This window comes from Watersipora subatra, chromosome 4, assembly GCF_963576615.1.
Source record: "Watersipora subatra chromosome 4, tzWatSuba1.1, whole genome shotgun sequence".
Lineage (NCBI taxonomy): Eukaryota > Metazoa > Bryozoa > Gymnolaemata > Cheilostomatida > Watersiporidae > Watersipora > Watersipora subatra.
The window spans coordinates 55,080,342-55,141,289 of NC_088711.1; the positions used below are offsets into that span (position 1 = coordinate 55,080,342).

Sequence of the window (60,948 nt, forward strand, 5' to 3'; positions counted from 1 at the left end):
AGATATAACATTCATTCACAACTAACTTGTTTGCTATTAATGTATGTAAGGATATAACATTCATACACAACTAACCTGTTTACTATTGATGTCTGTGAAGGTATAACACTCATAAACAACTAACTTGCTTGCTATTAATGTCTGTAAAGATATAACAATCATACACAACTAACTTGTTTGCTATTAATGTCTGTAAATATATAACATTCATACACAACTAACTTGTTTACTATTAATGTATGTAAATATATAACATTCACACACAACTTACTTGTTTGCTATTAACGTCTATAAAGATATAACACTCATACACAACTAACTTGTTTGCTATTAATGTATGTAAATATATAACATTCATATACAACTTACTTGTTTGCTATTAATGTCTGTAAAGATATAACATTCATATAAAACTTACTTGTTTGCTATTAATGTTTGTAAATATATAACATTCATACACAACTTACTTGTTTGCTAATAATGTCTGTAAATATATCACATTCATACACAACTAACTTGTTTGCTATTAATGTATGTGAATATATAACATTCATACACAACTAACTTGTTTGCTATTAATGTATGTAAGGATATAAAATTCATATAAAACTTACTTGTTTGCTATTAATGTATGTAAAGATATAACATTCATACACAACTTACTTGTTTGCTATCAATGTCTGTGAAGGTATAACACTCATAAACAACTAACTTGCTTGCTATTAATGTATGTGAATATATAACATTCATACACAACTAACTTGTTTGCTATTAATGTATGTAAGGATATAAAATTCATACACAACTTACTTGTTTGCTATCAATGTCTGTGAAGGTATAACACTCATAAACAACTAACTTGCTTGCTATTAATGTATGTGAATATATAACATTCATACACTACTAACTTGTTTGTTATTAATGTATGTAAATATATAACATTCATACACAACTAACTTGTTTACTATTAATGTCTGTAAAGATATAACATTCATACACAACTAACTTGTTTACTATTGATGTCTGTAAATATATAACATTCATACACGACTAACTTGTTTGCTATTAATGTATGTAAAGATATAACATTCATACACAACTAACTTGTTTGCTATTAATGTCTGTAAATATATAACATTCATATAAAACTTACTTGTTTGCTATTAATGTCTGTAAATATATAACATTCAAACACAACTAACTTGTTTGCTATTATTGTCTGTAAAGATATAACATTCATACACAACTAACTTGTTTGCTATTAATGTATGTAAAGATATAACATTCATACACAACTTACTTGTTTGCTATCAATGTCTGTGAAGGTATAACACTCATAAACAACTAACTTGCTTGCTATTAATGTATGTGAATATATAACATTCATACACAACTAACTTGTTTGCTATTAATGTATGTAAGGATATAACATTCATACACAACTTACTTGTTTGCTATCAATGTCTGTGAAGGTATAACACTCATAAACAACTAACTTGCTTGCTATTAATGTCTGTAAATATATAACATTCATACACAACTAACTTGTTTACTATTAATGTATGTAAATATATAACATTCATACACAACTAACTTGTTTACTATTAATGTCTGTAAATATATAACATTCATACACAACTAATTTGCTTGCTATTAATGTATGCAAATATATAACATTCATACACAACTAACTTGTTTGCTATTATTTTCTGTAAATATATAACATTCATACACTACTAACTTGTTTGTTATTAATGTCTGTAAAGATATAATATTCATACACAACTAACTTGTTTGCCATTAATGTCTGTAAAGATATAACAATCATACACAACTTACGTGTTTGCTATTAATGTATGTAAATATATAACATTCATACACAACTAACTTGTTTGCTATTAGTGTATGTAAAGATATAACATTCATTCACAACTAACTTGTTTGCTATTAATGTATGTAAGGATATAACATTCATACACAACTAACCTGTTTACTATTGATGTCTGTGAAGGTATAACACTCATAAACAACTAACTTGCTTGCTATTAATGTCTGTAAAGATATAACAATCGTACACAACTAACTTGTTTGCTATTAATGTCTGTAAATATATAACATTCATACACAACTAACTTGTTTACTATTAATGTATGTAAATATATAACATTCACACACAACTTACTTGTTTGCTATTAACGTCTATAAAGATATAACACTCATACACAACTAACTTGTTTGCTATTAATGTATGTAAATATATAACATTCATATACAACTTACTTGTTTGCTATTAATGTCTGTAAAGATATAACATTCATATAAAACTTACTTGTTTGCTATTAATGTTTGTAAATATATAACATTCATACACAACTTACTTGTTTGCTAATAATGTCTGTAAATATATCACATTCATACACAACTAACTTGTTTACTATTAATGTATGTAAAGATATAACATTCATACACAACTAACTTGTTTGCTATTAATGTCTGTAAATATATAACATTCATACACAACTAACTTGCTTGCTATTAATGTATGTAAATATATAACATTCATACACAACTAACTTGTTTGCTATTAATGTATGTAAAGATATAACATTCATACACAACTTACTTGTTTGCTATCAATGTCTGTGAAGGTATAACACTCATAAACAACTAACTTGCTTGCTATTAATGTATGTGAATATATAACATTCATACACAACTAACTTGTTTGCTATTAATGTCTGTAAATATATAACATTCATACACAACTAACTTGCTTGCTATTAATGTCTGTAAATATATAACATTCATACACAACTAACTTGCTTGCTATTAATGTATGTAAATATATAACATTCATACACAACTAACTTGCTTGCTATTAATGTATGTAAATATATAACATTCATACACAACTAACTTGTTTGCTATTAATGTATGTAAATATATAACATTCATACACGACTAACTTGTTTGCTATTAATGTATGTAAAGATATAACATTCATACACAACTAACTTGTTTGCTATTAATGTCTGTAAATATATAACATTCATATAAAACTTACTTGTTTGCTATTAATGTCTGTAAATATATAACATTCAAACACAACTAACTTGTTTGCTATTATTGTCTGTAAAGATATAACATTCATACACAACTAACTTGTTTGCTATTAATGTATGTAAAGATATAACATTCATACACAACTTACTTGTTTGCTATCAATGTCTGTGAAGGTATAACACTCATAAACAACTAACTTGCTTGCTATTAATGTATGTGAATATATAACATTCATACACAACTAACTTGTTTGCTATTAATGTATGTAAGGATATAAAATTCATACACAACTTACTTGTTTGCTATCAATGTCTGTGAAGGTATAACACTCATAAACAACTAACTTGCTTGCTATTAATGTATGTGAATATATAACATTCATACACTACTAACTTGTTTGTTATTAATGTATGTAAATATATAACATTCATACACAACTAACTTGTTTACTATTAATGTCTGTAAAGATATAACATTCATACACAACTAACTTGTTTACTATTGATGTCTGTAAATATATAACATTCATACACGACTAACTTGTTTGCTATTAATGTATGTAAAGATATAACATTCATACACAACTAACTTGTTTGCTATTAATGTCTGTAAATATATAACATTCATATAAAACTTACTTGTTTGCTATTAATGTCTGTAAATATATAACATTCAAACACAACTAACTTGTTTGCTATTATTGTCTGTAAAGATATAACATTCATACACAACTAACTTGTTTGCTATTAATGTATGTAAAGATATAACATTCATACACAACTTACTTGTTTGCTATCAATGTCTGTGAAGGTATAACACTCATAAACAACTAACTTGCTTGCTATTAATGTATGTGAATATATAACATTCATACACAACTAACTTGTTTGCTATTAATGTATGTAAGGATATAACATTCATACACAACTTACTTGTTTGCTATCAATGTCTGTGAAGGTATAACACTCATAAACAACTAACTTGCTTGCTATTAATGTCTGTAAATATATAACATTCATACACAACTAACTTGTTTACTATTAATGTATGTAAATATATAACATTCATACACAACTAACTTGTTTGCTATTAATGTATGTAAAGATATAACATTCATACACAACTAACTTGTTTACTATTAATGTCTGTAAATATATAACATTCATACACAACTAACTTGTTTGCTATTAATGTCTGTAAATATATAACATTCATACACAACTAAATTGTTTGCTATTAATGTCTGTAAAGATATAACACTCATACACAACTAACTTGTTTGCTATTAATGTCTGTAAATATATAACATTCATACACAACTAACCTGTTTACTATTGATGTATGTAAAAATATAACATTCATACACAACTAACTGCCTGATGTGTCATAGTCTGTCATACTTCTCTTTAAAGCTTTGTTTTATTTTTATTTCTATATTTCTGATTTGATTTTTTGATTTTTACTTTTGATTTAATTTAATCAACAATAGTAATTAAACAAAAGGATAAAAGCTGGAAGAGTGATGAAGCCCATAATACGCACTAGCATTGCTAGTTGTGGCGTCGGGCTTGTCTTCATCGCGTACTCATGATCAATTTTTATGAGTAATTAGGTTTTATTCGATTGTTAGAAGATGTAATATAAGTTTTTTCTTGAAACTGGCCGCTTTCTTAATGTTTTTTTTATAGAATTAGGGAATTGGTTTAAAAACATAGCCTGTTGGCAACCCACTCTGTGAGGGCCTGCACGGGAAGAAGATTGTGGGAGATTTAGACATAAATTTGAAAGTCGAGTTTGATATATTGTGCGAGAGATGTAATCACAATAATATTCATATTGGGCTAAAATTATACTGCGGCATGAATATAGTGAACTGATAGTTATTACGGATGATGATGTGAAAAAAGGTTTGGTGCAGGTGAGGCAGGGTTTTTTTGTGAATGGTTCTTATCATGTGCTTTTGAAGTGTTATCAAATTTTTAAGATGGTGGGAGGCGTGTTGCCCCATGCCTCAATGCAGTATGAAAGTTTAGAATTAACCATAGAATTGTATAATGAAAGCAGAGGTTTGTGGGGTAAATATTCAGATGTGCAGTAGAGTAAGCCTGATATGGGTCTCTGTTGTTTTAGTAAATATTCTATGTGTTTGTTCAAGTAAGGTTATAACTAATGAAAATACCTAAGAATTCAGTATGATTTGTCTGACAAATTGGCTTGATGAAAATGAAAAAGGGATGGGTGTTAGCTAGATGAAGTTTATTTTGTTTCTTTTTAGTAACATGAAATTAATCTTATCAACATTTAAGGTGATTTTGATAAGAGTGCACCAGTTTTGAATAGCAAGAAGTTCGTTATTCAAAAAATCTATGTGTTCTTTGATGTTAGCGAATTGGAAAAAGAGATTATACTGTCATCTGCATAGACTGAAGGTGTGAAAAGGTTGGTGGCGTGTGATAAACCGTTTATGTACATTAAAAAAAGAGTTGGACTAAAAATGGAACCTTGCGGTATACCACATGTTACATTTAGTCTGGAAGATAAAGCGTTACCAATAATATTGTGTTGTTTACGTTCGGTTAGATATCTCTTTTGATCCAGTTAATTGCGGTGATGGCAAAATTAAGATTGTAGAGTTTTGTGTACAACATGATATAATCTATTGTGTTAAAGGCTTTACAGAAATCTAGAAAGATGCCAAAAAACACATTTACCACGGTTTAAGAAATTTAAAACATTGTTAGTCGATTTAATTAGTGCATCTTTGGTGCTGCCCTTTCTCCTAAAACCATATTGCCTATCGTTAAGCAGTAAATTACTTTCAAAGTACTCCATAATCTGTTTATTTACAGCTTTTTCAATCATCTTACTTACTTAATGGGCCTATAATTAGAGCAAATTTTATTTGAACTTTTTTTAAATGGGTTTTAATTTAGCTATTTTCATTTGACTTGGTACTTGAGAAGTTTTTAAGCTGGAGTTTCAAATCTCAGATATTACAGGAGCAATAGCTTCTGCCGCATGATTAATTGAATTTGATGGAATGTTGTCAAATCCGGTTGCTTTGGCTGAGTTAACTTTTTTCAGAAGCTTTAAAACGGTGGTTTGCTTGTTTCATAGTTTAAACCATACAAGGTTCACAACTGTAGCTCTGAAAAAGCTTGTCTTTATAAAAAATTGGAGTGACAAAAATGCCGAAATTAAAAACAAAGTTATTCAGGTTAAAAATCCTAACTTCATACAATTTTTTACATTCAAAAAAGCATATATTTTAGATGCATAGAGTTTATTACTGCTGACATACCTCTATGAATTAAAGAACTGGGAATTTCTGAAGAGACTTATAAATTGGTCTACTGAACTAAAGCTCAAACCAACTATTTATATTTATTACTATCAATCTCAAAAAGCCAAATTACAAACTGACAAAAGTTTAGGGTAAAAACAGTGCAAGATTCTTAATAAAAGCTATAAAGTGATTTTAGTTATCAAATAATTTGTACAAATTAAAAAAAATTGATATTATTCAAAAAGTATTATTGTATGAAGTACTTGCGAGAAAAGAGCCAGACATTAATTCCATAGTATATAATTCATTGTTTGCAACTTAAGTACAGTAAATACTATCATAGAATGTTTGCCTACAGTGCATAGACTACATTCTGCATATTATAATGAAAACACCATTTAATTAATAGATGCTAATGTACATTTTGAAGTTGATACAAGCAGTGATGCACCTAGCATGATGTTAGTTGTAAGGCTCATTATTTTTCTCGTTGCCATAGCAACAACTATCGCGAAGTGACGAGCGCAAAGCGTATAAAAGGAAAATACGTTGAGTGTCAGGTTTCATTGTGAAAACAAAGGCAAAATGAGAGGTTTCACACTACTTCTGTCACTTTCTGTTGTAATCAGTTGCGCTGCTGCAAGTAAGTGTAGACACGTTTCACATTTGATTTCCTTAAAGATTTGTCATGAATTTTCAGTTATACAAAAATTAATATTTACAAATTGTTTTTTCTATATTGCTTCTGATTTTTTATGATGCCTACTGGTGCAGGTTCGTAAAAGCCATTTAGTGAGTAGCTACAATATCTACCAACATTGTTAGAGCAATTGCTACTTAAACTAAGAAATGACTATATTATCCTTAAAAGTTTTATTAAACCTTAAATCAACCTAAAAATACCTGCAATATAATGCATTGAATTTAAAAGCTGATAAAGTTTGATTTTATTAGCAATTTACAAATAGAAAAAATATAATTTTGAATTGTCTTATTTTATAAAAAAAAGTTATTGCTATAGCTGATTAAACAACTTTTTAAATTTAGCCTGAAAAGTTTTTAATATTCCAAGTTTAAAAATAATGTTACATTTATCTCATTTTTCTTCTACCAGACCCTTTGGATTAAATTAAATAATAGCTGATGTTGTACATACAGTGTTTGTTTCTGTTACAAATCTTTCAGAAGTACTTGCAACATTTTCATACAAACTTTTGTATGTTCAGCATACACTGTCATGTAGCTACACAGTTAGTATGTACTTTTTAGCTACTATAATTCCAATTCTCTGTGAGTACGTCTTTGATTGCGATACCATGTTTTGTGGTGAATTGGGACCACAGAGAGATGGTAGAGGTTGTCCTTTGAAAGGCTGTCCCTGTGTAGATCCATTCGGTGAGTATTTTATGAAATTTTGGTCTAATTGGTTCATCTATATTTATAATATTGAAATGCTATGTTTCTGACAGTGTCAGTGAACATGTCGGCACTTTTGTCAAATTGTCACTCTTAGGTTAGTGCTAGGAGCTTCTTGTTTAGTTATACAAATAACGCTTTTAAGTTAGCCAGTGATTCTATATGTTTGGAGTTTTTGCTAAAATAATAGTTGTTTGTTCATCTGATGCCATGGATAAAATATTGCTTTCAACGAGATTTGAACTCGTGACAATGCTGTTAGGTACTATACACAACACCTGCACCTCTTTCCAAGCCTACAGAGTAGCTGTGCAAATAGGTAGTTATTTTCAGTGCTTTATAGCTACCCCTGAGAATCTCTTACATCACATTAGACTACCGGGGTGATAATTTGTAATGATAGCATTAGAATATTACAATAAAACTTATAAATACTATACCTAATTACAATACTGAGTTCTGCCTTCTACCAGAGGTTTATGGTTGCTCCCTCGTGTAGCATTAAACCATGAGTAACACAGACTATGCTCATGGTACCCACTAGACATCTGAACTCACATAGTTCAATCAACCTGCAGTATTGACTATCAACACAGACTAGTTGTTCATTACATCCTTACACAACATTCTTCTTCACTGTTCTAACTGCTCATAATTCAAGATTCTTGGAAAAATTTATCAAACACTAGTTGTTAGCTATGATTGGTTGCTTTTACTGAGTTCTTTGTTATGATTGGCTGTCTGTATCAAAATGCTTGTTACGATTGGCTGCTTTTATTTAGTTTTTTGTTACAACGGGCTGTTTGTATTGAGTTCATTGCTACTATTTTCTCTTTGACTTAGGTCTTATTAGCTAATTCCAAAATTAAACTTAATAATTATTAAAATCTGCTAATATAAATTTTGCAAACCTGAGCTGCAACTAATTTTCTCAAAGACTGGTATTAAATTAGTTTTGTGTGAACCAGACGTTACATATCAAGCTTTGCTATAAGCATAACTTCTTTGGAAATGTAATGAAAATTAAGTGTTGATTAAACCTCATTTAAAAAAAAATTGCTAGAAAACAATTTATATGTCTATTTTAATTAAATTAAATATTTTCAGTTCTATTTTAATCAAAAGTACCACAAAAATAATCAAAGTTTAATTAAAGATGATATTTGCTTTTGATTTATTGAAATGTTAAAAACTTTCTTGTCCAAAGAGCTTACTAAAACTTGAATTGTTTTTTCAGCAAGCATTATCAAGGACAATAATATTACACTGTGTTTTAACACTGTTCCCAAATTATGAGAATTCTGTCAAAGAAAAGATCTGAACTGACCAGAAATATTACTGAACTCTATTATCGGTAAACAAGACTGGAAGCTGTAGCAATGTGGACATTATAGTATATTGTTGTTCTAGACTCTGCAGTATTATATAATACTGGCTGGCAAATCTAATATAATTACCATGTATTCGCTTGTAATTACCAAAGATTATAGATAATCATAGCTTGTGTCTCTAAACTGTCTATATTTAGCTATTCAGTAAACATGTCTGTTGCATAACATGAGCCAAAAAATTGACAAGCCATTATTAATTCAAATAATTAATTATTTCTTATACTCAGTACAATAAAGAAACACATTCACACGCCATATCCTTTTAGCTATTATTCATGGCAATCTTTCACTCTCATAAACTCACAATGTACTTTGAAAAGTAAAATCATTGGCTTCAGGATTGTTGTTCGAATTGTGTCTATTATGTAAATGATATCGGATATCAAAGTCTCGATAAATAAAAATTATTTTGAAATTTTTTCTCATTAGCTGCTACAAAAACATCAAAAACTTAAATCAACACTTGGTCTCAACCTGGTTTGTTTGTTTGTATGCGTAAGCAAATTTAAATAATTGCTTTTAGTAACTCAAACGTGTGGGAGATTTTATATATCAGTAAGCAGTAACAGCTATCATACAGCCTTCATAAAGTCACAATCGTCATGCCTTTTATTAACGAATCGTTGTGTTCATTCGGCAGCCGGCAGTTGTGTCATATGTGTACTTTTATGCGGAATAAAGAAGATTATTAGAGGCGAAGCATATTGTAAGACAAGGATATAGAAAGACAAAAAACAAAACTTATTAAAAGCGTTGACTCAGCCTTGATAATACTGCAGCAACTTCATTAACCAACTGTCAATAATAAAAGTACATAACTCCGAATTGTTATTTTATTATAAACTGTTAAATTTATTTTATTATAAAAAGGAAAATAAATAACTTTATTATATTATTAATATCATTATAATTTAATTTTTCAAATAAATAATAAAATAAACCTGGATTATAATTTATGCCAAGTTTTTATTTTTTATTTATCTCATTGTTTTTAAAACAAATTATTGTTTCGAGAGTTTCTGGTTAAAATAATTATAAATAATAATCACAGGTGCTTCCTCAAGATTAATCTTTAGCATTTCTTAAACATTCATCTGTCTCTGATCAGCACATACATTATTTTTGAAAGTTCTACCAGACCTGCCATATACCTGGAAACTTTGACTGTTTGTTACGACACCTTTATATAATACTATACTGTACTACTATATACTATATAAACAAAGTGTTCATTTTCTTGTTATTTGTATGTGTTTCCCGTAAAAAGTGATTCATTAAAATATGTTAACTGTAAAAATACTATTGGTTGCTAGCACTCTTATGTGCCATGATAGGTCATTAAATGTTATGATTATAGGCACAATTATTGCCATGTGTAGCTGCATGGTTTAGTGATGGCACTCATGGTTTTACATCAGTGCTTTCCAATGTATAAATTGGAATAGTTTTTGTGATGTGGAGTCTTTTCTGAACAAAATGATGGACACGGCTTTTATTATAGTAAAGGTCGAATATTAGCTTTAGTTGCTAGTTTAAGTTATTAAAAATCATTAAATAAAGAAACTTAGCCTCCAACAACATTACTTGCTACTGGTTATAAACTGTTGTAAATCTTGAACAAGTGTGCAGCATAACAATTAAAACAATATTCTCATCAATCTGTTTAACTATGTCTCGAGCTTTCAGGTATTTGAATCATGCATTGGTCGAACACACACAAAAATAAACAAACATATTCATTTAAAGGTTAGAATGGTAAATGGTGTATATTTTGATAAAAAATAGCTTTTTTAGGCAAATACCTTTTTATTACCTGCTCATTGCTAGGAAATCATTATCTATCTTATATCTATTTACATATTTTGTAAAGTTTGTGTATATGTATGAATGTGTGTCCAGTTATAACTATTAAAATCTTGGAATTTATATTCCATGATCAGATGGATTTAAACTCACTGAGAGTGGAACCCCAAGTTTAAAATTCGGATGTTTTACCACCGAGCCATACACAGTCTAAAGTTTGTTGTCGTATATTATACAATGACAAACTTTGAGAAATATATAAATATATATATTTATATATATATATATATGTCAATATATATATCTAGCAGTACTACCCGGGTAATAAAAAAGTCTTTGCACAGAAAATTGATATATATATAACTTTGCAGAGAAAGTGATATATAAGTATATGTATGTATATATATGAGTTTTGAGAATATATAACTCATATATATAAATACTTATATATGAGTTATATAACTCATATATATATGTATATATATGAGTTATGATTTATATACACATATAAATCATAACTCATAATTTATACCCTGTCAGTCCGGTGCACTGTGATCGATCACCAGTTGTGCTGATAAGAAACAGTTAACCACTATAGTGAGGCACAGTACTTGTAACTCAGTGTACCTTCACAAGTATTCTGTAATAGTAGACAATGAAGTCACCTTGCTAATATTACACATAACAACCTGTCACAGTGCACAGGACTACTAGCATACTAAGAGGAGCAGTAACCAAACTATAATAATTTAATATTGTATGTAATTTAAGTTAATATTTGTTTCTTGTGCATGCATCTCAGTTTACTGGGGCATGTGTACTAACCAAGCAAAACTGTGTGTGGTAGGATGCAAACCGGGCTGTTATAGCTACTGTTTATATGGTAACATACTGTACCAAATGAACATGGCTACCCAATGTGTCAATGCAGTAAGTTATTTTATTTCTAATCGGACAGAATTTTCTTCCAGTTTTTTAATTGGTAATTTTACTAATATGTACATATTTCGGCAGCTCAGCTATAATTTTTTTATTCAAGTATGTATATTGTTATAGATGTAAAGTTACTACATAGCAGATTTTACAAAAATATATTTGACTTAAAACCAGGAGTTGACAAATGAACATAGAAAAGTTTTTAAGCCTTTCACCGTGAGAAATAGAAAAGAAAAATGAAACACAAAACCCAAAAGCAGTCATATCACCAACCACTTTTATACAAAATCCATTGTAAATGACAAATGAACAAAATTTTCGGCGCTACATACAAAATGATACAAGCAGACCTTTAAAAGGAAAGGTGATTAGTGATACTTACTACAATGCGCAGATTATTCCAATGCATATTCAATGCCTTGAGTTAAACTGCAAGTTGTTTGCCTGTTACAGGACCAAGATATTGCCCACATTATCCTTGTAACTTCCCATGCCCTAATGGTTTTGCTCAAGATGAATATGGCTGTCCGTCGTGTACATGCAGTAAGTATATTTACTAAATCTTTTCTGTAAGTAACTCTCTGCTTCCATTCTATCAATCCTCAATAAGAACATTAAAATGAGTGAAAGATTGGATTATTTTAGCTACTAAAGATGCAGATTTTTTTTTTAACTTCAGTTTTGGAAAATATTTTACTTGAAGAAATGAACCTTGGACTTAAAAAGGCTTGTACATGAGAGTCCGAAGCAATGTATTTAATATAAGAGTGTAACCTTTCATCAGTTGAGGCAGCAACTTGACCTACATTATGACCTCTTAATTATGCTTTTTTGCAATACACTGCATACACAATGAAACAAACAACATTACATAGTTCATATAGTAAGACCGTAGTATATATATGGACCCGATTAATAAAGATTTAACATACTGTGGCGAAACTCTCAAAAGTACCGTCTTATCACTTTTTCTGTTTAACTGAGGTTACAAGTTTATTGTTAGATTGTATTGAATCTATTTATGTGAAGTTCTATTGTACGATCAAAACCTCTTTTTGATACAGAACCTGGTTATGCTCAATGGAGCCAATGGAGCCCTTGGTCATCCTGCTCTTTGACTTGTGGTAAAGGTGTCAGACGTAGAACAAGAACCTGTTCAGATCTATCTGGCGGTGGTGTGAACTGTCCAGGCCGTGGATTGCAGACAATAAACTGCGATTACTGATATTGCGACTGTATGTGGTTTTATCTAAAACTATGCAGAGTATAAAGATATTTTGGTAAATATGTTAAATAAGACTTTTATGACTGTACTAGCTGAACACCCTGTTTTGCATGGGTAATAAAAAGGTTTCTGCGCGAAAAGTACGCAATAGTTTTTAAATTTAGTTGCCATCAGCTAAATTTTTACTCAATGATGTTGCGTAACTTAATCTATTAACTTCTTGAAGTCTCTTATTATAATAAGAGCTGTGTGCGAAGCTGTCTGAGAACAGTTTTGCACACGCTTTTGCACAGCTATATACATGTATATATACAATGTATATATATATACAATGTATATATATATATATATACAATATATATATATATATATATCTATAGTAATTGTTGTATATATATATATATACATATATATATATATATATATATATATATATATACATATATATATTTATATATTTATATATATATACAGTCAAACATGGATAACTCGGCCACGGATAGCTCGAAAACATGGTTAATTCGAACGGTTTCATTGGTCCGTTCCCACGTAATGATAAATTGCTATAGATAACTCGAACTCAACACTGTTAATTCCAACTGTTTTTTTGCCCAACGGCTACCGAAACGGTTGTTATCGCTTTAGAAAATCACTTTATTCAAAGCCATAGAGGTAAACCTCATCTTTTCGTAATTCATAAGTTTTGTTATTACCACCATCGACAAAATAATTTTGTCAACGACTTTTCTAAAGGTTTGGTCAACTTTGATTTATACTGCTATACGATTAATAGCACGGGCTTGCCGGGTCACGCGCGCAAGGATTTTCGCGACGCACATACAAAACAAAGACAGCATGTTGTTTTGTATGCGCGTGGCGAAAATCCTTGAGTGCGTGACCCGGCTAGCCCGTGAAGAATAGTTTTCCGACGTTGATTCCGTGTTGAATCAACGTCAGAATGTTGAATGTTTAAAACGTCTTAAAATTGTTTTTATTAAACATATACGTTGTCATAGTTAAAAAACTATTCATCGTTTGGCCTAAACACAGAATACGTGTGTACATTCAATAACTATCCATTCAAAAAGCGTGAGTGATATACAATGTACCGTTAAACCTCGTAAAACTTTTAATTGAACTGCCTCGGAGTGTTGCTCTTAACGAATCCCAGATAAAGCAAGGGATTTTTCTTTAGTAACTTTTTCTTGAAGTTGCATAAACTTCAAGAAAACTCGGCAAAATTGATCGTGGGTAAAACGCTCAAAAGAAAAAGATGTCTTTTCTTTTGAGCATTTCAACAACGATCAAGTTTTGCCAATGTCAATCTAAAAAAACGTCCTGGCAATAACATCACCTCAAACAACAAACCAATCTCAAGGGATAGAAAAATTTCTATACTTTTTGATAAAAACGTTTTAAACTTTACATTAGAAGCATTTAAATTGAAACAAGCCATTTGTGCTTTTGATTTATATTATAGTTTGCATATGTACATGTATCTACTAATAAATAAGTAAATACGTGGACTTGTGACAGTGCTCTGATAACTTGAATGTTGTCCCGTGAAGTTCGAGTTATCCATGTTTGACTGTATATATATATATATATTTGAAAAATTATTGCGAAAAAAGTAAACTTTTAGTAGTTGCGTTACAAATCTGTTTCGTGCGAAGCACTCCTCAGACTGAGGATGCTAACATTTTTTAAAATTTTAGCAATCCTCAGACGCAATTGTACTAAAAATTGTACTAAAAAGATTTTAGTACAATTGCGTCTGAGGAGTGCTTCGCACGAAACAAATTTGTAACGCAAATACTAAAAGTTTACTTTTTTCGCAATAATTTTTCAAATATTTCATACTCCACTAATAATCTTTTAGGTTTTTAGTGTAGAGTTCTCTTTTTATATGCTTTTGCACTTGCTTTTAGTTAACATATATATATATATATATATATATATATATATATATATATATATATATATATATATATATATATATCTATAGTAATTGTTGTATATATATATCTATAGTAAATGTTGTATATATATATATACAATGTAAGTATATATATGTATATATATACAATGTGAATATATATATACAATGTATATATTTATATATTTATATATAAATACATGAATATAACTTAATATATAGTGAATTAGAGGGCCTGAAAACATTACTTTTTTGTTGCAGATCATAACCCAACTAAAGTTAGAGAATGAGTTTTACTTGACTGAAAGGAGAAAATTCCCTCTATATGAAGCATCCCGATATTACTTGGAAGTTGTGGGAATTTAAACCTTCTTCTATTATACAAATTCATATCTTATGTGAAAGGCTACTTTGTCAAGTATTGTTAAAGCATTTCTATGAATTTTATGTTATCCTCATTAAAATAAAATTTGAGGAAGCAAGAAATTGCAAACAAGCTGTAACAAATTTAACACAATTCACTGTGAGTCAGCTTACTAAAAACTCTTATATCTGAAGGAAAGATAGTCAATCCTACCAAAGAAAACACAAAAATAAACTACAATTTACACGTAAAGCCAATTTAAATAGTTCTGCATAGATATTTGTATTAATCAAGAAAATACATATTTACATATTATTTTTAGTAGTGGCAGTCTTGTGGGTCATAAGAGATTTTCATGCGTGCTGCTTAAGTGGAGATGATTAATACCGTATAAAACCTCTAATAGGCCACCACCTTCTATTTGAAAGCTACCTCTATTTGACTGTCACTTTGAAAATTTTTGATTGTGATGAACTCATGCTATCTCTAAAGATCAGTAGAAAAGTGTCTGCAAAACCATATTTGTAGTGAATCGCTACATAAATAACAATCAATTCTCTCGTTGCCCAATTATAAAGCTTTTTCATGGTTTTTTTGTTAAAACTTTGAAAGCAACACCATAGAAAAAATTACAAACTTTCTCAAGCTAATATTACATTCTTGTTTAACGCAGTCTTGATACTTTGAAGTGCGTGTATGACAATAGTTTACACTTACGATGGTAAATAAATGACTAGTTTTAGGCCAAAGCAACAATCAGAATGCAGCCATCCGAGCAGACGGTGCAAATATTTTGGTTTTGAAAACAGATATTTTGTTTCTGCATGTAATATAAATATGGTTTATTTTTGTCACTTCATAAAATTCATGAATATATATGTGTATCATTTGATAGATTATCAATCTATAACTTATAAATATGCAGATTTATAGCATGTTACCGTACAGGATGAATTTATTCGCGGATTTATATTTCGCGAAAATTGTCTTTTCATGCATATTCGCAGATGAATTTATTTGCGGCTGAAAACTGCCACTCTCTAGGAAAAGTTAACTCTATTGCGACTAGTAATATAGTTATTCCTACGCATGCGCATACCGCGTGTTCCGGTTTATATTTGGCTTACAACTGTGAAGCGATCATGCCAAGCTACGGTTAACAATTTTTGCTGCGTCCAGAGGTTTTTACGAATATTCATCGCTTTGGAGGCCTTTGATAAGCCAAAAACTTGTGGTAAGTAATGAGTTTATCACATTTACTAAATTAGTTGAATTTTACTTTGGTTCTTTGGTAAAACGCAATACTTATTTTTTCCATGAATACCGCTTCATTATTTGTTTTAGTGTGAGAGAGAGATTTTTCATCATACACCGAAGAACAATGATTGCAAGGGTGGTAGATGTCATTCTTAGAAGATCACCAATCATTCAGGGAAGTCTGGAAATTGAGGTTGAATTGACCGCAGCTACTTACAAGGAGAATATATCTGTTTTTAAAAAAGGAACAAAAACACCTTTACGAGCGCAAATCTTTGGCCAACCGGCAGAACTTTGCGATAGTAAGCCACGAAGAGAGTTCTGATGATAACTTCCTTATCAGCCATGTAGTAGCGAGAGAATCGCCTTCAACATTTACCCAAGACAGTGACAGCGACAGAACTGCCAGTCAGAGAGCACCCTTACACGCTAGTATTCACATATCAAGAGTACCAGTTTAATCTTATTGCTAGACAACCGCCATACGAACTAAACTGTTAATATTTACTCCATCGTTTGTAAAATTTTATTTGTATTTGAAATATTTTATTTCTACACTCAAGTTTGTAATAAATTATAATATATCTATACATGAAATCAAATACACTGTATATAAATTAGTCATGTTTGCTGCAGCGATATCAAGGAGTTGTTGTCGGTTGACTGGTTGCTTCTCTGCCAATATTCCTGCCTTGATGAATATTATTACTTGTCTCTAGTTTTCGTAATCGGAGTAGGTTGTTTCAATCTCGATCTGCAGTAAACACAAAAAAGAAAAAATATTATCGAGTGTTAAGGAAGTATCAAAACAATAGCTGAAGTATTTAATGAAAGCGATCAGTTTTTAAACAAAATAATTAACTAATGCAGTTGATTACGGAAAAACGTATCTGCTCTGCAAATCAAATACATACCATAATGTCCAGATCAGAATCATGATCGTCCTCAACTTTGGTATTAGAGATTGATGGAGTTGATTTTAATGTAAAAAGACTAAGAGAGCTTTTTGCGATGCTGAAGCCATGCTGAATAACTTGTGAAAACCTAGAATAATTTTGTAAAGTTTGATGCAATGGCAATAAAGCTCGAAACTCGGCGATGATTTTAAAGAAGTTTTGGAACTTGGCTACGTTTAGTACTTCTGCCCAGCGGCTATTTTCGCGATGACGCTATTCTGCATATTTTGTGACAACTTTGAATAATTTTGTAAATAAATGTGATGCATTGGCAATGGTGTTAGCTCAAAGCTCAGGCAATGATTTTAAAAATGTTTTAGAACTCAATTACGTTTAGTATTTATATTAAAAACTAGCCTAGCGACCAGTTTTCAATTTGATGCAGTAGTTATTCTCTCTTGTGATTAAAAATAGAACTAATTATTCATGGAATTTAATAATTACCGGAATTGACTGTTCGCGAAATCGCGAAATTTTATGACCAACGAATATTTTCATCCTGTACGGTATTTAACAGCAACCATGCGGCTATCTTAACACGACTTGAAATGGATCGATGCTCATAACTGAACTTCTATCCACGTAAAAAGCTAGTTTTGGCTGCAAACTGTAGCAAAAATACCAGTGAGTGCAATGAGCTTTTATGCAAAATTGTTGAATATAGATATATGATGAAAATATGTGTTCAAATTTAGAAAAACAATTTAAAAATAGTAACAAATTGCAAAAAAGGACACAGGCTATAATATTATCGGAGGCCAATTGCGAGCAATAGATATTCACTAGTAGAGATATCTCTCGGTTTCTCGATGCATATTTATTAATAAATATTTGACAAGTTGGAGGTAAGTTAGCAGTTTATTGCATCCAAAAGGTTTAATATTGGTCCACCGGTAAACGAGAGCAAAATATAGGCAACATTCGCTTTGCCCGTAATAGGGCTAAATTTATCTTCCCAAAAATCTGACAAACTGCTTGAAGAAAAACTTTGAAGGCCGCCTCCAGTTGACCACCACTACAGAGGAAGTGTTAAAGAATAAAACGCCATAGGGTTCAATTTGAGGTTTTTCGTTCCGTGTGAAATTATTCTGCTTGTTCCCAAACTTGTTGGCTGGTACAGTTGTCAGGTTGCAGGCTTACCGGGCCATAAGTTGTAAGTTTGAATTCTATACTAGGAAATCTTATACGTTTTTCTAACCTCCAACTCGGATCCAAATAGACAGACAAACAGATGAACAGATGAACAGACAGACATAACTTTTACTATATGGTAAAGATTACATATATATAGCGTTAAAAGAATTTACTACTAGCCATATTTGAGCAAATGTGTGACTGTTTGCTTACTTAAAGCAGCAAAGTCTCTGCTGACTTGGGTAGGTAATTATGATTTCCTTAAGCTAACAGTCAGCCTTGATTCACTCATGATGGTGAGAGTTGAATAACTAGAATATCCTAAGGAGAAACTGATAATAGTTTTGTGTGTCTTACTCTGATCACAGTATAAGCTGGTTTAATGATAGAAATATTTATAATTGTTCCTTCAACTTCTACTCTCTCCAAAAAGCAAGAAGTAACCGGTTTGCATCAAGCGTTTTTGTATCAAAACTTTTCTTGGGTAATTGTTACATTTTACCAATCAAAATTTATAGCTTGTTTCATTATTGATTTATTTAAAAACCTACTTTAGAATGATAAATACTAGAAAATGTTTTACAATATAAAAAATTTGGAGTTATGGTCACTGACAAAGTTAAAAATACAAATGTTTACTATAAAATATTTATACAATTTTTTAAAGCGTTGCAAACATATAATATTGTTGAATTTTAGTAAATGTGTCAGACATGTAGCTGTTGGGCTCTCAATCTTCCTCTAAACACGTCAACGACAATTTGATCAACAAAATTTAAATTTGATTTAAAAAACATCAGGTTGACAAAATTGATATAAATTGATCAAAAAATGATAAGAACAAATCTGTTTGTTAAGCTTTTGCAGCTGCTTAAGACAAACATATCATAAATTGGGGGTTATACCTGTAGATGCAGTGAGTGAATTTCTTCTGTTAAGTTTCCATGCCTTCAAATATGATTAAAATGACCAAATAAAATTCAAAATGACCATATTTGGATCAAAGATCCAATATGGATAAAAGATCCAAATATGGTCATTTTTTCTGCATTAAATCTGCTTTATGTTATTTACTACATATTATATTAATACATTTGATTGCAAATATTATTAATTAGAGGATACAAAAGTAAACGAAATTTCTGCAGAAAATACCTAACAGTGGTTTTTTATCTGTTGCATCTATTATTCATGTTAACAACAACTCTTGAATTGTTGTAAAGCTATTAATCATTTTTTATTGGAAATATCAGTGTACTAATACTATTATATTATAAAATTATTATATTAATTTTATATTAATATAATATTATATTATATTGAAAAGATAAATAAAAAGTAACGGTACTATAACATGTGTTTAATATTATAGAAGAACCTGTCTGTCCACCTTTGCACTGCCCACTTTTGGACTGTGAGCGAGGAGTCATCACTGACAGAAATGGCTGCCCTAACTGTCGATGTGGTAAGTGTTCTGATTGGTTGAATTGCCGTCTGACTCTGAAGCCTAAAATGACGTAGTAACGTTTTATTTTTCATATTCAAATTACTAGTATTATTCTATTTACAGTTCCATGTGCTGTACCTGGATGTACCAACACTTGTGAATATGGGCGTGTCCAGGTTAGAGGATGTGACACATGCGAATGCAGTAAGTCACTTTAAAAATAGTACATGCTTGCTATAGACTCTACCGTACGACTATTAATTATTTATGTGTTATGCTAAGTTGCTAAGTATAATTAAACATTTATCAAACATTTTATTAAATTAAGTTTGCACCTATATTTGAATGCTGAAACACATATTTATTTATGCACATAATAATAACAATAAACAATGACAGTAATAGTAATAATGGTAGAATCAGTAGTAAAAGTATAATAGTAATAATAGTCGTAACAGTAATAAGCAATAATACAGTAATAATAGACAATAATAAAATTATAATAACGAGAATAATAATAGTAATAATAATTATAATAGTTGAAGTGAATAATTTTGGTATGGTACATCAAGTACTATTGTCTGGATCTACAAATATGTCCTAAAGAGTCACATGCATCCTGAACGAGTGAAACTGGATCAATGGTAGAGTACATTCCTGCTAATGCCATGATATGAAAGTATCAAAAATAATAATTATATTCTATGTAATTTGAATATAAGCAGATAAATTATAACAATTATTCTGGTTGTTTTTGTAAATAAACTTTATTTGCAAACAAAAGGTTATGCAGGTAAACCTCAGCCTAAGATCACCTTACAATAATAATCTAACATATAACATATGAATAAAACATTGCTATGGTTCCATATCTAAAGTAACTTTTAACCCAGTCTCTTGAAAGTTGTTGTTTTGTGAGTGAAAAGAATATACTTGTACAACTTTAAAAATTGTTTTGAAGTTGGAAGCTTATAATATGAGTGTTCATTTTGACAAGTGGTTAATTCTTTTTAATAATTCTAGTCTTAATTGTAGATCTTTGAAACTGCATATAAAAAACTAATTGTTTTTGTGCAGAGCCAAGACCCTGCCCTGCTATCGAGTGTAGTCAGCAATGCTCTAATGGCTATGAGACAGATAAAAATGGCTGCCAGACTTGCAGATGCAGTGAGTATTTTATAGTTTCACTAATTATAGTTATTATTTGTTCTGTTTTAAATTTAGATGACTTTGTATATAAAGTAGGACACCAACATATTGTACTCAAATGCTATCTGGCACTAATCACAATTAGTAGAGAATAAAGAAGCCTGGTGTATGAATGTATGTGAATGTTTTTTTTATGTCTGAGGTGATCTGACTGCTAGGATGTGTTATGGTTAAACATTGACAAAACTTGATCACAAACTCGAAAGCAGTCAGATAATATTTGAAATCAAAAGCTATCACAAATGATGGAGAAATATCAATACTTTCTGATAAAATATACTAAAATCTTGTGTAAGTTTATCTTCAAAGATAACAATCAGGGTACATTATAAAGTACATTGTAAATCACCAGCTAAATATTACTAATTATTTGCTTGTTGTATTATCAACAGATTAATTATGTGATACCATTGCAACATGGTCTGACCAACTGTAACAATTGGTAGCCCTAAAATGAGCATCAGGATGAGTAAAGTGGCCAAATTACCATAAACACAGATATGCTGTAATGAAATAATTCCATCACCTCTGCTATAAAATAAGGCTGAGAGGCTTTTGCTTTATTTTGCCAAAAACATAAATTTCTGCATTTTATGATGCACAGTTTGTGGTTATTTAATAGATTAACATGGCTCCAGTTAAAGTGCCAAGGGGAAAAAATGGCATGAACTATTAGGTAATCTCATAATATTTGATAGCATCCTAAATCAACAGCTAAAAATAAAAACAAATGTAAATGTTTTAAAACTTTGTCAAACAACTGTAACTTTTAAGCTATTAGCCTAGGACATTGCCAATGGAATATTCCACTAAGCTAGTTAATATATATATATATTTATATATATTTAACATATATATATATATATTTATATATATATATATATATATATATATGTATATATATATAAAATTTTTTCCTCACCCCGAATACCCGGATGGGTGGTAAATTCTGCTCTAACTCGGGTCTCCTTCCAGAGACCTGGGAGTTTGAGCACTCGCCTCAAGATCTTAGCTGTTCCCAATAGCGCACTTTTCTGCAACTCACCTGAGTTGATTGCTGTTGGTATTTGGGCAAGCCACATTTTATGCGTCGGTGTTATTGCGCCCAGTGCCCCAATGACTACTGGGATTACAGTCGTTCTTACATTCCAGCATTTTTCAATTTCTTTTCCAAGAGGGAGATATTTCTCTAACTTTTCTTTTTCTTTGCTGGCTATATTGTAGTCATTGGGTACTGCTATATCTATTATAGTAGCTCTCTTGTTCTCCTTGTCTACCACCACTATATCTGGTTGGTTTGCTAGGACATGCTTGTCAGTTTGGATGTAGAAGTCCCAAAGGATCTTAGCCTGGTCATTTTCATTGACCTTACCAGGAGCTTCCAACTAGTGTTGGGGTTTATTAAGGCCATACTCATCACATAGACTTCTATACACAATACCTGCGACATGATTATGCCGCTTAGTATATGCGTTCCTGCCTATATATATATATATATATATATATATATATATACTCAAAATATGTAGGATGGGAGGCCCCCTAATAAGAGGCCTTCGTATATATAAAAATTATCTAAAATGTGTATAGCAAAATGATAATAGGAGGCGGAACATTTTTGCCTCCTATCGAGGATATATTTTTAAATTCGTTAGAGGTAGTTTTGAACTTGGAGTTGTCTCCTCAAGGATATGTGTCCAAAATTAATGAATTCATAGGTAGAATTTGTACACACTTAAGAGTTAAGTCTCCTTACCCCAAATTTTGCAATAAAATGCACAACTGATGGCTGCCAGCTGAGCTTTTATAGGCAGGTTTTTATCAGGCATGAAATCAAAGTGTTATGTGATGTGAATAATAAACAAACCAATTATGAATTGAATTAACAAGAAGTTATTTTTTGAATATAAACCTTTAAAACTGATGGTTTGATTTCGATGATTGTGGTCTATCTTTTGAACTTATGTGTAAATTGGCTACTTTTCCTCAATATAAAAAACTCATAGCATTTTATTTATTGTACAACAAATATAGTTTGCAAATGTGGATGTTGGCTGACTGGTTATTGTCATGGCAAGAAGGGACTGAATGGTAGGTACTAAAACAGCTGGTTTACCTAACATTTTTATCCAAAAAGTTGTAAATGCATTAAAACCAATTAAAATAGTTTGTATTTTATTACTTCACAACAGTGCTAAAAATAAATAGCAAACAGCAACAAATTTATGCAAACATAGTATGATCATGCAGAACTACGCTAAAAAAATCATTTCTTGATATTAATGTTAAGAAATCAACAACATATTGATACTTAATTACAAAAACGATATAATACCAAATAAATTTAAAAGATATATTCTACAAAAGTAGAGACATCATTATTCAAACACATACAAAGTATTCAGAATGTGTTTTTATTATTTTCTATGATTCATCAGTGTCAGTTTATAAAACAAAATATTCTTATAATGTTTTATTTCGTATTGTAAAATGACGCTATTAAACTATACAGTTATATATCCATGTACATATACATATGTACATGTATATAGTTTTAGTGCGCATGTAACAATCGTAGGATATGGAATGTTCAACAATAGATAGAATGTTAATTTTGACTTCTCCCCTGGTATTCTAAATCACTGCAAGATAATTTAGATAAAATTAGCAAATTTGATGCTTCTATGGAAGAAATCGTATTTACAGGGGAGATAAATCCTAAAATGTCATTTTTGCCAGATCTCTTATAGAAGTGGAAATGACAGCTAGACACTTCTTCAGCTTTGAATTATCCATACAATAATTAGTCTAAATCACTGCAGAAATTTCCACTGAAAAACGGTGCCAATGGAAACGCAAGATAAACTGTCTTGGCCCACGGCCTATACGGCATCAAAGTGTTAATTGACTTCATAACAATGTGTTTGGAAAACCATGAACAGGCCATTAGGCAAGCCACTAACTAAAAAACTTACACTGTTCTGGCTACATTATTACAAACATACTGTAAGAATCGCTTGCAGCTAGTTTTCTGATGAAGGCAGCAAAAATTCAGTTATTTTATCTTAGTTCAATGGCTATCATTACAACAATGCATCAATAGTTACAAAGAACATTTTTTTGCTTCTACTAGCACTTTATATTTGTATATTTGTATTGAATAAAACGTTGCTGTTTGTCAATAAAATGCTACCTCACCAAGCGGAGAGTGGTTAAGCGAATTACTTCATCTAATGAAGAACAGGTTCAGGCTTTCCTTTTTTACCGGTTTTAATAGGCAAACATCAAACAGAGCAGACAGTAGTCAATAATTTCTATAGTACGCAACAATTTTGTCTGTGCCTCTGAAGCTAGGGGCAGAGATTAAGAAAACTATTTTTATTGGTTTGGCTACTGGTGGCATACAGCTTAAGAGTCGACTACCCTAACACATGCAATAATGAGCTGTCTTCTTTAAGGGTAGAATAATTGTGGATGTAATTATTCTCTGCACTTTATCAACACGCATGACCATCCCTCAAAGTAAAGCGGACTGCCATGGGTACTAGTAATAACAATACAATGATAATTGTAAAGTATGAAAGCCGCAGTCTGAAAAAATACATATTACATACATATACATATTTTAAATAAACTGATAATTAACAATGAATAAGACATGTAAGATAGATTTTAGAAAAAAAAAACTAGAAGGTGCTATGCTAGATAATGAACACCAAGACTGATGAATGAACTATAACAAATGAAAACAAGCAATCAGATAGTAGGGGACACAAAAGTGGATGACAAAAAGAGGCCTTAAGAAAGAGGCAGGGTGTCTAATAACAGCAGCGCAAGACTAAGCACTGCAAACCAATTCCAGGAATGGTAACTAAGTGCAGGTTGTGTAAGACAAAGGGTGAAACAGCCATATTGTAAACAAGTGCTCAAAGATTGCACAAACTGAATACAACCTCTGACTTGATCAAGTGGCCTCAGCAGATTACTGGAGTATCTGTAAGAAGCATAACATACCACACACAGCATAATGGTATAACCATAGGGTAGAGCCAGTGTCTGAGAATGACAAAGTGAAAGGTTTAGTACTGATCAAAAAAGAAACAACAGATTGTCAGATTAGTTGTATAATCATCCTCTGCGATGCCAGAGTAACATAAAAAGGAAATATATAAAGGAGATGTACAAAGTGCAAGATTTGAGCATCAAAGGCTGTAGAATTTTCCTCCAAAAGTAATTTACGTACTGATTGGAGTGATTGAGTCATTATTCAGCCAGCTTGTGTCATATCTCACTGAGGTCAGTGCTCAACAGTCTTTCAAACAACTCAGAAAACAGTGCTGCCAGGAGCTGGTAAGATTTTAAGGAAGACTCTTCAGTAGAATGACTCGTTAAAGCCAAAATCATCAGGCTAAGGCCTTGGCTCACCTCCTACCAGCCACCCGGTTGTGAAGACAGTTTTTTAGAATGACACTAATAATATAAATAACAGCAGTGTCTGTCCATATGTCTAAAGCTAGATATAAAGGTTAGGAAAAACATTGCATGGGAAATTGAACTCAAATCTTTGGCTGAGCAGCTGTGCACACTAACAACTAACACTAAAAATGGCTCAGCTTAACCACCTTGCAGCTATGTTGGGCAGTGGGCCAAGGCAGTTTATTCTTGCATCTCCGTTGGCACCCCCTTTCAGTGGCAATTTCTGCAGTGATTCAGACTAATTTTGTTATGTATAATTTAAAACTGAACAGTTGCCACAACTGCCATTCCCAATTCTGAAAGAAATTTGATAAAGTTTTATTTTAGGATTTATCACCCCTGTAAATAAGATTCTTTCCATAGAAGCATCAGATTTGCAACTTTTTATAATATTTATTTTGCTGCAATTTAGAATGTCATTGGTGAAGTCAAAATTCATCTTCTATCTACTTTCTAACTTTCTATATCTTACGATTGTTACAACCACAGGTAAACTATATACATGTATATACATATATGTAAATGTAAATGTGTGTATAGTTGTATGGTTTATTAGCTTTATTTTACACAAAAAATTCAAAACCTCTTTAATTATGTTTTATAACCTGAAACTGATGAATCATAGAATATAATAACTGGTGATTATTATTAGCATTATTATTAGTGGTATTATTAACAGCTAATATCAGCAGTCTTGCAAAACGAGCTGGGATATTTCAAAATATCGCATATCCTAACTATTTGTTCAATATGTTTAGTTCTTAATCATTTTTCTCATTTTCGGCATCTTCTGCTACTCCTGCTGCAGTTTTGTTTCAGTACATGCATGTGTAAAGCTCTGTGTAAGGCAGCTCTGCCATGATACTGGCACATCAGTTCCCTCGGAACCTGGATTTTTGACACTCCCATAGAACAGCTTGTAGAATTTCAGGTGGGGCGATAATTCTGGTATGACACTTTACTGCATACTCATCATTTTCCTTACCCAGTATCCACCGATGTAAAGAAGGAAATTGTGCTTTGGCAAGTTGTGTTGTTGACCCTTTCCATATACATGTATGTATAGCTGCTACATAATTGACACAATGCACATGGTTTTTCAGCGATTGAAGGGAGGGATTGACTGGTCAAGACCTAGACACAAACAGCCGGTCCGTTAGTCAGTTGAAGTCTGTACCATTTTCCTGGGTGCTATCTCCTTGACCATAGAGTCTGTGTGTGTAGGTCTCACAGAGAATAACGTCGCTTTGAAACTTAAATGATTCTCAGAGTCCTTTCATTACCTGCTGAAGGTCGACCTCTGAAATACTCACTCACCTCACAGTGTTTTCTCATAACAAGCTCCATTTTGCTGTTATTTGTCTCTGATGGCATATGTTCTGTGAATCTAGTAGCGATTGCAGACAACTTGAAGCATACAATATTTGAAACAGACCATTCAGGCTCTTTAAAAGTGTTTTCCAGCTTTCTAGACAGTGACTAGTCAATGTTTATTAAGTTAATTTTTTGAGAGTCATGTATGTGAGCTACACAAATCATGTCAAAGCTCAAACAATGAATGCCCTTATCTTGTATCTTATTATTTTCTATTATTCATCTGTGTCAGGTAATAAAACATAACTAATCTGTGTCAGGTTATAAAACATAATTATAGTGTTTTGAATAGTTTTTGTAAAATAAAGCTATTAAACCATACAATTATTTACATACATGTATGTACATATACATATATAGTACATGTATATAGTTTACATGTGCGTGTAACAATAGTACGATATGGAATGTTCGAAAATAGATAGAAGATAAATTTTGAGTTCTCCCCTGATATTCTAAATCACTGCAAAATAATTTTGATAAAAAGTTGCAAATCTGACGCTTCTATAGAAATAATTTAATTTACAGGGGAGATAAATCCTAATATATTCTTTTTATCAAATTTATCATAGAAGTGGGAATGGCAGCTGCGGCAACTCTTCAGTTTTGAGCTCTCCATACAAAAATTGGTCTAAATCACTGCAGAAAATGCCACCGAAATGGGGTGCCAAAGGAACATCATTTCTAGAACTCTTTTGCCTGCTCGGCCCATAGCCTATGTGTAATAATTTTACAAATTCAGCGTGCCAGACTGACAGGGTACCAGTTTTTCTGTAATAAGAATTCTGGGCCTCCTTCTGCTCTAAGCCATGGTTGGAAGTTTGGGAAAAACGTTGCGTAATAGGTAAGGTTTCATACTGGGTAAATATTGAAAAGTTGCAACGAAAAAATTATTTTTTACAAATAAATTGCTGCTTTGATAATTTCCCGAGGTAAAGTTTTTAGAATTCAGCCCGTTCATGAAACATCACTGCCAGAGACAGCTAGAGGAAAAGCACAAGGATAGCAACAGCTGAGAAAATTAGGTTTTCACACTGATCAATAACAGTCCCAGCAATCTTGTACTATGGGTAGAAAATCAGCAAGGAGATGCAAACAAACATTTGTAAAAAATATTTAAAAGAACTGATCAGTTTACACTCTCATACATTTACAAGTAGAACTGCTTAGAGTTTGTATTTGATGGAGAACAGGCTAATGAAAAGGCTGTACTAATGAACTACCAATACAATCATCCAGGCACCTTGCTTGTAGCTGTGCATATATGCAGGATAAGACAACTTGTGCTTAGAGGCCACTGATGATGGATAGTCAAAGCTGCCATGATTTTTCACAAGTTTTTAAAAACGTGTGGTTCTCCTTGCTGTCTGTTACACTTTAATATAACTCTTGCTGTGCTTCTGGAAATGTCAGCAATTATTATACAGTTTAAACAGTAATTAAGATGCTTGTGACATTTTAGTCTCAATTTTAATACATAGTTCATTTGCTTCGATGTCTTAACGGCCTCTTTTCCTGTCAAATTCAAAAATAGTTGGTCAAAAAGTATTGAAGTTTTTCCATCATTTGAAATTTTGTTGGTTGTTTTTGGTGTTCTGACAGACAGGATGTTTTAAGATTAAAATTAGCAAAACTCAATTCCAGTTACAATGCTCACACAAAAAAAAGTGCTCAGACCTCTCCAAAAATTACATCCATAGTCATGCTAGTTGTTTATAAAAATAGACATACTGTCACGTTATCAATGGATACTCACGTGTTCATACAGTATTTAAAGGAAACCAGGCGGACTAATTCTAATCAAACTATCTTTATAATATTTGAAACTGGCTATAGCGGTGTATCTAAGGATAGGCTTACATTCTAATTTGCATCTAAACACTCATAAGCAAACACAAATAATATGTACGTCAATAAATATGCATAACACCGCAACTTGGCTGCAATAGCCGATGACATCACTGGATGAAGAACAGGAAGTGCAACGATTGACATCTTTTTGGAGTAAACATTTTCTTCTGAACTTTATCAATGCAATCAAAAATTCTCAATTTTAATTTTGAAACATCCCTGCAGCCAAATCACATAAAACAACATGCAGAAAGTCAAAAGAAGGAAAATACAACGATTATATAACGATTTTTAAAACTTTATGCAATGGACAATTTCAAAATATTGGTTTTAAAAGGTTTATAGGAAGTATATGCCAAATAATGACATCAATATTAGTTGTACGTCCTACTCAATAAATAGTGAGTAAGAGTTGCAACATTTTCGATGATATCAACATTTTAATCTTTTTATGAAAACGCTTTGATAAATATAATTAGCTCGTGTAATACATTGAACTTTGAAACAGAGAGCTACATTGTAAATCTCACAAAAAGTGATGGTTTTAGACGTCTGTGAATTTTTTATTGTGTCACACATGCAAGAGTACATCACATTTCATCCAACATATATAACAAGAATTTTAATCTAATTTTTAATTTAAGAGCTTTTAATCAAAAGCTGTAAAGATTGACTTGCACAAAATAAATTCACATTACAGGTGTATAGTATCAAAAGATTGACCATGTCTTACTCTGCTGTGTTGTTGGTGCAAAAAATGTGTAAATGTAATTGCAAGCTTTTAAAAGCTCTAAATCAAACAGTTAATCGCCCCTGGTTGGAATCAATTTATTTTACTGGCGTAGGCTAGTCCAGCATTTTTTGTTATTGTTTTGACAACTGATGTTCTCACGTGAAATTGAAGGCCAATACAAGGCTCAATAGAAAAGTTCCCGTAGCATTAGTTTATGACAAACACTTCGGGTTTTATTGAGAAACCCATATCAAATATAGATGCTCGCTACTTTACAGTTTTGTTTCGGCTTGGTCTAATCATCTAGTCGTTATCTGATCATGAAACTTGGGGAACTTGAACCATTTTTCGCCCGAGTTTGAGGGCATAGCATATTTAGCTGACTTTAGACTCTTATAAATTCAAGAATATACCAGTGAGAGGTATAGATTCTTTTGTGTTTACACACAATTTGTATATTTACACAAGCAAACGAATGAAAATTGTCAGAAGAATAATGTGGGAGATAACTTCGACCGAAAATGACCAAAAATGCTTTTTTAGCGACTATTCAAAAACAATTATTGCTCCTAACATATAATTTGCCTTTGTTTCTGTTATTATTTCTGAATTTCCCCAAGCCTCAGCTATCCAACACTAGTCTCGTCTTCTCTGTAGATGCATCGGGTCTGCGTATAGAAGCCATAAGCCTGCAAGATTAACGTTTTAGTCGAAATACTGCAATAGTAGAGGTCCAGGTCAACTTGTGGTTTCAACAAAGTCACACATTTTTCTCATGTTTACACCAATTCACATATGCAGATTTTATTAAAACCATCTAAAGTTTGTGTTGCATACTGTAAACCGCTTAAAATTGAGTTTCAAATGGCCTCCAAACACCTTTTTAAATCGCCTTAATTAAATGAGATGATCCCGCTTGTCAAGCTTTAACTTGGCTGATTATTATCCTTTCATTATCAAATTTTCTGTTTTCTTTTGGTTTGTGATTGTGATAGTAATGAAGCTTGAATTATTTTATTAACATATATTCCTAAATGTTATCAATTGTTGTAGCTTCAAATGCATATGTTTTGCCTGAGTTGGTCGTAGGTGATGGCACCACTGCTAATAAATAACCGCTCTTGTGGTACCCAGCAGATGTCTTCTCGCTTTGATCATGTGAAATTGTTTGTTGAGCCTTTGCACATGAATCTCACATTAACATCATTGTTCTCTTGATCATAGCCAATTGCCATCCCCATATACTACCGACCATCATATATACAGGCCAGATATTGTCCAGGTTGAGGTGTTAAGGTATTGCTGGTAACATGTGAGTCATCAGTCTTCTCAACTTTATATCTTTGTAGCATACATTTTTTTCAACAAGTGGTGAAAGTTTTCAAACTTCAATGGCTTTCCTACTGAGTGGCTTGAACCAGTGCTGTTCCCGACAACCAATGACTCGTTGTGTTGATTTGAACCTTGGTTCCAAAATCGCTGCTTAATCTGCGGCTTCATCAGTGGCTACATAAAACACCTCCACCCCAGCAATGTTTTCCCTAGCATACTTTTACAGATGCTCAGTACTGAGCAGTCTTTCTTTTCCTGACTTAAAGGTTGACCTGCAACAAAATTCACATTACAGTTATTTGGTATCAAAAGATTCACCATGTCTTACTCTGTTGTGGTGTAGGTGCCAAATGTGTGAAAATGTAATTACAAGCTCTTAAAAGCTCAAAAACGAAAAGCTGCCGTAGATTCGAATCTATTTATTTCTTGGACGTAGACATGATATTTGGCTATTGTCTTGTCACGTGATGTTCTCATGTGAATTGAAAGGCCAATAAAAAGCTCAATATAAAACTTATCGTAGAACTGGTTTATGACAAACACTTCGGGTTTTACCGAAGACACCGTATCAAATATAGATGCTTGCTACTTTACCGTTTTCTTTTGGTTTGGTCTAATCGGCAAGTCGTAATCTAATTATGTGACCCAATACTTCGCAAACCATTTTTGCAGCACTTTTAGATTACAATCCAAAGCGTACAATCCGGATAACGCATTTTAGATTGTATACATACATTCCAGAGAACGCTCATCAGATTCATTACAAAAACCTACCTCAAGTGACTCATGTGAATTATTTCAGTGATGGATCTGGCGCCCAATACAAGAATTACAAGAACTTTGCCAACTTATGTTACCATGAGCTTGATTTCAATCTTACAGCATCTTGGAGCTTCTTTGCCATCTCACATGAAAAAGGTCCGTGAGATGGGATTCGCGGGGTGGTCAAGAGACTGGCCACCTGTCACTCCAAGCAGTTAGTTAAGTCAGGAAAAGAAAGACTGCTCAGTGCTAAACCACTGTGCAAGTATGCTAGAGAAAACATTGCTGGGGTGGAGGTGTTTTATGTACTCACTGAAGAAGTCGCAGAACAAGTAGCGAATTCAAAACCAAGGTTCAAGGCAGCACAACGAGTCATTGGTTTTCAGAACCAGCACTGTTTCAAGCCGCTCAGTAGAACAGCCATTGATGTTTGCAAACTTTCACCACTGGTTGATGAAAAATGTATGCTACAAGAATACAAAGTTGGGAAGACTGATGACTCACATGTTACCAGCAATACCTTAACACCTCAACCTGGACAATATCTGGCCTGTATATATGATGGTCGATGGTATATGAGAGGATGGCAATTGGCTATGATCGAGAGAACGTTTGTGTTAATGTGAGATTCATGTGCAAAGACTCAACAAACAATTTCACATGGCCACAGCAAGATGACATCTGCTGGGTACCACAAGAGCATGTTCTATTAGCTGTGGCGCCGCCATCTACCACCAACTCAGGCAAAGCATATGCATTTGAAGCTACAACAATTGATAACATTGAGGAATGTAAGTTAAGAAAATATTTTAGGCTCATTACAATCACAATCACAAATCAAAATTACACGGCATATTTGAACTTGATAGGATAATATTCTAATAATCAGCCAAGTTAAAGCTTGACAAGGGGGAATAACCTCATTTGATTGAGGCAAGTTTTAAAGGAGTTTGGAGGGCATTTGTAACTCAATTTTCAGCATTTTACAGGCTGAAACACAAACTTTTGATTGTTTTAATGAAATCTGCATATGCTAATTGGTGTAAAACATGAGAAAAATGTGCGACTGTTGAAACCGCAGGTTGACCTTGACCTCTCCTTTTGCAGTAATTCGACAAAGACCTTATTCTTGTATGGCTTCCAGACGCTGACCTGATACATATACAGAGAAGATGAGACTAATTTTGGATAGCTGAGGCATGGAGAAATTCAGAAATAATAACAGAAACAAAGGCAAATTATATGATAGGAGGGATAATTGTTTTTGAATAGTCGCTAAAATAGCATTTTCGTTCCTTTTTGGTTTAAGTTATCTCCCCCATTATTTATCCAAAAAATTTCAAACCTATTTGTTTGTGTAAATATAGAAACTTTGTGTAGACACAAAAATCTAGATATTTAACTTGTATATTCTTCAGATCATATGAGTCTAAATTCAGCTACATGTAGATGTGCTATGCCCTCAAACTCGGGCTACAAATGGTCAATGTTGAAATCTTCTTAGCACCTGAACCAATGACCCTAGAATATCAAAATTTGGGATATAAGCGCTTTTCAATATGGGCAACAACATATTAAAAAAATCATCAAAATCTGAGACTATGAGGTTTTTTTAGTTAAACTTGGTAAATTATACGCCAAATATATTTTTGCAAAACTCCAATTTTTAAAATAAAGCCAAAACATGTGTGCTTAACTGAAATGGTTGATTTTTACAGTCTCATTTTTATTTAATGAGTTTCCAACATACTTTTAATTTGTCCATGAATGAAATTTGAACGAAGATAGCAACAGGGATTCACACAAACATCTATTAACAAGGGGACAAAAAGATTCTCACTTTTACCATATATCTGAAAAATATTAGGAAAACTTGGAAATGTTTATAATACAATAAATTCTTTATACTTCAAAGTTTAGTATGTCATAACTCAAATTATTTTAGAGTGTTTTTTATCATGACCATGTCTAATAGTTGTTGAGATGAATTGTTGAAAAAACGCAACTAGATGCGAAAATTCAATTATTATCACAATTTTCTTATTACACACGCTGTCTGTTGGCATGTAGCAGCCACAAGTAAAAAGGCTTGATCTCAATATTAATTAACATCTATGGAGCCAGGTGCCCTTTTTGAGAACCCGCAAGGTTGGCTTTGGTGTCATGAAAGCAACCAGCATGAAGTTTTGGCCTTCAGTTACCACAGTTCTTAGATGGGTTATTTAAGAGACAGGAGTGGTTTTGAAGTATTTGATGGTGCGATTTATAAGATTTTGAAGCGATGTTGAGGCCTTCACCGTTGGTTTACACCTTCTTTAAAAACTCCATGTATCAGGAGGGGAGGAGTCTACAAATGCTATAATATAGTTATTTTGATTATACTTCAACATTAGTCATATTGGATGATGTAGCAATGAAAATGTGAGTGAAGCCAAGATTAATTAGTATCATCAGCTTGCATTCAGCTCTGTATTTGGCCAGATCATCAAGCCAGTCCATAAAACAATGTTACCTAATCAACCTCAGAGCTAACCTTTAGAGCTAATTGTGGTGTACCAATTCATTGCCTATAGTTGCTGGGACAGGCACGAATTTCTGTCTGTTACTCCCTTTATTCTTAGCCCTGCCTAATTTAGGTGCAGGTGACCAATGGACTGAGAAATATGGGTCGGAGTGGTCAAGTTTCAGCTGATTGCCGGGTTTATCCTGCGGGCCAATAAATACACCTATTTATGAAGCAAGACTAACATTAATCGTCACAGTATTTCTAGATGTGACAGAGATGTTATTTACGGCTGCTGCAGTCAAAGCAAGGCCAATGTTATTACAGCTGCTTATCTAGTATTTTGCAATATTATCACATACTCGTTATATACGCATTATGTGGCTCTCAGCCTGAAGGGCCAGGTTTGTAAGGCAGAGCTAGTTAAAGAGTGGTAGAACACACTTGTGAATAATAAAGCCTGCTCTGTAACACTTACTAGAACCAACATGTACATTCAAACATAAAACATTAAAAATACCTATTTTTGTTACGATATATGCATGCATGCTATATGCTGACCTTAGAGCAAATCAGATGATGCAGTTTACAGAAAGCTGTTTGGAAAATAGAACTGTCTGGGCCCTAGCTTGTATGTTATTTATGTTAGCCGTTTGGCCTTGCTGCTAGAATTTTTAAGATAACACAATGGCAGTTTGAACAAGCTAGAATAAATAAATGCAGGGTTAAATCCAGATATATATATATATATATATATATATATATATATATATATACACAAATCTCAATGTTTGTCTGTCTGTCATTAATTCACCAAATTATAGCGATAAAGCTTTAGCAATGAGAAAATCGCCTTGCAGTATATTGGACTCATGACATTCAGACCGCAAGTCTACTAACAAGAGTGACTAACCACAAGGCTAAGCCATTCTTATCACTCCCATCACTCTTACCATATACAGTAAACGCTCCTATAACGTAGGCCTATACCTCTTAGAACTAAAGTCTAGACGACATACATTTCTGTAAAGTTTTTGCTTCCGACTACCAAAAAAATTCCATATTACATGCTAAGTCGAGTAAGTTCTCAACTTCGATTTAAACGTTAGTTTATATTGATTGCTTCACATGTAAGAGAGAAGACTATGTGAATATAGCATTATACATATTATGTATATAATTTTTGTAGCAATTTAGTTGGTTGTGACAGATTGCCAGATGTACCGACAAAACAGAGAATAGGGTAATTGTGCAATGTTCATAAATATATAGGCGATTGATTGGCGCAGGTGTTACAGCGTAAGTCCACCAATGTGAATGTAACGAGTGGGAGTATCATCACTAGTTCTATTTTTTCCTAACCTTGACCTCTGAATACAGATAGGTGATGAGCAGGCAGAACAGCTTTTGTAAAATATTTTGTTGTTTTGTTTCCTTGTAGACATAAAATATTTGTTATTAGTTTTCCTTTGCAGATTATACATTGCTGTTTAGAAAAATTAGTAAAACGTTGTAAATGAACGTCAAAGATGTACGCTCCCCAAGTTATTGTGGAAGTACTGAAAAATGGTAAAAAACAAATGAGGTTGATCAAAAACAGAGAAAAGTTGTCAATGCACCCTAATATTACTGCAGTTACAGTACTCCCCACATATTTAAAAAAAATTACGTAAAGTTTTTCCTCTTTGTATGCCCGAAAGGTCAGTTTGGAAAGGTATTTGAATGGGTTGTGCAATTCACATGTATTTTACTGTTCTTATATTGTACAATCAATATATTGTAAACTTCACTGGAAAATATTATTTATGCTGCAGGAGCTCGTAATGTAGGCCTACTGTATATTCTTTCAACGATTGGAAAAGCCAAAGTTGCACTTCCTATAGGTAGCTAATTGATATTACCTTTGGTGTTTTGTTTTTTTTAAATCTAATTTTTACCATTATACATTTTTAGTTGGTAGTTTTCAATGGATTTCAATTTTCAATTTTCAATTTCAATTTCAAAGGTCCTGGTACACTCATGTTTGTGGTTTTCGTAAGATTTGATCACTAAATATACATATGACTAACAATATACAGTGTCGTATACGCTTTCACTGCCGTATGCTCATTTATGTGAAATATATGGTCGACTGCGCATTTTCGCGAACTTCCCAGTAATTGCGTAGTAGCCTGATTTTATTATCCGTTGACAACATAACCAATGATATTTAGGACTTTTATGGTATTGACAATGTCGTCCAAAATTTGTTGTATAACATTAGCATTGAATCACAAGGTAATTTTAAATTTTTGTTTGGAAATTTCCAACCGAAAAAAACAACATTATTGTGTAAGTTTTATGTAAGAACCTTCCGAGATACATGTGAATTGGATTACCTATCATAAGCAGAGTAGGATTAAGTCTGTCATTAAATATGTCATTAATATTAGTTTTAGCACTGGCTCACATTCAATCATCTGTTAAAGTATTCATGATGTTTTTCGTCATTAGTTAGTCTTGCCTAAGGTATGTTATGGTATGCTATTATAAAGCAACTATGCTGTGGTTTTTGTATCTGTTTTTGTCGTTGATGAGTTATGCTAGTAGCATTGTTTTGCTGGAGTCAGTGAGCTACGTATGCTTTAACAGTAAAGGAGAGTATCACAACAGAGCTGAAGATGAGAGGCATTTAGTGATTTTTAGTAGACCAAAATGCATAACTTACATTAGACAACAGATAATTACTTATGTTGATGATATTATAGCTAATTCAGATTTACTTTTTTTTCATTAAACCGACAAAAAATAGCAGCACTGACTCTGATGGTAGTGAAAGTAGTATTTTTGTAAGAGTAAGAAATATTGAGGAGGATTGTTTTAGCTTTGTAGTGATTGTACTTTACATCGCTTTATCAATGCACAAAAAAGTTATAAAAACAAACTGAAATATTGTTTCCAAGTCTATTTATAAAAGCCTTTTATGAAATTTTTTTATATCAAATATTCCAGATTTATAGGTTCATAAAATTATTGTTATGAAAATGAAATACAGATCAACAACAAACTATAGGGCTCAGCAAACGTTCAGAGTATGACATAGCAGAACGGTAGAACCTCAGCACATTCGCTATTACGCAATCTAGACAGAAACCGGTAGCCACTCCCAAATTGATTCTTTATACCAACTACCTAACTGTATATGTAGAAGTGAAAGCATTAGCTCTTGCTACTATGCTTTTGAAATGCACAAAATGTCATTTATTTGCGTTGCAATTAAGTAGTTTGGCTATCTATCACAAACAACTCAAGAAAACATGTTTTTCAACTCTTAATGAAATTTTTGCCATAAAATTTGGCCAATATCTTATAATTGAGTTATATAATATCTATTATAGATGTTATATAACCCAATAATAAGATATTGGCCAAATTTTCTGGTACAATAATAATAATACATTAGTTACTTATTTGGCTTCAGCTGTTAGCCAAACCGAAAAAAACAGCAACCTATATGGGCTAGGGGCGCTTATCGGATCCAATCATTAGTATTTACAAGTTTGGATTAAACCAAACAATGTTCTTCTGTTTTTTAGGTGTGAGCTGTCATCACAAACTTGGAGAATGATTAAGCTAGGCTCCTTTTTAACTTCCCAACCTTTCATAAGTTTCATCATCTTTTTAGACAGCCGTTGCCTGTTCAATTAGAACTCCTGGCATTCAAACTGTGGTTCATTGTTCAATTCTCAAATAAGCTCCTATGGATGGCCAGATCTACATCAACCCCTGAAATGTTTTCTTAGCCAATGTTCTCCGCTAACAACTGTTACTTGTTATTGCTATAATAGTTCAAACAGATTGTGTTGGCAGAAGATTGTTCCATCATACGGTAGTTTTCAATTATTATCATGTATGTTTTAATAGGAGTTGCATAATTTCCAATTAGGGATTTTAAATGTTTTTCAATTTGATGAATCCAAACATCTATGTTTAGAATAATTGTGATTAGAAATAATCCCCATAGCTCACTGCCAGAGCACTGAGCTATGGGGATCAGTGAATGTCCAATTTGGCGCAGCAGACCCTCAATGCGAGAGTAATTACGTAATACCTATGGAGTGTCTCCAGCTGGACAAAGGATGAGAGAAATTAACAGCAAATGACACAGCAAAAGTGTAGCAGTGCCCGGCTTTGATAGAGACACACTAATTAAGGCAATGCCATTTCACTGTCACTCTGAACTTTGACGTTCTTACTTACTCCAATGCTTTTAGTAAAAGGCTTTCAATAAATTTTAAAGATCTTGTATTTACTCAGATATCATATATATTAAACTGAAAAAGAAAAGATTTAACAAAAGTTTTTACTGCCGCCTAATGTAGCAGTGTTTTTAAACTACTGTCATTGACAATCAGTTAGCCATGATGGATTAAGCATGCCGATAGCTTGTGAACTGTATACTGTTTTAAAGCATTGCAGAAAGCCCTGCAGTCTTAAAATAAATTTCATAGACATACCAGATAGGTGAGCCTTCCAGAAAGCATTTAAAAAGCATTAAAAGGCACCTATATGCTTCAAATATATTTTTTTCTAAAGCATTTTATGCACTATGCAAATATTGTTTTTTAAATTTGTGCTCAAATTCATCCCCGCTTTCATCATTGCCTTTTGAACTAATGATTTGGCAAGTCTCTTGCAGTTATTGTTTTAAAAATATAATGATATATTGTATATATATATATATATTATTGTGCACGTGGTAGCGTATAAATTAAAACCATCAAAAATTTACAAATCCTGTAGTGAAGTTTATCTTATCTTGAAATTATCAAAGTGTGGCACTCCTTTGTCTGCGCGTGCTAAGGTGAGGCCGGGTTCAGACCTGGGGGCAGCTGCGTAATCTCGACTCATTATGTATCCAACAGCTGGAAAGAAAACAAATTGTGTAGCTGCTTATGGGCATCAAATTAATTTAATTGCGCAAATGACGACATTTCTTTCTGTAGGACATAATAGTCGCGCACTCTGAGCTTGTAGTCCATGAGCGATCGCTTGCATAACAGGTACTCTGTCACACGTGTCTTAGATGCCATATTGGTTCGAACCAGGCCTAAGTAAGGCTGTAAATCTAACTCATTCCATCTCGTTACAGTCAGGCTTTTAGCTTTAGTTTCTGATTTAGACGAACAAGGATAGGCTAAAACTCTATTTAAGAAATAGGACAGATAGTGGAGGTAGCAGGTATGTGTGCTTATGCTTTAGCTCTGGCTTACCATGTACTTTGGAGATTACATTGAACTAAAGAATTTATGGTTGTCACTCATCCAAAGTAACAAAAAATTAGGACTTTTATTAGAAGCCTGAATGATTGTAGCCTAACATTTATTTCATATTCATGTTTTTAACGCAGTCATTCTGACTTTATATATGTGTTAGTCGTATAACAACTGAAAAGCAGAAAATCAAAGAAGAGAAAGGCTGTTATGAATGCTTAGATATAAAGTTATAGGGAGCAAAAAATATGCAGGTACAAAAGCCCACCTGACCGTGCAGGCCAAGACAACATATGTAGTTTTAAAAGCTGAAGATAACTGTAGAAATGTCAAGTGATTTGCAAGAATTGAGAGTCGCTATCCTTGGTAATGTTTCCGTAGATATGGATTACAGAAAAATGTTGTCTTGCTAACTGGTTGCTAGATGCATGCTTTACATTAAAGCTTCAAGGTCGCGAATGATAAGTTTTTCAACTTTTTAAAGATTTCAAGGGATTCAAAAATGTACAGCAACTGTTTCAATAATATGGTTTACAGAAGGATGTTTAAGAACTGAATAGTGAAATGGTATATAATTTATATTGTAATATTCATACAAAAATTATTTCCGTACCATATGCTTATCAAAGCTTCCATTGCAAGGCAAAAGTTAGCAGTAGTTCATTTTTCAGTATAGAAATTTAGGACGAAAAATGGATGTAAAATGAGCAACATTGTATAATGCTAGAACTACATGTAGCATCAGCTTTGCTAACAAGGCTTTGTGAAGGATATTAGATACGCATGACATGAGAAAAATCTTTTACCATGGATGTTTATATTATTGAATGATATTATTAATATTCCCAGTTGCAGATATTACTTAAGAGAAAATGACTATTTTGCCATAAGCTTAGCTTTTGAACATTTTTTTGATTGGCTAATCAACCATGATACAGATACATGCAAAATAATTAAGCTCTCTGTATACACATTAATATGCTAGTTAGCAACAAATTTGTGTGTAGCATTAGCAAAATCAATGACTAAAATTTGCTTTATAGTTTTCCAGTGTGCTGCAGGACACTTTTTGTCTCTTGTGAGCTTTGGCTTTCAGAGCCAGACATTACCCAGTTCAAGAACTGAAGGTCATAATCTAGTAGCTAGCATTATTTAACCATCCATTTGTATATAGCTGAGGGTATGGCATTATGTAATAGCATGGCTGGTGGTTGTTTAGTTCAGGCTAATACCATCGTCCACTGTCAACACCTCGCTGGCACTTGTTACATGCATTACTCATGCTTCTTTGTCTAATGGTGCGTGTACACTGGCCGATTTTGTCACCCATTTTGTCGAGCACAGACCAATTTGATGAGTCGGTGTCGGCATCGGTAGGTGTGAGCAGAGAGATCGGTGTTGGTGGTGATTTGAAAGTCGGTGTCGGTGAATCCCAGCAGCTCATCAACCAATCATAAGCTAGGAGCCTCTGATTAAATGAGCCTAAGCTTTAATGGCAGTTCTAATTTTATGAAACAAAAGGGCTAGGTTTAATGAGAGGCTAGGAGACTGTCATTAAACTTTCCCTAGTGCTCTTTCTGATAGTGAGCTTTTATTTAAATTAATTAAAAGTGAATAGCCAGTTGTATGACTACTACTAGTACTACTACTAGTTCTACTACATGTACTACTTAAAAGGAATTTGCCGGCCCTTACTTGGCACGATCTAAATTATTTCATACAGAAATAAATTGAGTGTGATTTTATTCAAGGTTTTATTAGCCAAGGAAATTTACTAGCCGAGGAGCGTACGGCCATTCGCTCTGTCTACTAAGTGAGCGTTGCGCCCTTATATACAATAAAATTGCCCGTTCCGGCTAACGGAACCGAGTAGGAACACCAGGTAACAATGTTTAAATGGCCAATAATTAGGCCCGCTAGTGCGTTGATATGACAACATAAACGACGACAATTGATAGCCTAACGAGTAACAAGGCTATAATAAAAAGGAAAACACATATAATAAAATATTTATAGACATAAAATATATACAAACATATAATTACATATAATACAGACTGTCAGAGCTCCCGCAGCTGATCCTGTCATCAACAAAATCTCATAGTCATCGGAAGATTCCATTCGGCATTCAGTAGTTGCTTCTAGCGGTAGTAGTAGGAGCAGTAGTAATAGTGTAGTACTAGTATATAATTTTCCACATCAAACGCGTTGATTTTTATGTGTACTCGTTTTTGCGTGGTTGGGTGAAGGTCAGAACGGCGAAGCGCTGTGATTGGCTGTTGGTACCGAAAAAAATGGTTCGATCGTTGCAATGTAAAGGGGAGTCGGTGTCGGCACCCATACATGAAATGTCTGAGGTACCGGTCTGAGTCAGGGTATTGGCACCTAATCGGAGTCGGTCCTGGCCAGTGTAAACGCACCGTAACTTGTGATGTACTGTCTAACTGGTCTTGGTCAACATGAATGCATGCTCACCATCAATTGTCTTTTTTTTCTGTAGATTCTGCAATCGTGTTTCGTACTGATGCTATGATGCCTGACTTGCTTTTGGTTGCAGGTATGTACTGCCAAGATAAAACAGTGTGACTCTTTTTTCAATTTTATTTTCAGGGTTTAATTATATGGTCTATAATTTTGATAACAACTGTGACTTAGTCTTTAGCTGAACGCCCTCTTTTCTTGTTATTTTGTTACTGTTACTCATGCCAACAAGAAATTTAAAAATCATATTGTTTTAATTAATTATAATAGGAAAGGTGGAGTACTATTTAAGATAGCGTTTTTCTGTAGACCCACATTACAAAAATCATAATTAGCAATCAATATAGCTCTGGTCATGACATTAAAATGAACATTTTTGTGGTTTAGTGTCATGCTTAGCCTCTGAACATTGATTTCAATGTTTTCAAATGTTTCTAACTTGAAAGTTTTGAACTCTTGAGATTACACCATACTGATCCTCTTATAAAGCTTAACCCTGTCTATAACAAATATGATTTCATCTAGTTCTTAATAGCCTAGCCGACTAACCTTACCCACACTGTGTAGTACTGTCCTGATTGTATTGTGGCTGATTTTTGTTAGTACAAATTAGGGTTTGGCACTAGCAGTGAAACTCACTGAAAATTCATGGGGTTATCTTCTCTCAAATCTTGTAATTAGAAAGTTTGAGTATTTTTATCTTGTTGGCTAGAATTTAGACTGCTGCATGTGAGATTTGGCGCTTGAATTATTTAAACATAATGGATTAATGCTGGGTTTACTGGGACTGAAAGATGTGTGATATTCAACAACCAGGCTTGCTACGAACTAATGCAACTATGGAAATAATTATAATTGCATTTCAATATCATGATGACTAAGTTGGTGTCTTGTAATAATTTAGGTTGTACACATAAAACACCATAGATATAGCATGCTTCAGTCAGTTCTACTAGTACAATTAAATATGACATGGAGTCGTGTAGTGTTTTTATAATTTTAGTCTCCATTCTTCTTATTTGAGATTCTGACGCTTGTCGCCAATGTTTTTGTAGTTCTACCTGCAGAATGATAAAAAGTTATTTTCACCTGTAAAATTACAATTTAAGTATATATATTGAACAATACTTAAATTGTTCTATGTACTCGAAGAAGAGATAGAGATAAGGTTTGAGTGATCAAAAAAGATATATGTGTATGCAGGGACAAGAACACTCCAGATAACCTAATCGCAAACCAAGAAAACCTCTGTAGTCATAAAAGCCGAAGAAACTGTAGAAATGTCAAGCGATTGGCAGTAGTCGAGAGTTGCTATAATTCATAATGCTTTGGTAGATATGAATTACTAAATAATTTTTCAGCAAGCTTAGCTTTTGAACCATGATACAGATACATGCAAAATAATTAAGCTCTCTGTATACACAATAATATGCTAGTTAGCAACAAATTTGTGTGTAGCATTAGCAAAATCAATGACTAAATTTGCTTGATAGTTCTCCAATGTGCTGTGAGACTCCTTTTGTATCTTGCAAGCTTTAGCTTTCAGAGCCAGACATTACCCAGTTCAAGAACTGAAGGTCATAATCTAGTAGCTAGCATTATTTAAACATCCATTTGTGTATAGCTGAGTGTATGGCATTATGTAATAGCGTGGCTGGTGATTGTTTAGTTCAGAGAAATGGCTAATCCCATCAGCCACTGTCAACACCTCGCTGGCACTTGTTTACATGCGTTACTCGTGTGTCTTTGTGTAACTTGTGATGTACTGTCTAACTTATCTTGGTCAACATGAATGCATGCTCACCATCAATTGTCTTTTTTTCTGTAGATTCTGCAATCGTGTTTCGTAATGATGCTATGATGCCTGACTTGCTTTTGGTTGCAGGTATGTACTGACAAGATAAAACAGTGTGACTCCTTTTTCAATTTTATTTTCAGGGTTTAATTATATGGTCTATAATTTTGATAACAACTGTGTCTTAGTCTTTAGCTGAACGCCCTCTTTTCTTATTATTTTGTTACTGTTACTCATGCCAACAAGAAATTTAAAAATCATATTGTTTTAACTAATTATAATAGGAAAGGGTGGAGTATTATTTAAGATAGCTTTTTCTGTAGACCCACATGACAAAAATCATAATTAGCAATCAATATAGCTCTGGTCATGACATTAAAATGAACATTTTTGTGGTTTAGTGTCATGCTTAGCCTCTGAACATTGATTTCAATGTTTTCCAATGTTTCCAACTTGAAAGTTTTGAACTCTTGAGATTACACCATACTGACCCTCTTATAAAGCTAAACCCTGTATATAACAATTATGATTTCATCTAGTTTTTAATTGCCTAGCCGACTAACCTTACCCACACTGTGTATTACTGTTCTCATGGTATTTTGGTTGACTTTTGTTAGTAAAAAGTAGTATTATACTCACTGGAAATTCGGGAATTATCTTCTCTCAAATCTTGATATTTAAAAGTTTGAGTATTTTTATCTTGTTGGCTAGAATTTTGACTGCTGAGTTTGAGATTTGGCACAAGAACTCTTTGAGCAGAATGTATAAGTGCTGGGTTTACTCCACTTGAAAGATGTGCAATATTCAGCAACTATGCTTGCTATGGACTAATGCAACTCGGGAAATAATTATAGTTGCATTTAAATATCACGCTGACTATGCTGGTGTCATGTATTAAGTTAGGTTTTACAAAAAAAAACACCGGAGATGTAGCATGTTTCAGTCAGTTCAACTTGTTCAATTAAAATGACATAGAATGGTGTAGTGTTTTTATAATTTTAGTCTCCAATCTTCTGATTTGAGATTATCACGCTTGTTGTCAATGTTTTTGTAGTTGTACCTGCAAAACAAAAGAAAATTATTTTTCATTTGTTTTTACAATTTAGGTATAAGGAACAATACTAACCAAAACAGTAAATAATGCAGTATCTCATCAATGTTAGCCCTCTGAACCCTCACAGCTGGTATTACGGAATTGCGTAGGCTGTGGCAGAAACCTTAATGGCGGAATACAGGCTTCCATATGGTTCTGTTTACAAAATATGTTTTTAAGCAACAGCAAAAACTAATAAAATTAATTCTTTCGCAGGATGTTAGATTCAAAATTTCACTTCCATTTGTAACATTATTCACTTATCTTTATCTACTTCTTTCATTATAATAACACATTTTATTAGAATGATATCGCGAAACAATCAATATGACTCATTCGTTGGTAGGTCATAAATGACTGTGATACAAATGTGGAATTTTATGATAATAAATATAAATTTCCAGTATATTTTGAGTCATGAAAGGATGATGAGCGTGCTATGGATGAATATTATCTGTAAATGTTTAATGAGTGTTTAAAATCGTGTGAACCTTTATAGTTTTAGCCCGAATAATGGTGACATACTGTTTTTTTCTGTTTGATGACATCTGCTGTAGGTTGTCCGACTTTTTGTACTGCTGTTTCACCAAATATCATTGCATTGTTAGCACGTTTAGATATATTTGGTAAAAAATTAATAACTTCGGATTGCTGGACATATTGTCTAGGTTTACTGAAACGCATTGATTAGATCGAGCAAGGATCAACAGGTTAAAACTCGGTTTCGTATCATGGATTTTTACAAGTTTGTATTTATATTTAACAACTATGATATTATCCTACATGTATTTACATAGCATTGTCTAATTTATTTGAAAATTAGAGCTTTAACTAGCAAATGTGGTTGCTGTCTAATGACACAGGCTTGGGTAATATTTCATACCAAGGGTTAGTACAAAGCCATTTGCATAGCTATTCATCCATAACATCTCGTGAATTGCTTTTCATTTGACCAGCACTTTATGTATTTCTATATCAAATTCATTGACATACAAACCGGTGGTGACTCACGGTTCTTTCATCTATATAGGCCTGGGCGGTCATCAAGGTCCTCTTCCTTGCATTGTCTTCCGGAAGATTTTGGCGATGAGTAGATCATAAATGTCAGTTGAACGCTTCTTCCCTGTCATTAGACACGTACCCAACCTAATTTTGAACAGCTGGTAAGTCATCATTGACTACTTGACTTGATGGGCTTTGTACTTAATGACCTCCCATATACTCTCAACACATTAGTCATAACTTATAATAAACTCTCACGGGTAGCAAAATCGTAAATGATACAGAATTTGAAGCGAACACGAGTCAATACACAAACCGGCTATAGGAAATCAATTGATTCTTCAGATGATTGTGTCAGTCTACCCCAAACCTTCAAAATAAATATATTGATATATATATAACAATAACCAATGAATAGATTTAAGAATTCAAGCAATTTATGTTTACACAAATTCTGTACCATTCACTATCTCACTACCCACTTTCGCCTTGAAATTCTAGAAAATTAGAGATGCGAGCTTGCAAGGTGGTTTTTGATGTATCACTCAATGCCCAAAGATGCGAAAGGCTAGTTACGGAAACTACATCACTTGGTTTTCCCATCAGGTCTGCTTCAGCTTTGTTTTAAAAAGGTTGGCTGGAAATGAGAGTATAAGCAAATCGAGAAGTTTCCAGCCAGGAGGAGATGATTTAAAAATTAAAATGAAGAAAAAATAGAATTAGCTCTAATATAAGATCAGAACGTTTTTTTCAAGGGTGTTTTATTAAGCTGAATTCAGTTATATTAAATTTATACTTTAAGTTTGTTTATGCGATGCCACAAAAGTGTAGCGTACCAAGCGTGTTGCATCAGGTCTCTCTCTCACAATCATTAGTGCTATGATTCTCTGAAAGGTAAGAACTCCATACGGTATGCTACTGTATGGACTGCTGCATACTGCCACTACTCAAAATTATGTTGTGCATAATACTGCTACATTTTAATGCAGACCATAACCTTTACATAGGTATTTGTAGCCTTGGGGGCATGGGTATAGAGCATGAATAGATAAAATCATGTATTTTTTCATTTTAATATCTCTTATTGGTAGTTTTTTAGAGGATGGCAACACAATAATTTATCTTTAGTTAATTTATATAAGAAACATTTTTGAGATAGGACTTTAAGAAAATTAACTTGCGAGCTTTTGTCCCAGAATGCATTTTGCTCTCATATCAGACATGACTGTACAGTAGGCACTGCTAAAATGAGATGATCAGTTCTAGGAACGTTTACATGATAAGGATTTTTCATTATAAGAATGTTAACATACATGTAAAATGTCTAAACCATTTCAGGACCTTTCCAAACTCGCTCATGTGAGAATCCGACTTAAATTCTTTTGAATGTATTGGCGGTGCCTTAACTGTATTATTGGTTTTCATCGACAACTTTTCATGATCAACCTCATTGGTTTAATAGACCACGATTGTGGTAATTTGACAATAATTTGATGAAGAGCGCATAGTTTGACGCGACAGCAACTTACAACAATTGACTAAGAAAAAATAGTTTCACTATAAAAAAGCGATAGTACCTTTTCGTCATCTATTCGTTCTTAAAAGCTCAAGATTGCAACTCCAACTCGTGACATTCAGATGCACCGACCAATTGCCTTAAAGTATTTATCAACAATTGCACTGCTATATGTACCTATTCTCTGTTCCGTTGTCACTTCAGGCAAATTATCACAAGAGTCAGAATGTCATGGAAATTGTATGTATTATATGTATAATGCTTTATGTACAGTGTTGGGAAAAAATCTTTGTCCGCCTGTTTAAGTAAGTGTAGCACTGCAATAAATTCATCATAATTTGGAAATATTTTGCACTGCATACATAAAACCCTGTATCAAAACAATCCTAATGAGCTGAAAAATAGAAATAACTAGATTTTAAAATTGCCAAATATCTTTTATTGTATCAACCGCTGCCTACTAATTCACACTGCATACCAGAAAATATGTCATCGCAAATTTCGTTATTATCTCTTCTTTAATTATTTTCTAAATTGAAAATAACAGTCTTGTACAGTAACTGTTATGGGCCCAGAAAAAAGCCATTGGGGTTGTTTTGCATTTTAATATTTTATCTGGTAGCCTTTGCAGACTATAACCATTCTGCAGCCTTAGGCATGCTGTGAACAAGCCTCACGAGCGCTTGAGTGTTCATAATCTGAAACCAGCAATCATGTTGGACAGCTGGTTTTTTCAAACGCCTTGATCGTGGTAGATCTTTGGTGGTTTGATGCTGCATTCATTTCTTTACCACTTAATTTTCTTTAGATTGAAATACTCTAAGCTTCTTCGCTATTTTTCTATTGCTCAGATTGCCCTTCGTATGCAGGCGAATGATGAGGTCGTTGACACATTTCTTATCCATGGTTGATGTTGACGCTGGTATGAATTCTGGGATCTCTAGCTGTTCCTCTTTTAACAAGCAAAACTGTAAACCTTTGCTGCACATGCTGTCCAACAGGATCTCTATTGTTGTGATAATATTCCACTTGGAAATTAATAATGTCATATTGCGTTTGAAAATGAGTTAATAAGCACTGATTCACATTGATTGGCCTAAAAATGATTATGGATCCCTGATTAACCGTAATTTTATTACTGATGGTGTCAACAAGATCTAATGTTACTTTACTTTTAAATGATGCATAGTTTGTCAGGGTTTAATCCCTCTACATGACTACTACAACAAATTTACCTAAAATAGGCAGTGAGGTTTGAGGTGGACAAATACTTTCTGACACCGCTGTATGTCGCTTTCTTTTCTCGCAGGTGTGGCGAGACAGACTAACACTCAAATCAAACTTTAGAACTCGCCCGATGATACACTTTAAGTTATATGGAGTTTTTTACGCGGTACGAAGCAAAAACTTCACAAAATTGCCCGACTTTTTCTAGAATTTATGCTATAGGAGGTATACGTTATAGGAGCATCTACTTTACTCTAAAAGACCATGTGAGTTTGTGAGGTACAAATATCATGTTTAAAGTGTGCAATAGCTCCCATGTAGGATACTTTTGCTCCCTCATCACTAATTGAACTTGAAAGTTTATTGTGTATTATCTAATTTTTATCACTTTTAGCCTTGCTTGTCCTCTAGCGCAAAGCCGACCTATTGCTCCTAGATGTGACTCTGGCACTTATGGAATAAAAGTGCAAGCTGAGTTATCAGTAAAGATTTTGACAGAACTGTTCGTGAAGTGAGTGTGAGAGTGCTTTAATTTCAATGCTGTAGTTTATCCCATTTTCTTTCCACTGATATTTTATACGATATTTTAGGCAGTTTGAGGCCGCTTGTTTTTGGGACAATGTTTAATTATGACTGCTGATGTACTGGCGGTTAAGACATTTGAAAAGCTGATAATGGTGTTTTTATAAAACCCCGACAACAAATTCAGAGTAATTTTTTGCTTTGTAGCATACTTGACTCAATAGAACAAGTGTTATTGCTGAAGCATTCTCTTAAGGTGAAAACAAATTAGGCGATAATTAGAGCGATATTGCGTTAGAGCTAATCTGCGTCAAAATTCACTCAGCGTGTTCATGCAGAGCGATAAAGCTAGAATTTCTCTACACAACTTTATTGCTAACGAGATGCATTTCGATTTGTTAGTTCTTACCAGAATGTAATTTTACGGCGGGTAATTATTTCTTACCGATGTTCAACAACGTACATCAGCTCCAATTTTCTATTTTGTTACGAAACATCTTCAGAACGAACACTCAATTGTTCATGAATTTAATAATAGCACTCCCAGTTCTGTCCATTATAACAAAATTAAAAAAAATCCGAGTTGAAAACCAACATCCGGAGTCAATCGTTGCGCCGGTTGACCATCTGGAGAATGGTAAATATTTAATATATTAAATATGAAAAACCACTACAAAATAAAATATGTATAAAAAATTGTAAAAACAATACAGCTAAAAATACAAGAATCGTTTTTCTTTTGTCTTCTTGTAGTGTAGGCAGTGCACACTCTTTGAAAAAGAGATAGGTTTAATAACAAATGTGGAGGTTGTTTATGTTGTAGCCTAGATGACGACATTTTGACTGGCCTAAATTTATCAACAACTCCAAAAAAACTAATGATACGGATTTTTATTGGCAGTTTGTGAGCGTGCCCATTATATCATTTGCTAGTAAATCGCTCAAGTGTGTTTATGCACGCACCAGCGATATCTTCGCCCTCATGACGCTTGCAATAAAATCGCCTAGTGTGTTTGGACCTTAAAAGCTCCTTGCTATATTTTCACAAAAGGCGAATATACCTAAACCTATACATATACTGATAAGGTAACTTACCTCCTCAAATAGAGTTGGCGTTCATTAAAAAGATGGCGCTCGATTTTCAAAGCAATCTCCTGATGTGGTCCCAAATAGCGGTGCCAATCAAATCAAGGTGCATTCAAATATAGGTTTAACGGTAGCTCACTTTCAACATTTTTTCCAATACCAAATTGAAGGTGGTCAGAGACTCTGTGCATAAAGTCCTCATCGACTTATTTTTTTATACAACGTTAAAATCTTTGTTCTTTTGTAGAAGTTGTTTAATCTGGAGAACGAAGATGAGCTCACCACGCAGAACTATTGTTCTTTAATCATGTTCTCACAGAACTAATCATATTGGCCTACAAGTGTTTTGAAAAACTGAAGGGTAAGTTGATGAGTCCTCTACTTTTTGTAGTCCTAATCTTCTGATAATCAAATTGGGCTTTGATGACTAAAGTGAGCTCTGGAGACTGCAGTCATTACATTGGGTAGTTGGCTACACTAAAATACTATAGCACTGACAATCCGCAAAAACAGTAAAACAATAGTTATGAAGCAAAATAACCATGTATGGAGTGGCATGTACAATTGATATTTAAATTGTACAAATACAATATCAAAGTATTAAAATATTAACCATTTTTTAAAGATTGAATGTATTCCTTAATGAGTGTAGCCTGGGTTTTCCGAATGGAAAAAGTCTAAAACACAATCAGATTTTGGTCTAGTCCATTAACTGAGTGCGTACAACAGGCTGCGCAGTGCAGCTCAGCACAATGTACGCTTATAACCAAGAGCAATGCGCTAAAAAATCTTTGTACAAAACATTTCTTATTAGTGAGTAGGCAATTAGTTAGCCGGTCATATGTGTACCTAATAGGAAAAAACCAATTGCCATCCTGCATCTAACTAATAGAAAACATGTTAACAGCCAACAGAGACCAAAGTTTTTTGAGAATCATTATTTTTGTTTTTACAGTTTATTATTGCAATAAACAGATGTGTTAGACCTTTACAGCTAAAAAGGTTTTAGAAATGGGCAATAAATAAACCTTTGGAAAATGGACTACTGATTGCTACCTATTGTATCAGCAAAAGAGGATGAGAACCTGACCAAGCTCATACTGCAACACACTTTTTAGATTTTTTGTCGGTAACATTAGGCGTAAAACCTTCTGCTGATTAATGTGTATGTTAAAAAACTCTGATAGGCGGTGTGGTTCATAAATAAGGTCATCTTAATCTGAGGGCACACTTCATTGGTGAAAATTAGGTCTTTAATAAGAGCCATCACATGTAGGACAAATTAATGTACCAAAGTCTGTTCTATTCTAATAAAAAGTGTATTACGTTATTCAATAGAAAAATGATATGGTAATGATGCTACCACTACCAGGCACAATAGCCTTTTGGCTTTTACTTTGAAACAATTTTTATTCACCCTTTATGGCCACAATGTTTGCGCTTTAATTCAGGAATTGTCTGTTTGTGTAATAATGTTCTATCTACCAATCTTTCATACAAATAAAAGTGCCCTCCAGAACCCTGGCCATCATTTTTAGCTGTTTTTTTATGAAATCTAGAGGCATTTGAAACGTTCTCTCTTCCAACAGCGTCAATAATTTTTTAACCTTGTCTTAGCATTTTACAACATATTGAAGGGTAAAGTAACAATTTGTTCAAAACTTCATGAACTTGTAGTATCTGTTTTTTTTTTACACTAAGCCTGCTTATAAAAATGCTGATGAAATGCAGTTGCATTTAAGTTGTGCATAAATTGTCTAAATTGTTTTTTATCACGGCTTCATTAACAAATTAAAGACTTGGTAAATTTTGATCTTGCAGCCATTTTTCCTAATTGTGCACGCAGTATGATGCTCAATTACAACAAGGCATGAAGTAAATGTAATACGAAGCAGTTTTTGCACTGATTTCTTATGTCTTAATTTTATGTTGAAGCAGTTTCAGTGTGAACTCTTAAACTACCAATAGTACAGCGCGTTTGGCAATGTGTTTCTGTATGGCCAAGTGCTGCATGATGCGGCTTTAGCAAGCTTTTGTACAAATTGTTTCCGATTACTGATTAATTAGTAAATTATCTTATTACATCTATACCTGATTGAAAAAAGCTATTATTTGCATATGTTGAGCAATCAAGAATGCGTTTACAACCTGAGCATAGTTTTGCTTTGCAAAAACTTGTTTTATGAAATCTTCTTACTGATGACCAGTAATCTCAGAAGCAATACAGCCATAAATGGTTACTAACTTCAGATATATAGACTGAGCAACTTTATTGAGCAATAGTACTAATGAGAGTAATTATGTTCATCAGATTAATTAACATGTAAACTAATAATATTCATAAATCATCCGACTAGAGTTTTGTGCTTACCTCACAGTAATTTCAAAATGGACGGAAAGTGGTCCCTCTCACTCGACAACTCGTTTGTAATATTTTTGGGGGCATGAACTAACATAAAAACTTATGCTGACAAACTTGCTATAAAAATATTGTTAATAAACAATTGGGGTGTAAAGTTATAACCATTTATACACTCTTTTAGAAATTAAGTTTCACGAAACACTTATGTCGCGGTAGAGAAATCCATTTGGTAGTAAAGGAGTTGAAGTTATCAGCAGGTAGATCATATGGGTTGCGGTCACAGAAACCATGGTTAAGTCGCAAATCACGAAGTTGAGTTATTCAACTTTGAAGTTGCACCAACTGAACTTATAATATTGGTAACAAATTTTGTAACCTGTAGGTCTGGACCAATCAAAGAGTGATCTTTCTGAATCTGAAGTCAGTTTAGCCAATAAAAGTATTTTACCATCGAAAAAAAACTTAAAACCGTTGCTATGCTAAACAAGAAGTACTGAAAAATGGTGTCCGCTAAAAATAATTGTTTCTTTTTTTCCGATTTTAAAGGTAACTTTGACATTTTGGACGCTTGTAATGAGTACTTTGGTATTCTAACTGATGTCAAAAGCAGTGAAAGTAAAGGGAGTTGTGGTGATATTTTCCTAACGATTCTTACAAGATTACTACAATATTTAATAATAAGAATAATTATTCAATTTTTATGAAATTATAATCAGATTTAGTTATGAGAATAATTATTCGAGTTTGCAAGGTCGAAGTATATAGTGACCGATGGTGTGCAATATGTTACTGTTGTTAATTTTCTAAAGATTTGGTTGATGATTTGGGTGTGCCCAATATCGCGATACAATCAAGCTGTTTTTAATATCTGCAAAAATAAGTAATACACTTTCTTATAAATATACAGCTATTTCTTTTACAACCAGCTAAAATCTGTTTAGATTTTTAAATTCAGCATAGTTTTTTTGATCCAAGTACAGAAATCTAGATAAATATCACAATATCTTGATATTGGTTGCTATGTCGTTTTGAAATGTAAACAAAACTTTACATTGGTTTTCGTTTCTCAAACTTTAATACCAGTTTTCTTGGAACTATGTTTTTGCACTAATGGTAAACGTGCTTCAGTTTTTTGACCATATAATCTGCTGTAATTAGGCTAGAATCAAAATTTTGTTTGCTAAGTCTTGTAATCCCGACTTACCATGAATTCTGTGATCATGACACATATTAATAGTTAATGCACTGTTTGAAACTTATAGTGCTATTGTAGAACTACAATAAAAAATATGTCATCACTAACAGAAATTAACTACCAGTTTTGATTTTGTATAGGTGTCTTGTTTTCTATTACAGATTTTAATGTGTTTGCAGGACGAAATGAAGCAACTGCAAGAGGTTTATTATAGAATTTATTTCAAATTATGTTCTTATGATAGAACTTTCCGTAACAAACTTTCATTTGGCTAATACTTGTATCCATTTTTGACTAAAATAAGTCGAACCAATTTGTTTCACTCCTACTACCTGCCCTAAATTGGTGCAAATGGTCATCAGAAATGTGCTTTATTTGCGCTGCTAAAATGGCCCATTAAATGTACTTTAATTTGATAAAAACTCAAATATTGGTTAATTATTGGCCTTTCCAAAATACCGTAAAATACTCATCTGATTTGCATGTACGACTTAGCTGCCCAAGTTGTCAATGCATGGTACTGGAGCTTGTTATCATTGTGCTTGTTGAAGGTTGACTTGCAACAAAATTTCATTACGGTTATTTGGTATCAAAAGATTCACCATGGCTTACTCTGCTGTGTTGTGGGTGCAAAATATGGAGAACTGTGATTACAAGCTCTTAAAAGCTAAAAAAGAAACAGTTAATCTCCGCGATCCCGAAACCGCCGTAGATTGGAATCAATTCATTTCTCTGACATAGTAAAATGATTTGGTTATTGTTTTGACACGTGATCTTCTCACATGAATTGTAAGTTCCGTAAAAGGCTCAATATAAAATTTCTTGTAGCACTAGTTTATGACATAAACTTTGGGTTTCGCCAAAGAGCTCTTACCAAATATAGATGCTCGCTAGTTTACAATTTTGTTTTGGGTTGATCTAATCGTCTAGCCGCAATCTGATCATGTGACCCATGCTTCCTGCCAAACAGCGCGCATAATTTCCGCAGCATTTTTTGACTATCACAGGTGACCAACAGGCTTGTCATGCTTATCAGATGATGATATGCATTCCTTCGAGCTAAGGTTAAAAATTAAACCATTTTTTACGGTAGGTTTTGAGATATCAGTGCTCAAAGTGACATCAATACAGTGATGAGGAAACAGATGCTTGAGGACAATAGACATCGTTTCATTGAATGCGTGAAGTGTAATTGTGAAAATATTTGAATGAATGAGGTTGCATGAAAGTGTAAACAGAAGCCATCTTGTTGAGCTACGTTCCATTTGACCCGTTTTTGGAACGGGATTCTAATCTTCGGCAATTTCGTGATGGCGGCGATTAACTTTTCGCTTTTGAGCTTTTAAGAGCATGTTATCACATTTCTACATATATTGCACATGCAACACAACAGAGTAAGACATGGTGAATCTTTTGATACCAAATAACTGTAGCGTGAATTTTGTTGCAAGTCAACCTTTAAGCATTAGTAATCTTTTAGAAAAATGACAAGATTTTCTTTTGGAAACATACCTTTCAAGCAACAACGGTATGCGAGTGCCACTGTACGTAATTTTGATTAATATTCTTAAACTTCATAATCATTCTTAGTATTGACTAAGTATTATTGCTTTTTAGTTTGTGTATTTTCTTATGTAATTATTATCTGTGAGTGTTTAGCTGAAGCTTGTGCAGAGCTGTCATCAACAACAATTCAGTTGAATGTCATTTACTAGTTATTCCGTTTTACAAATTGGACTATGCTTTGTGAAATAACTGCTTTATTTTAATTGTGTATAAAGCTCCTATTCACCCTTGCATGTTTATAGTTGTCATGTTCTTGCATTCTGGTTGCCTGTCCTCTGACGATAGCACTTGTACAGACTATATGTAAGCATAGTGTCTGGGATAGGAACTGAAACTCACAGTTAAAACCTATGGTGACCAGCTCTAAACTTTACTTTGCAATAATATCTAAAAGCCAAGTCCAGATCAGGGTCAGACTACTGACTATCAATTTTACGAATGAGTAATTGCTTTTGAAATACCACTTCAATATTTGAAGTTCTTTTTTTTAATAGGATATTAATAAGTTTTTACATTGCTTAACTCGCGTTCTTCTATTGCCTACAAATCACAATGGTGACAAATATCAAAGCTGGGATTGAGAGTCATAAGCTAAAATATCAGATGCACTTCTGCTTGCTCAGTTTTTTCCTTTTTTTGCAGCAAGCAATGAGCTTTCAATTGATTAGCTATGAAAAGAGTTTAATTTAAATCGGAAAATCATTCATTCAAAAAATGTGATATTTCTATTTTGTTATTACTAATTGCAGGGTGTTGCTATAACATGTTCTGCACCCACTCTGGTGCTAGACAAGTTATCTAAAGAATTGGCGATTCAAGGTTACAAAAGCTTACATATTTGGGGAGGTTTCTGGTCAGAGGAGAGCGGACAAAGGAACTTAGTGAAGGTAAATTAGGGTGTCAAAACACCAAAATATTGAGTGACATAGAATGAACCTTGGTGAAAAACAATATTTTTTTAGATGTATTTTACAAATATTGAGATGAAAAATTTTGTGCTAGTCCAAAAATTTCAATAATATGTATTTGGACGATGTATCTAATAGTATGCAACAAGCTATAGCTTTTTTTTAACTCTGAATGACACTCGTATTGCTTAACTTGCATTTTTGTACCATTTACAATCTCTGTTTGTGAGAAATGTACCTTTTGTTCCAAATCCTGTTCGGCCTGTCATAGCTGTTTTCTGCAGTCACCGTTCAATTTTCGGGATTAACGGGGACCAGGGTCTTTAATGGACAGTGAAAACCCACAAAATAAAAAGTAATGTTTTTAAGTATATACATAAATAAGCCAAACTTTAAGGCCAAAACACTTGCATTGTTTCATAAGCATAATGTATTTGTTTCCTATGTGAAAAGTATACTTAAGTTCCTTTCATTGACTTTTAGGTCATATTCTAACCTAAATCCAAGTATTTTAACTCAAATTATGAATTTTTTGTAGTATGGGCATAGGTCAGATTTTTATCTGGTTGGAATAGCTGTACAGCAAATTTTGCTATAATGTACATGTATACCTATTATAACGCAAGTTCCTCTCAATGTAAAGAATTTATGTAAAGCTTTTGTTTGACCAACATAAGTAATGCCATATAGGGTAAAGTGTCAAGTTGGTGAAAGTTCCCAAAATTATTAACAAAATTTTCATAGTTGTCCTTAAAAATATCGCTTACATTCTTGCCAAACTTGAGCAATGATAAGATGCATACGGTTCGCTATTATAGATACCAATACATTGTTAAACTAGTTTGTCATTAGAGATTGTCATTTTTGTCAAAAATATGTAAAATGATTCGCCTCGCAAGAAATCAGAAATATTTGAAGGGGATCTATCAGTGAAAGCTTTGGAGTGTTAATACAGACGGTTTCCTACTTATGAACATTCAAGTTACAAACAACGGTACATACGAACAGGTCTGCGCGTATATTCATCGATAATACCGACGGTATTACCGACTTATTAGCGGCAGAAAGAGGCGCTACATAGAAGCATCACCCAGCATCCACCTTCCTCTGCCCAGTTCGTTGCAGTGCATAAGTGCGTGAACGTATCTCCAGTGCGCGAAGAACTTTTTTATTTTTCCTGTATGTATTGTAAAGGAGTTTGCCGACCTTTACTTGGCACGATCTAGACTAATAAATAAAAAGAAGAGAGTGTGTGTAGTCCCATTCAGCTTTTTTATTAGCGAAGGAAATTTCACTATTCGAGGAGCGTACATCTATCTGCTCTGCTCAAATAAATGAGAGCGCTCCGTTATATTCAGTAATATCAACTGTTCCGTCCTAGCGGCAAACGGTGAGAACACCGGCTAACAAGGTGAATAAATAGGACCGCTAGCGAGTTGGTATGACAACAATAAAAGTGACGATAAATGATAGTGTTATAACATGATATCAGATATAACAATAGCATAACAAGTGAAACAACGGTATAATAAAAGGACAACACATAAAAAAGGACAACAAAAATAAGTTCTAGCATAACGATTAAAACAACGATATTATAAAAAAGGACAACACATACGATCAATAAGAAATGCTGTGTCATGGCCCGGCGTCCACCACAATATTCTCTCCATTTTATTAAAAAGTTTTTTCAGTACAAACCAATTTACAGGTTACTAATACAAGCCTTAAACATACTAATATAAACCTTCAATATACTTATATACATGTAGGCCTTAAGCATAAGTTATAATACAAAATATAGCACTGAAGCAACTTACGAACAAATTCACTGTACAAACAATTGTTCGGAACGTAACTCGTTCGTAGGTTGGGGACCGTCTGTATACCAAGCTGAATGTCATGATATCTAGTCTCATCAAAATCTATCTTGCTCCCAAGCTCTTCCCGACGATGGATAAATGATAAGTCATACAGACACTGATTTTACTTTGTTAGCTAGCCGCAACAAGTAGCAGTCTGTCTCTTGTGGCTTTTATTCACCTCACCTTCTGTTTGATCTCCAAATTCATGTTTACTACCTTCAAAACTGAATGTTTTTTAATTGTCAAATCAGTTGATATGAGCATCAGAGTTAAATTTTTTGCTGAGCTAGAATTTATTTTGGTCATCTCAAATAGTCTACGAAGATGAACTGTTATAAACGAGCGCATTTGCACAGACATGCTAATGGCAAAGAGTAGCTTTATCATATAAGCAGAGACTAAATGGTGTAAACAAAAGCTGAAAATCTGTTTTAATAGAAACTTCTAAACTATTTAAAGAATTTCAATAATGTCTATATAATTAATGATTAATGTATAATCCTAAATATTTAGGATTTGTTTGGAGTGCATGAGAGGACAACTCTGCTTTGCAGAGTAACCTGGCAGTAACCCTATGCTTAATTTGTACACGTATGCATTGCAGTGAAAGGCATATTCATACACCCCAACCTTACAGTGTTAAAGGCCAACTGAATGAAAAGGGACTTTTATACAATTCATAGTCAATCTGTGCATGGAAAAAATTGACCATGTAGACAGTTAGGAATTTTACTCAGCTCAAGATTTTGAATCAACTTGGCTTGTACCAACAAATACCCTGGCAGTGTAGAGTGCTGTAAAAGATTATCAGTTGCAATAATTATGCATTCAATTATTGTAAATTATTACAAGGTTAATTAGCATAGTTTTTGTAGTGTCAGTCTAGCAAGGTAAATGTTGCAAGTTCAAATCCAGCGGGATGCAATATTTTTCCATTATCCAACTGTGGCTTTATATGGACAGACACGGTTCTCATCACAGTGCAGGCTGAATGTGTAAAATTTGGTAGATTTTGGTGCATTTTGCTTAGAAATAAGAGGAATGGTAAGGCTGTAATTATTAGTTTGTAAAATAAAGCTTTTCTTAACCCAACTATTCATTACATTTTATATTTAAAAGATACCATTCTTACCTAATAGTTTGACAAAAAAGCTTTAGCTTAAAAGAAAGCATTAATGGTAATGTTTGTTGTTTTTTACTTTTATTGAGTTAACTTGTGTTAACAACATCGAAACAAGAATTTTTTAAGGCTTACTAAGTTAATTTTTGTTTAGGCAAAACATCAACATAGTGAGAACTTCAATCTCTTTAGGGCAAACATAATTATGCAGAGTTTCAGTAGGAAAGCATCTTCTGTGTGACCTACATTTAGTACAGCCACCAATATAGCTAGCTGCAAAAGCCTACTCTTCAAGTTTCTGGCCAATCTCCTAAGCGTTCTAAAACAACATGATGGAGCACACTTTTTAGTCAGTATTGTTTTAAAGCTGGTTTGATATCTTGGGAAAGTCTGTAAAATGAGTAGTGTTCAACATTCTCCTAATTTTTAACTATACTAACAGGTTAATAACTGGTTTCTTTGCAGGTAGAGCAGCATATTTACCAGTGGAGGCAAAGTGGTCTAGATTGCCTAACCTTCAAACAACAAGTTGATGTTCAATTTCCAAAAAGGCATCCAGTGACTGGAATGACATCCAACCTTAAAGTTCTTTCTGTAGCTGGGCGTGTCTACAATCAGCAAAGTTCTCTTGCGAATCGCTTCTAAGATCTCTAGCTAAAATCATATTTTAAACGTTGTGCAGAGCCATTAGTTACAGCTACCACAACTTCACACATTATACTCGAGGTGCCAGGAGATGGTCACACAATTTGCAAGACAATTATAGAGCTCAGTGTTTTGAAGCTCTACAGCTTTATTTGACAGAAATAAAATAGTCCACTTTTGTTGATAAATGTTTTATGGTATTCTTGTGAATGCTTTGATTTTTAATCTTTTGGTAATGTAACAGTTGTTTGGCCTGCTTTTGATAGGTTGCTCCATTTGCACTAAAGACTTTTAGATTTATACAAACTCATTGTGTTTTAAGAATATTTTATTTGTCACCGTTGCACTGACTTGAGCAATTTGTTTGACGTACTTATATTGAGCTTTCCTTTTCTGTAAACTCAACTCCTTGACGGGGTTGCTTAAAGAGTCAATTTTTTTCCTTTTGAGTAAGTTTGGGCTTTTTTTAAAGAAATATGCTGACCAATGTTGATAAATGCGAGTTAGATATATATGCATGCAATCTGCACAGTGTGTTCAATGTTACTGCATGGTTTCATCGAAAGCTCTTATCTGAAACCTTTTATAATCCAAAGGGCCCCACATATGCTATATTTCCCAGTTTTGCCTCAGTAGCAATGAATTGACTAAATCAAACTGTATAAGTAATAAATGTGGCCACAGGCATGCAAATCTCCCATGTTTGACATTTATGTTTTAAAAATTGGGTGTCTCTGACTCTACCAGGCATATTTGGCAGCATGAATATATGCACTGTTTTAATTAATATACGTTTTAAAAGTTTTCTATTTGACAACTAGGATGGTTTCAATACCAATTACTTGATGTCAATACCATC

At 33.0% G+C, this 60,948-nt stretch overlaps 1 long non-coding RNA gene across 4 annotated transcripts; it reads left to right on the forward strand.

Annotated features, from left to right (window-relative positions):
* The first annotated feature begins 39,527 nt into the window (after nt 1–39,527).
* LOC137394657 (uncharacterized) lies at nt 39,528–60,326 on the forward strand. 4 transcript variants are annotated; one of them, XR_010978339.1, is made up of 7 exons: nt 39,528–39,674; nt 44,016–44,072; nt 46,106–46,238; nt 49,215–49,331; nt 50,676–50,789; nt 56,301–56,438; nt 59,910–60,326. It is a non-coding gene; the product is annotated as an uncharacterized lncRNA (long non-coding RNA). The 4 variants fall into 4 exon arrangements; XR_010978342.1 differs by having other exon boundaries at nt 49,232–49,331; XR_010978340.1 differs by lacking the exon at nt 49,215–49,331.
* Nucleotides 60,327–60,948: the final 622 nt, after the last annotated feature.